General features: G+C 41.9%; 2 protein-coding genes across 2 annotated transcripts; both read left to right on the top strand.

Annotated features, from left to right (window-relative positions):
• The first annotated feature begins 4876 nt into the window (after positions 1–4876).
• LPXN (leupaxin) lies at positions 4877–27699 on the top strand. The gene is made up of 9 exons (XM_044680175.1): positions 4877–4889; positions 8530–8669; positions 10541–10587; positions 13264–13363; positions 18389–18556; positions 23288–23464; positions 23551–23632; positions 26056–26204; positions 27028–27699. The coding sequence occupies exons 1-9, from the start codon at positions 4877–4879 to the stop codon at positions 27295–27297; spliced, it is 1146 nt and encodes a 381-aa protein (XP_044536110.1). The 3' UTR covers positions 27298–27699.
• A 24839-nt stretch (positions 27700–52538) lies between these two features.
• LOC123251169 (olfactory receptor 1444-like) lies at positions 52539–53477 on the top strand. The gene has a single exon (XM_044680356.1). It carries the CDS (start codon positions 52539–52541, stop codon positions 53475–53477), a length of 939 nt encoding a protein of 312 aa, XP_044536291.1.
• Positions 53478–65404: the final 11927 nt, after the last annotated feature.

The following is a 65404-nucleotide window of genomic DNA, read 5'->3' as shown; positions in this document are numbered from 1 at the left end:
CGGCCGGGCCGCCGCCAGCGGCGCGCGCGCGCCCGCCCACCGCCGGCCAATCAGCGAGATTCAGCTGCTCCCCAGACTCCGCCCCCGCCAAGAGCCCCCCTTGCGATCCTTTGCCCCTCACCCGCACTCCTCCTTTCGGCCAATCAGGAGACGACTCTAGGGGAGCGCGCGAGGTTTCCTTCCCCCCGCGTACCCGCTCTCACCGTTAAACGGCCGCGTCTCGCGACAGTCCCAATGTGACTTTTTTTTCCTCCCTCCCCGCGTCCAGAAGCCCCGCCCCGTGCTTTGCTCCCTCCTGAGCTCGGAGGAGTGTTGCGCGCGCACCCGCCTCGAGGCGTTAGGGCTGCTGGTGCTACCGGGGCCTTTTCAACCCTTCCTCCTGCTCACTTTCTCAGGCCACAGAAGCTGTCCTGGGCAGGCCTTCGGTCTGGGCCTCAGACCTTTCTCCTAGTTTTCTGGCTCTTCGTGCTCTCAGTTCTGCCAGGTCTGGCGAGGAGATGGGGGTGAATTTTTTGAGCTGCCGCTTCTCCTTTAAGAAAAAAAAAAGGCTCATCGGCAGGAGGATGAAAGTCCGTATCAAAATGGCGGCGGTACTGCGGGGGGCGGGGCCGCGGAAGAGCTGGAACCCGCCTCTTTACTGGCGCATGCGCCCTGCCCCCGTCTCTCAGGAAGCCTGGGGTGTGTAGTTCGAAGACCTAAGTCTTATCTTGAGGAAGAACGGGATCGTGCATAGGATTCTGGGAGTGAGTTTGTGAGGCATGGGAAATGTAGTTTCGCTTGGAGGTGTGTGTGTGTTTAACCTCGGCGGCGTAGGGACACGTTTTCCGGGGTCGCCCTACGTCCCAGTGACTCCGCCGCAGAGGGCTTCTTTTTGCCCCTGTCGCCTAGCCGGGAGCGCGACAGAAGGGCGGGGGGGAGGCGGGGAGGTGGGGGAGCCGTGGCTCTTGACTAAGAGGATTGACCTTGCACTTAAGGCTGTCCAAACGCTTTGCGAACATTGGCCAACCTGGGCGAGGGAGGAGGTCCGACGTCCTTATCCTAGGTTAAATGACCTGACCCTATACAGCTGGGAAATGTCAAGGGTGGAGTCCCCAACATCCCCCAGGGAGCCTGGGGTTGTTCTGTGCCGTCCCTGCGCCCTCTACCTCCTCAATGAGATAATGAGGACCTCCAAGTTTGCAAAGCGCTTTACAAGTGTGATTCTTACAGCAGCTCCCAAGAGGTAGATGTTATGATTATCTTAATTTTACAGATAAGCAAACTGAGGCAGAGATTAAGTGACTTGCCCAGGATCATACAGGTAGTACATGTCTAAAGAAGGATTCAAACCTGCCTCCCTGATTCCTGTCCACTTTGTCACTCTCTGGGGTAATGGGAGAAGAGGAACTGAGCAAAATGCTTTACTTGCACCGTGATACTAGTTTGGCTTGTGGATTAAAGATCTGGGTTAAAATCCTGACTAAAATCCTGGGATACTTTGGGTACTTATTCTGTTAACCTGTCTCTAAAAGGAGGGTTTGGACTAAATGATCCCTAAGGTCTATATTTATGATCCTACAATTTGCAGACATTTAGTTACGGGAAAGTCATATTTCCATCCAAAACACAGTTTACTTTTCTGCCTGCCCCCCATGCCTGGAATATGCTTTGTCTTCCTTGCCATCTCCAGACTTCCCAGGATTCCTTTAAGACCTAACTAATGCTATCTTCTATAGGAAGCCTTTCCCAGTCACCCTTCTTTCTAGCCCTCCCTCTTAATAGTTTTCTATTCACCCTGTATGTAGCTTACTTTGTTTGCCTGTTTCCTCCATTAGATGAGAAGCTCCTTGAGGACAGGGACTACTTTTGCCTTTTTTCTATACCCCCAGTGCTTGCCCAGTGTCTGGCACAGAGGAGGCATTTAAGAAATGTTTATTGATTGAAAAGTAATATTTGTATGATCTACCCCAAAGGATGTAGGAGGAATACTTTGGAATCTCTGAGGTGTCAGACTTGAGAAATAGGTTTCCCTGCACTGTGCTAGATTTGGAACCAGGACAGGAGTTCCCTGCACCCCTGAAATACCAGAGCCAGGCCAGATCCTACACTGGAAGGGGCCTTGGAAGTTATGGAGCCCAGCCCATTTTATAGATGAGCAAATGGAGCCTAGAGAAATGAAGGGACTTGGCCAGGGTCTCCCAGGCAGCCATGGCAGACTTCTGGCCCTCTGGCAGTATTGCAGTTGTTCCCTGGGGGGTCTAAAGCTCAGAGTCAGGATGTGGGCAGTGGAAAGAGCCTTCCTTGCCTTTGACATCAGAGGGCATGGGGAAAGGGTGTGTGTGTGTGTGGGGGGGTTGTAATGAAGGAGGGAGGCCTGATTCTAGGTGTTCTCCTATAGTACCCCACTTACCACAGCCTCTGTAGTGCTTACCATTTGTGTGTGACCTCCACCCTGTGTCATATCCTTTGTAGGCAGCAGGTTCTTCATGAGCTAAATGAAGTAGGCCCATTAAGCCACTTGTAACCAAATCTTTAACCCTGATTTTCCCACTCTCACTCTTGCTAGCGCCTGGCAGAGCCCCAACCCCAGACCCTGACTCCTGGCTCTCTCCATTGCACTGTCTTGTTGTACTGCCTTCTACTTAATCTTTGTGACCTTTGGTTCATTTCTCTTCAGGGTTTAAAGGGAGGGAGTTGTTTTTATCTCTAGGGTTCTTGCAACTTAAAAACCTTGTCATTTTAAGCCTCTTAGAGAAGTTAATCATTAGATTTCTTAGTTGCATAACCTGAGCAAGTTGGTTCACTTTGATGAGCCTCAGTTTCCTCATCTGAAAAATGGGTTTAATAAACTGTATTACTGACTACAAAGGCTGTGATGAGAAAATGGTAGTCAGATATATAGGAATCCTTTGTTAATGTTGTAGTTTACTTAGTGACAACTTTGTTTTATAAAACCCCAAATTGAGCCTTTCTTCAAGAAACCTCCTGACTGACCTTCATCCCAGACTGAAGAGTAAACCTTTAAATAAGCCTTGATCACCATAGGTGGTTTAGCAGATAGAATCAAATCTTAAGTACTCGTTTTTTTTTTCCTTTTAGTTTCTCTTTTGTACATAGGCGGGCCCCTAGGTACCCTGACCTCAGGCTGTTGCATCTAGGCCTCTCCCAGTCATTTTAGACTGTGGCTAGAGCAGGTTCCAAGAGGGTGGTAGGGCCTGTGCTTTCCCCTCTCCCAAAAGTCTCTGTAAGCACACTGCATTCTGTAGTTCATTGGAAGTCTCAAGTGTGCGGTTTTGTGGGTCTTCCCAGATTAATCTTCCAACCTCCATTAAAGACCCTTATTATAACTACTTTGGTGGTTGTGGGTTTTTTTCAGGTTGACACTAGGTAACTGAGTGAATGACTGCTGAACTTTTGAGTTACTCAGTCTTAGTGAAGGAAAGGGGCACGGGAATCAAGTCTGGGCTACTAGGAGAGATGTCATGGACCCCTGAAGGAAGGCCCCTGGAGGTAGATCTCCCTCACAACCCCCCTCCTTTGCCACAGCCTCTTTCATCCCTCAGGAACTACCTATTGCTGTGGTTTTTACCTGTCTCTGCCTTACCAGAAAGCAGGCTGAAGAGCTGCTTGCCAGAAGCATCTTGTACAGGTTTGTTTATCTCAAGCCTGAGCCGCCCAATATACTGAAACGGAATTTCCATTCACTCATCTCTCAGACTCAAGTTTTTCATACCTTCTTTTATTCCCCAAGCTTGGCCATTGGCCATTTCTACCAGCAAAAGTCTAATCAGAGAAAGAGAAAAATCCTCAAACCTTTTAAGGGATGGAATCAAAAGGAAACTAAGCTGCCAGGCCCAAGGAAGAAATTGAAATAGGATCTCAGAATACAGTTCTGAGTTTCACATAAATCATTCAATTAAATTGTGGGCCAGATCTAAAGTCTTAGGTTCAGCATGAAAATTCTATTTTCTTTCCACTGTTTAGGGCTATTAACTCTCTTCCTCACCAATATGATTACCATTTTTCCTAGTTGATACTTAATAAATGCTCTTTAAAATTAAAACTGTTGAATTTGATAGTGTCTGCTTAATGCTTTTCACGTTTCCATCATGGTAACAAGCTAGCCTTTTCTTTACAGAGATATTGCAGGAATACTGAACATGTTAAAAGTTAGAAGTCCCTCTTTCCCCTTTTCCTTTCAAGTTCTTTGGAGCAGCACTGACATCCAATGGTTATTTAAAGTAATGCAAACCTGGAACCACCAGTTTCCATTAAGGTTCTAACCTTTTACATGGCAACTTCAGCAGTAACAGATTGTTCTTTGCAGTTTAGTGGCAATATGAAGAAAGGAGCAGTTGCCCTCATGAGCAACCTAAAAATCAAGATGACATAGAACAAATAGCATAGGCTAACACATAATAATGCTTTATACATAAATGTGCAAAAATTGTTAGCAATGCGGTTTTGCAGCACCAGGATAAAGCTTTTTCATGAGGAATAACTCTTTGAAGCATATAACTGTGTCATTCATTTCCATGGAATCCAGCTAGAGTTTTCTCCTTGTGATCTTGGACATGGGTGATCCCTGCCATGGTTCCTTAACTCTCCAGAACCAACCTGTCAAGTAGGCCAGTTGACCAAATTAGCTTTCTCTTTCATCTGTCACATTTTTTTTCAGATACTTTTAACTATGCTTTGAAAAATGCATGACTCATAAAAAAAGAACCTCCCCCCCACCTCCCCCATTTTGAATCAAAAGAGAGGAAGTGCTAAGCAAATACAGGAACTAAAAGAAGATTTAGAGAGTGCTTCATATAGTCTCACTCTCAGTTGCTTTGTGGTCTTGCAACTCTAGGACCTTTTGGAGTTAGAGACCATAGACCCATGATTCGTGACAATGGAAGAGCTGGGTGAGTAGGGGCTTCTCTGTGAAGAAGCAGAAAGGGGAAAAAAGCTTGATTTCTTTGTACAGAAGGGCTTATCTGAAGGCGAACTAGATTGTGCAGATGAGCAGAAAGCTCTGACTTTCACTTCTGTTCCTGGTCTAGGAGCAGGAAGAACTGTTCTCATTGGGTTGGGTGGTCCATTTATGACCTCGGGCAGAGGACCTAGAATAGACACCCAAGCAAATGGAGCTGAAATAATCATTTTAATACATCAAAAGAATGAGTGTTACATGGAAGGGGCTTGAGATTTGACCATGTGGCCTTTTCCCTGCCATAGCAAGTGGGATGGCTCAGCATTTACTGCAGAGATAAAAGACAGTAAGATGAGTAGAGTAGAAGTGATGTGGATGAAAGAATGAAAAAAAAAAATACATACATACATATACATATATATATATATATAAAATGAAAGGCAGCATAGGGAGTGACCAGAGGAACATCCTAGGCGTTAGGATGGTCTCGATTCAAATCTTGCCTCTGACATAACAGTTGTGTTACTGTAGATGCCATTTAATTTTCTATAGTGATGTAGAAGATCTCTGCCAGTGGAGAGAATTTCTATGCTGGAAGGTCCCCAAACCCAAAGAGTCTGTCCTTTTACTTGCCCCTCCAAGAAAAGGAAGAGAAGAGAGTGGAGGATTCACATTTTTCCTTTGACATTTACCGCCCGTGTGACCTTGAGCCAATGATGACCTCCTCGGGTCTTCATTTGCTTATCTCTAAAATGGTGCCGATGGCACAGGATGGCCTCCCAAGTCTCTGCCTCGCCTCTCTGATCCTTTGTGCCTTAGAATGAGCCTTGCAAAGCGGGGTCCTCCCCAGAAGCCCACATACTCTTCACACCTGCCATCCTTGGACAGGCGCTCCTTCCACAGGGCAAGTCGCTCTCCCGTTCAGGGGGGTCTCCATTCCTGTCCGTCTTTTCCTGGCTCCTCCGCACACAATCTGTTCTCTTTGGGGTTTGGGAAGTGGATTTCATGACTCGTTCTCTCTCGGTCTCAGCTCATCGTCGGCCCACTTCCTCTGCCAGAACCCACATCCTTTGTGCCCCTGCAGCCGTTTTCTACTCTGTTTGGTAGGTTACTGGCAACTTTTGATGGCTGTCGGGGGCTCGTGCAGGTGGCGGGACCTTCTGTGTTTTAGGAAACCAAAGGGCGGCTGGCTCTGGAGCCCCTCGAGAGACCTCGAGGAGCTCTGGGGAGAAGCGACTTAGTGTTGGGTCTCTGGGACTGCCCGTCTCCAGCCCTTTACCCTCGCCCCGCCCCCTTCGTGTTCACACTGACATTAGTCATCCCGAAACTAGATGATCATTAAGAGACGTGACAAGGACGAGGACGAGGACGGCAGGCACCGGCGCCCACTAACTGGGCTTCGTGAACTTGGCTTAGAGGCTGCTTTTGATGGTCGTTCCTTTCAGTCGTGTCCGACTCCTCGGAATCCTGTTTGGGGTTTTCTCCGCATAAATACTGCAGTGGTTTGCCTTTTCCCTCCCAGGCTCATTGACAGAAGAAGAAAGTGAGGCAAACTGGGCCACACAGCTAAGAAGCGTCTGAGGCCACATTTGAACTGGGGAAGATGGATTCCGGGTCCAGCAACCTAGCCACAGCGCCCCCCAGCGGCCGGGCTTTGAGGCTCCCTCTTTGTCCACCACATCCCTCCCAAACCCAGTACCAAGTGGACCTCCTAGGACAGGCTCCTTTATAAATGCTTCCAGGGTTATTGTTAATACAGAAATCATGATAGTCATTTAAGCATGGCTGGAGGATTGAAAGAAGGGAGCCGCTAAAATATGGAGGACTATAAAAGAAATGAGTTCTGTTGGAATACAGTTAACATGTTAAAAAGAAAAAGGAGAAAACAGCTCACAAACCCTAGGTTAAGAACATTTGGCTAAAAGAGAAAAAAATTTGAAGGACTGAGTTGTTCCAGCTCTGGAATGAGCCCTAGATTGTTGAGCCATGTTTCATTCTGCCTGTGGACCTCAGTTTTCTTGTCTCTAAAATGGGGCATAAAAATGGCGATGGTTTATTAAGGGGATGAACTCCTAGAGGAGGGAGATCTGGGGAATCATTTTCCCCGTAATGCCCCAAGGCAATAAGAACTTAATTTGGAAGACCTCCAGTCTTCCTCAATGATGGATCCATTGTGCTAACAATCTTCCTTATAGCTGAGATACAACAATGTTGTTTAGGCTCCTAGGAATATCAAGTTGGATCAGACCTAAGAAATCCCTTAGTCTTGTTCCCCCTCCCCACCCTATTTTACAGTTGAGGAAACTGAGGCCCAGAGGTGAAGCGATTGGGCCAAGGTCATGTAGCTTGTAGTTACCAGAAGAAGGGTTTACAGTTCAGGTCTTCTCTTTCCATTATGTTATGAGGTTCCCTCTTCTCTTTAGACAAAAAACCCCAAAGAAAGAGCTCCCAGTTTTTGAGAAATTGTATCAAACTGGAGTTATGAGGTCCTTGTGGGTTGGATTCTCATTTGAGGATGCCATCCTTTGAAGAGGGAGCAGCTTAGGCCAGCCATTGCTGAATGTTCTACTAGCCTTCCTCCTGTTACTCAGAATCTCTAGTCTGTCATTTTATTTTGTAACACTTGTCTCTCTCTACTTATAACTTTAACAGAGAAGTTTTTTTTAAAGTAAAGCTTAATTAAAATTAATTTTGCTTTGAGATTTGTTTTTGAGAGAAGTCCAGGCTTTATAAACACATACATTGATTGAGCAGAGCCTGGGAGGAATGTGCAGGATTGCCAAATAGTGACTTTTCCCCCTATTTGCCTTATTTGACCAGGAATAAAAATGGAATACCGGGTTACTGTGTCACGTCGAGAGGAGATCTTAGCAGTCATCTAGTCTAGAGCTACAAGGAGACATTTTTGTCCTGGGTTACCACAAGCTGTACTTGGTGATTAGGGATACAGCCTTGTGGGAGGAGGAGGAGGAGGAGATCCTAGGACCCCAACTTGCAAGGTTGCTGTTGGGGGTGCTGCTCCATGAAAGGAGGGGAGAGGAGGAGAGGAAACAACAGAATACCCACAGCCTGCCAGCTGGAAACTCCTAGTCTTGCTAACTAGGGGCTAAATTCGGTGGGACTAAAGGCCTGTGAGTGCTATTGCTGCCTGGGGCAGAGCCGCAGTCCTCTTTCCTGGTTGTACAATTTCCAAATGCCTTACTCTGCTAGTAAAGCTTAAAAGCACACTATTGTGGACACTTTGTATAGATAAGGAAATTGAGGTACCAAAAAAGGAGTGACTTGCCTAAGGCATCTCAATGTAAATGATAGAACTGGAGATTCCAAATTTACTAATGAGGCCCTGCAATGGAAAAGACTGTCTGGAGGCAGCCAGGCCAATGAAGTGGCATATTTGCATTGAGATAGGAGCCAGGTAAAGAGAAGAGAATAAATATTAATTAAGTGCTTATTATGCCAGGCAGTTAAGCCTTTTACAATGTGATCTCATTTGAATGGAAACACAATAAATAATCAAGGAAAGGGTAGACCAGAGGGATGGGGGTAGGGTGGGAAGTGGTTCTACCTAGTGAGAAGAGGGTTAGTCATGATCTTCTTGATATCTTTTTATTCCTTATTCCTTGGTGGACCAGATGCTTTGTTGGAAGAACTGGAACGATCTTCCCTTGGGGAGAGTGATGAGGATCCCAAACCTCTCCTGCAGCCCAGCAAGGATGGGAAGACAGAGGCAGCTAAGGCCTGTCCAGTCCAAAATGACACACAGCCCAAGCCGGTGAGCTTATCCTGCATTTTCAGTGTGTGCAGGGACATAGGTATATATTCTTGGCCATTAGTAAGTCTTCCTTCAGTGCCTCATTAGATCATGGCTATGACTGAGTTCTTGAAGACTGCTCTAGCCAAAAAGAAGCCACAGCAAGGCCTATCAGACTCCTGGGCCCTTTTGTGAACTGTGTGCCAGTCACCCTGAGGAATGAGTTCAGAGGGCCCCAGCCCTAGAGGGCTGGCTGTCAACTGACCTATGTGGACTACTGCAACAGTAAACTGTTTAATCCCATAAAGTTAGGAATAGTTGCAATTTGCAGTAGTGGAAGATAAAGCAACACAGGTGAAATTATAAATTTTTGAAATATTGCTCAGAATATAGGAGTCTCTCTAATATTGGGTATACCCCTGAAAAGTAATCTGTTCGAAAAAGAAATAGATATAGATGTGTATGTACATATTACATTTAAAATTTTTTTTAATTTTCAATTAAAATAAGTGCTTTCTTTTTCCTCCACTGTAATTCATTCATTCATTCATTCATTCATTCATTCATTCATTTGTTTTTTTAAACCCTTACCTTCTGTCTTATTATCAATACTGAGTATTGGTTCCAAGGCCAAAGAGTGATTAGGGCTAGGCAATGGGGGTTAAATGACTTGCCTAGGGTCACACAGCTGGGAAGTGTCTGAGGTCATATTTGAACCTGGCTCTCAATCCACTGAACTACCCAGCTGCCCCCACCTCCACTCTAATTTAAAAGAAAAATAAAGCCATTGTGATGGATATGAATAGTAAGCAAAATAAATTCCTACATTGTCCATATTAAAAAATGCATATCCATTCTCTCCCCTGAGTTCTTCACGAAGCCCTCTGGCAGGAGCCTGGTAGCTTAGATCCTCAATCCTCTGGAATGATGGTTGGTCAATGCTTTTGTCAGAGTTCAGAAGTTGTTGAAAACTGTTTGTCTTTTCAGTGGTGTTGTTATTGTCTAAATTATATTCTTGGTTCTTCACATTTCATCCTGCATTAGTTCATACATGTCTTCCCAGATTTTTCTAAAGCCAGCATTGATTATAGGTCAATATTAGCCATATAGGATAAAGAAGTTAAGAACGACCTCTATGTGGGATAATATATACGATATATGAAAAGCATCCTGGTTTAGTAAATATTGTTAGAATCAAGAAGCCCTGGGTTCAAAGCCCACTTCTGGATTATACAAGTTGTGTGATCTCTGGTTTACTTCTCATGGCCCCCAAGAAAATCTCTAAGACTAGAAGTTTCAGAGAAGATTCTAGTCTTCATTGATAGAAGGTGTTTTTTCATTAACACTTCCTTGAATCATTATAATCACAGTATATACAACCCTGCCCTAGAAAAGTAACTCATGCCTTATGATTCTAGTCTAAGTGGCAGAGAAAAAGAATGAGCAGACTTTTTTTTTTCTCCCCTTATCATCTTTACTCATCCAAATCCTGCCCATAAGGAAGGTCCTTCTGCCTCTGATGTACAGAAGACCCTCATGGAAAAGAAGTATAGGGAACAGCTAGGTGGTTTAGTTCATAGAGACCCACACCTGGACATGAGATGTTCTGGGTTCATATTTGTCCTCAGACTCTTCCAAGCTGTGTGACCTTGGGCAAGTCATTGCCTAGCCCTTGCTGCTCTTCTGCCTTAGAACCAGTACATAGTATTGATTCTACAATGGAAGATAGAGGTTTTAAAAAAAAAAAACAAACAACAACAATAAAAGGAGTATCAATTGGTTCCCTTAAAGTTAGAACCACAGCTACAAGATTATTTCAAGCAACGAATAATTTCAAAACAGTGGAGTTGTTTTTTTTTGTTTTTTTTTTTTACCCTACCTCTGTGTCTTAGGTGCAAGCCATATATACTTCAAAGTCTGAAGACGGCAATATCTACAGGTATTCCATTTTCATTGATCTTCTAATTTAAATTTTGGTTGTAATGAATGCTTAGATTGATAATGGTATTTGTGATCATAGGCTCACCACCATTTCTCATCTTTGAGCAGGTCCAGGTTTGCAAATTCCCATCATGTAAGTAGTTGCTATTCTTTTCCAGATCTGGAAGAGTGACTAAGGGTTCATGTGTCCCTGCCCTGACCAGGAAATGAGGTGTTGGCCAAATATTCTTTTCTCTTGTGCACATTTGGGCAACCAAGCAGAGAGAGAAACCATTTGCCCAACAGTGTGAGAGCCAAGATGTGCAAACTTAATATCCTTGGATCACAGCCCCATTGTATGACTTTATTGTTTATTAATTAATTCTTTCTATTTGTTTTACTGTCTGTGAGGCTGCTAAGGTACTTGATCAGCATGGCAATGGGAACCTAGCCTGGAATTGGAAGCAGGTGGTAGCACTGGAAATGCTGGACAGTGATTCCTCCAGAAAATGAGGGATTAGAGTACCTATGATGGCAGAAGTGCTATTTTTACTCTAAATTTTTCTCCCCTTTCATTTTAAGGCTGATGCAACTGAGGCTCAGAGAGGTTAAATAATTTGCTGCCTGGTTATGGGGGAGATAACAGAGCTGGGATTCAAACCAAGATCTTCTGACTTTTCTAAATTCCTTATTTGATCTTCTCCACTGTGCTCTTTTTATTACAGCTTCTTTGGATCCCAAAGGTCAAGTGTTTTTGTTTTCCTTTCTCTTTCTCTTCCATTGTAGTAATAAATAAGACTAGAAAGAAATGCTGCATCCCCCTCCCCCCATCCTTCTATGCAGATAGGCAGCCACCCACTCCCTTACCTGTGAGGTGGAAAAACTAGTAGGCCAATTGCTTTTCTTTAGGTTAAGAAACAGCTTGGCAGCAGCTTTCCCCAGTTACTCAGAAATCAGAGGTAACAGGAATAAGTTATAACAAAGGACATGGAAAACCTTGACATCATCATTTTAAAGACAGGAATACTACCAGACTGGTATTTTTCTACTTATATCTACTTACCTGTGTTTCTAGGGAATTACAAATAGAAATAGAAATGAATTAAATCACTTCCATTTACAAATCAGCCCCTCAAATAGATTTTTTTTTTTTTTGGCAAGCTTAGATTCAGTACCAATTGATGAAGGATTAATAGTAAACTGTTGAATCTTCCACTTTTTTTTTATTATTTTAAACCCTTAACTTCTGTGTATTGATTTATAGGTGGAAGATTGGTAAGGGTAGGCAATGGGGGTCAAGTGACTTGCCCAGGGTCACACAGTTGGGAAGTGTCTGAGGCCGGATTTGAACCTAGGACCTCTGGTCTCTAGGCCTGGCTCTCAATCCACTGAGCTACCCAGCTGCCCTCTCCACTTTTCTTTTCATTTAAAAATACTCACTTTTTGAATTCTGTGTGTTCAAGGGAGATGTTGAATGTATATTTGATGAAAATATTAGTGTATTTAGCTATATTACAGTTTAATACTTTTATGAAGTATATTTGGGGTGCTCTACAGCATTTATGGTCTTCGTGTAGTTCTTTTAGGTAATAGTGTTTGCAAAAATGAGTCCATACTTACATAGAGCTGTGAGGACACCTTCCTTTATGGTTTTATCCATTGTGTCTGACTTAACTTGTGCCTCTCCTGGGTTTATTTGGTGTATGTTTGCTTAGCCTTTAGTAAGAACAAACCCCATTGGAAATGTTCTTGGCCCTTATCTGTTGTCTTCTTATAAGATCATATTTACCCCTGAGCAACAGAGAAGAGCCATATTTAATTAGTGCTATCTTAGAGATGACAAAAGAAAAACTTAGGTAATTTCTTGTGTTACACGGTGTCTTTTTTAAAAAATCTTTTTCTTCTTATTAGATTCAACACTGTGTCTTTCCAAAGCAGAAGAGCAGTAAGGGCTAGGCAACTGGGGTTAAGTGACTTGCCCAGGGTCGCACAGCTAGGAAGTATCCAAGGGCAGATTTGAACCCAGGTCCTCTCATTTTCGGTCCTGGCTCTCTACTATCTACTGAGCCACCTATCTGCCCATAATAGTGTTTTGTTGGCGGGCTTAGGAAAGCAATCAGAATTGAAGAGCACCATGTATCCCATGTTGAGGTTACAAGAGTGTTGGTGGCTAATTCCTGTACTAGACTGTAAGTAAGCTTCATGAAAGTAGGCATCGTGGCTGCTAGAAATGGTATCTCCCATGTGCCCCTAGCCTAGTGCTCTATACACAGTATATGCTTTATTCATGTTTTGTTGAGTAAAATGCATAAAAATGGCAGAAGAAAGAATTAACATAGTAAATTGCTAAGTCATTTTCTATCAAGGAAACTTTAATGAGAACTTCCCCTAAAACGTCTCTTCAGCTCTACTTACCACTGGTAAAAATGGGCCTTTGGGCACTTTACACTTTCCTGTGTGAAAACCAAGAACTGCGCTTGGTGTTTACATGAGTGGTAAGTGGAGACAAAAACAAATAAACATGGGCCAGAAGAGCCAGAGTGCCTCTAGTTGAGCATTTTTCCTTTTCTTTGATGGAAAATTATTTCTATTTAGAGGTCAGGCTGGAGCAAAGGAAGTGACGAGTAAAACTGAGTTTGTAGTGTTTGGAACATTGACTTTTGCGGATACTGATTGTACTTTTCCTGCTTGGTAGTACTCTTCAGGAGCCAGAGCCTAGGAGGCTGCCTCAGGCCACCTCCGCAGCAGCACAGCTGGATGAACTCATGGCTCACCTGTGCCAGATGCAGGCCAAGGTAAGGGTGTCCCTGGCTCTGCCAGCTTTCCCAGGGTGCACTGATACACATTACAGTAAAACTCAGTTTTGCATTGGAACCCCTACAAAGATTCTGGTTTCCATTCTTCTTCAGGGAATGACTTGAGGATTTATGGGCTCCAACTCTATATCCTCAGCCTTAAAATTAGTTCATTGATCATGGATTGTGTCTCTAGAGCTGGGCCAGGCACCAATGGCATACAACAAGAGACTGCTATATAGCCATGGCCATGAAGAGACATGGAAACGGGGGCAAATAATATGGCTCAGTAGAGTGAGAGCCAGTCCAGGAAATGGGAGGTTCTGGGTTTGAATTTGGCCTTAGACACTCCTCTATGTGACTATGTGACGTTGAGCAAATCACTTAACCCCCAATTACCTAACCCCTAACACTCTTTTGCCTGGAACCAATACTTAGTATCATTCTAAGATAGAAGGTAAGGATTTTTTTTTAAAGAGTATAGAAGCGTAGTAAAACTTCTTTTAATTCAACTAAAATTATTAATAAATGTTTCTCTACTCTGAAATCCTTCGTAGGCTTTTTCCTTTGGGAAAGTATATAGAAAATCAAGAAGAAAAAACTAAGACCTCAGGAAAGCAAAAAATACCTCTTGTCTAGTCAAGTTTATTGCCTTCTCCATTCCCTGAAAAGACTAGTTCTTTGACCACCTCAGGAAAAGTGCTGGCCTTTCCATTCAGAAGAATTTAGAGGAAGACTTGTAATTATTTTCTGTTCTAAACTCCTTTGGTAGTCTGAAGCCAATGGACTCTTTCTCAGAAGAGTTTTAAATTCATAAAAAAAATAAGGAAACTAATTATATTGAAATAGAGTTATCAAAATATTAACAAAAGTTCACCGACCTCAAGTTAAGAACTTGTGGATTAGGGTCTTGATCACAAAGAATCAGAAGCCTTTTTTATTCTTGAGGAAGGGAAGGATTAGCTGTAGAAGATTAGATGCAATAGAATATTAATCCTAAATTATATTTTAACATAATATTTTCCTTGTTTGATATTCCTGTAAATTTTGCCTTACATTTTAAAAAAGTATCAGATTTTCATTGTTTTTTTGATTTTTGCATCATTGTTATTTCCCCCAATTCTCTTCCTCACCCCCTTCCTGAAAGCCATTCCATATTACAAATAGTATTTTTTAAATTATCATGAAAAACACACTTCCATGTTGGTTATTGTTATAAGAGAACACTCACATAAAATCAAAACCCCCAAATAAAACTGTAAATACACTGATGAGAAAGATAATATGCTTTGATCCATATCCATCTGACTCCAACAGTTCTTCCCTGGAGTAGACAGCATTCCCCATCAGAAGTCTTTCAGAATTGTCCCAGATCATTGCAATTGCTGAGAGTAGCCAAGATTTCACAGATAATCATTGCATACAATGTTGCTGTTATTGTGCCTCATGTTCTCCCAGTCTTTCCAGCTTTTTCTGAAATCATCTTGCATTTCTTACAGCACAATAGTATTCCATCACCAACATATACCACAAGTTGTAACAAGTTGTTTATCCATTCCCCAAATGATGGACACAATTCTTTGCTACAATAAAGAGTTGCTATAAATATTTTGTGCAAGTAGGTCTGTTCCCTTTTTGATGATTTCTTTGGGATACTGAACTAGTAGTGGGTATTATAGAGTCAAAAGTGTATGCCCAGTTTTCTAGCCCTTTGGGTATAGTTCCAAATTGCCCTCCAGAATGGTTGGATCAGTTCACAATTCCACCAACAATGCATTAGTATCCCAATTTTGCCACATCCCCTCCAGCACTAATCACTTTCCTTTACTGCCATATTGATTAACCCAATTAGTGTGAGGTGGTACCTCAGAGTTGTTTTGATTTGTATTTCTCTAGTCAAGAGGGATTTGGAACACTTTTTCATATGGTTATTGAGGGCTTTAATTTCTTTATCTGAAATTGCTTGTTCATATTCTTTGGTCAACAAATAGTATTTTATTAAAGAAAAAAGAAAGGGAGAAGAAGAGAGAGAAAAAGACAGAGGGGGAGATGAAGAAAGAGAAAGAGGGAAGGGGGAAAAGGAGATGTGGGGAAAAAATCAGTATTTCCACTCATCCTTGGAAAAGCCCAAAATCTGTGAAGTAACATTTGTGAATCTCCCACTTCCACTGAGGGATGGGCTGGGGCATCTTCTCACATTTCTTCCTTTGAGTTCTATTTGAGCTTAGTAATTTTGCCACACTCATGCATGATTTTTTGGTGTGTGGTTGCATTTTGTTCACTTTAGTCACTGTGTCCCTTGTTTTCTTGCTGACATACTCTGCATTGGTTCATATAATTCTTCTCATGCTCCTCTGTACTCTTCAGAGATATTTCTAACAGCCCATAATATTTCATGACATTTATGTACCACACGTTGTTTTGTTATTCTTTGATCAGTGGACATGACTTTCTTTCCAATTCTTTGCTATCACAAAAAACGATGCTATCAATATTTTGGTGTCTGTGGGGACTTTTGTCTCAAGAATAGCTTCCTTGGGGTACAATCCCAGTAATGGAGTCTGTGGTTCAGAGTATGAACATATGAGTTACTTTGTGTAATTCCAACTTGGTTTGCTCTGTAGTTGTATCATGTCATAGCTCCACCAACAATGTATTAGTGTGCCTATTATCCCACAACTCCAGCACTGACTATTGCCATTCTTTGTCATCTTTTAATTTGCAATGTAAACTTAAGTTGTCTTGCGGAAGAGAAATGTCCAAGAACATTGTGGGTGGAAGGGGCCAGAGAAGGTCAGTTTGAGCATTTCTTTTCCTAAGCTCTGACAGGCAACAAGCATTTATGAGGCACCTACTGTTTGTCAGAATAGGGAATACAAAGAAAAGAAAACCAGTCCCTGCCCTCAAAAAGTTTGCATTCCACTGGGATGACAATATTCAAAAAACTGTACAAATAAGTTGTAGAAAGTGTAAATGGGAGGGAATCTTCGAGGGAAGGCACTAGAAAGGCTCAGATTTAGAATTATGTTGTTTACAATGTTGTTCCTGACAGACTTGTGCCAAAAATGCAGAAAAGTTTTTATCTTTGACAGAAGCCTATGTTGGGGGGATAAAATCTTGTCATTTTGAAACAACTACAACAAGGCAAATTTAATGTCATTTCTCCAGGTGAAAACATGAAATATTTATTGGGTAACTAGGGAGAAGCCCAGAAAGATGAGATTTTAGTGAAGGCAGGGCCTATTGGGCAAAATCTGATCATAGAATTCTAAGTGGTGTAAGATGTTCTAAAGCTATCCACACCAACTCCCTCCCCGAGCAAGCATCTTGTCTGCAGTATTTCCAACAAGATGGCATCCAGCCTCTGTTCAAACACCTTGTGGAAGGTGCAGGCTTGAGAAAAAAAAAAAAAAAAACAACCAAAAAAAACAACCAAAAAACTAGAGGGGTTGAATTAGGAAAACAGGTGAGAAAATGCCTGGATCCAAGCGATGGAGTATCTTGTTCAAGGAACAGCCAGGAGGCCGGTGCCACTGGATCAGGGAATACGTGGTGACGAAGAGTAATGGATTAAGAGGTCAGAAGCCTGGGAAGGTGGAAGTAGGCTGGGCTCTGAAGGGTTTTGAATGTGAAGCAGAGGATTTTGTATTTCATCCTGGAGGTGATAGGGAGCCACTAAAGCTTATTAAGTAAGAGGATTAAAATGGTCAGCCCGACTGGACAGTGCAGTGGGAGAGACCTGAGGAAGGCAGACTATGGTACATCCAGTTTGAATTTCTGACTGGCAGCTGGACATGCAGGCCTGGAGGTCAGGAGAGAGGATGGGGCAGGAGAGGAGATTGAGAATCACTTAAAGGGAACTGATGAGGTCAAGAGCCAAATAAAATGAGGTGTCTCAGGTCCCCTAGTTAGGAGATGTCAGGGCCAGAATTTGAACTCAGATCTCCTGATTCCAAGTCCATTATACTTCCTCATTGATACCTCTCAGGATCTTAGAGCTGGTATAGGAGAGAGGCCATTCAGGGTGGCTTTCCTCATCCTCAGGGATACCTGCCTGATGAGGGGTCATTTGGCGTTTGTGGGCACACCACGGTTATTCCAGAAGCTGCCTTGGACCATTGCTGTGGGCTGGAGTTTGTGCTTGGGGGACACTTTTTCACATTACCCTGAAAGCTGTCCCACATCAAGCTCTAGTCCTGAGGCTGTGCTATGGGAGTCCGCCACATGGCCACTGGACACTGCAAGATACTTGTCATCACTGCCTGAGTTTTCTTTTTCCTAAGCCTTGCATCCAGCCTCAGACTTGATCGATGGGGCAGCTACGATGTCAGTGTAGATTCTATCTTTTTTTTTTTTTTTTTTTTATCCTTACCTTCTGCCTTACAATTGCTACAAGTGGCTTCAAGGCAGAAGAGGGGAAAAGATTAGGCAATGGGGGTTAAATGACTTGCCCAGGATCACACACCTAGGAAGTGTCTAGTTTATGAAGCCAGATTTGAATCCAGGACCTCACATTTCCAGGCCTCTATCCACTGAGCTACCTCACTGCCCCTCTCATGATAGATCCTAGGATGCTTTGAAAATAGCTTATAGCAGGGGTTTTTAGAGAAAATGCTAAACTAGTTAGAAGGTTATCAGGTCAGAGAGCTAGATTTGGAAGAGACCTCAGGTCATCCAGCCCAACCCCCCTACTTTACAGAGGGGCAAACTGAGGCCCATTGAGATGAAGGCCCTTCAGTAGTATGTATCAGAAATAGAATTTGAATGTAGGTCTTCTGACTCCTGAGCCAGTGCACGTTGGGCTGTACCAGCATAGATGGTAGGGTCATAAGAGATCAGGGCTAGAAGAACCTACCCAGTCCAGGCACCTTTATTTTAAAAAAATAATACTTTTCCTGGATGATAGCCTTTCTACCAGCTCTTGTACATAAATCATGGTGGGATCTCAGTGTGGGCAGGGCTTATGAACATAAAAGTAATGAGACTGCTGGTTTTCATGCCTTTTTTTTTTCTTCTTGGTGGCAGGTCATGGAGAAGTCTGATGGCCCCAAGGAACCACTGCCAAAAAAGAATGATTCCAGCGCCTCCTTGGACACTATGCTTGGGGGACTGGAAAAGGACTTACAGGACCTGGGGATTGCCACCATCCCCAAGGGTCATTGTGCCGCCTGCCAAAAACCCATTGTTGGAAAGGTGGGAAAGTCCAGGCTTTGTTGCTCTAGAGTCGCTTGTGTGTCTGTCTCAGTGTCTGTCTCTGTGTGCCACCAAACGGTGATCTTTATTTAAGGTAAACATTTTTGATTATCCTTGCCTTGATTTCCCTTTTTATGATAAAAAAAAACCTTTGCTAACCATCAAAGATATTCAAATAAACAATAATGAAGATCAACAAAGACATGAATCCTCCCCTCATCTATTAACTGCTTCATTTGTTTCTCTGTGATCTTCTGTTTACATTATCAGATTTTGCTTCTACTGTTATTTTTATAAATTGTTCCTCTGATAATGTTTTCTTTATTCTGGATCACTATTTCTAAAGCTTTCCATGTTTCTTTATATTCTTCATATTTCTGATTTCTTATGGTATAATAATGCTACATTACCCTACTATACCATGAGTTATTCAAATGTCATCAGTCATGGAACTTGTGGACTGATTGTAGTTTTTGCTATTACAAATAAAATCAGTCTGAATAATTCTATACAGATAGCCCTTCACCCTTCTTCCATTAGTATCATCCTTGTATGTAGCACTAATATTGCTTTGGATTAATCTTTGGATTAAATTATATATATAACTATATATGTATATAAATGAATTATATATAATTCATTTCATAGTGCCACATTTCTTTCCAGAAAAGTTATACTTATAAAAATGCAATTTTTAATCTTCTACCTCATCCGTTGGGAGGAGTGGGGGAAGAGAAACCCTGCAGTCAAAGCTGTGCTAATTCACAACTCTACCAACTATGTAATTGTGCTGCTTATTTCAGCATGTTCAGCTTTAGGTGCCCTCTTACATACATCAAAGTGACAAGTATTATTTAAATACTTGTTTTCATTTAAATTTCTTCCTCATTCAAATTCCTTTTTTAAAAAATGTTGTATAGTATATTATTTTTTTTAATTTATTAATATTTATTTTTTAGAAAAGTTAACATGGTTACATAATTCATGCTCTTTCCCCTTCACCCCCCCTTGCTCCCCCCTCCCCATAGCCGATGCCCATTTCCACTGGTTTTAACATGTGTCATTGATCAAGACCAATTTCCAAATTGTTGATAGTTGCACTGGTGTGGTAGTTTCGAGTCTACATCTCCAATCATGTCCACCTCAACCCATGTATTCAAGCAGTTGCTTTTCTTCTGTATTTCCACTCCTGCAGTTCTTCCTCTGAATGTGGGTAGCATCATTTCCACAAATCCCTCAGAATTGTCCTGGGTCATTGCATTGCTGCTAGTACAGGAGTTCATTACATTTGATTGTGCCACAGTATATCAGTCTCTGTGTACAATGTTCTTCTGGCTCTGCTCCTTTCACTCTGCATCAATTCCTGGAGGTCTTTCCAGTCCACATGGAATTCCTCCAGTTTATTATTCCTTTTAGCACAAAGTATTCCATCACCAGCATATACCACAGTTTGTTCAGCCATTCCCCAATTGAAGGACATACCCTCCCTTTCCAGTTCTTTGCCACCACAAAAAGCACAGCTATAAATATTTTCGTACAAATCTGTTTATGATCTCTTTGGGGTACAAACCCAACAATGGTATGGCTGGATCAAAGGGCAGGCATTCTTTTATAGCCCTTTGAGCGTGATTCCAAATTGCCAGCCAGAATGGCTGGATCAGTTCACAACTCCACCAGCAATGCATTAATGTCCCAGTTTTGCCACATCCCCTCCAGCATTCATTACTCTCCCCTTCTTTCATTTTAGCCAATCTGCTAGGTGTGAGGTGATACCTCAGAGTTGTTTTGATTTGCATTTCTCTAATTATTAGAGATTTAGAACACTTTTCTCATGTGCTTATTGACACTCATTCAAATTCTTAATGGATTTTTTTGAGTGTTAATTCAGTTTCAATCAATCTATAGTATTTGCCATTGTTGTTTTTAGTCACTTTAGTTGTGTCCAACTCTTTGCCCCCCCCTTTATTTATTTATTCATTTATTCGTTCATTCATTCATTCATCCATCCATTTATTTATTTGTGCATTTGTCTGTCTAGTTATTTATTTATTCGTTCATTCATTCATTTATTCATTTATTTATTTGGCTAAGATAGTGAAATGTTTTGCCATTTCTTTCTCTAATTATTTGAGCCCCTATTTTGTCTCAGCCCTATTCTAGGCAACAGAGATGCAAAGACAAAAAAAAACAACAAAAAAAGCAACAGTCTCTATTCTCAAGGAGTGGCTCATTTCTACTCTGTGCCCTTTTATCCAATGGTTAGTTATTATTCTTGTAAATTTGGACAAATTATTTTTTTTAAACCCTTACCTTTCATCTTAGAATCAATACTGTGGATAGGTTCCAAGGGAGAAGAGTGGTAAGGGCTAGGCAGTGGAGGTTAAGTGACTTGCCCAGGGTCACATAGCTAGGAAGTGTCTGAGGCAAAATTCGAACCTAGAACCTCCTATCTTTAGTCCTGGCTCTCAATCCATTGAGCTATCCAGCTACTTCCTTGACCAATTCTTTATAGGTTTTGCATGCCAGATTTTTATCAGATAGATTTTATGATTTAAAAAAATCATCAATCTATTCCTTTCTTTATTGGATACATTACTTTTTATTGTATTAAAAGGCTTGATTTTTGTGAAATTAAATTAATCTTTTTTATCATCAACAATTTCTTTCATTTGGATGGTAGATATACAGTTTCTTTCTTTCCATATTTGGCATAAATATATTACTCCTTTTTCTTCTAAAATTCTTATAGTATTTATTTAAATATTAAGATCTTTGATCCTCTTGGAATTTATTATAGCATATGGATCCAAACCTATTTTTTGCTATGTTGCTAAGTAATCTCAGCAGACTTTTTTTCCTGAATGTTTCTCCACCCCTCTCAAGTTTTATAATTTGGGGTTTCTCAAAATTAACATTCCTTGACTTTAATTCTATCTGATGTGTCCATTCTTTGGTTGCATTGGTCTGTTACTTAAAAAAAAAATGCCCATGTATACATACATATATATTTCCAGATACTTGTAAGAACTAGCACTATAATTTGAGACTTGGCAATGAAAATCTTTCCTTCATTATTAAAAACATCATAATTCCTCTTTTTTTTTTTGTGTGTGTGTGTGTATGTGTGTTAGTTTTCCTATGTATTTTTTGTCATTGTTTAACCAATTCTCTGACTTGGCTATTTTCTAAGGAAGTTAGGTGAGACCAGGGGCTTCTAGTGATTGCAATAACCTTTATTGATTTATTAAATTGTTTAAAAAATCAATTTTGCATTTTTCATTTCTAGATTTTTTTCTTTTACCTTCCCTCTCTCATTGAGAATACAAGAGTACAGAACCCATTACAAATCTGAAGTCGATGAAAACAAATTTCCACATTAGCCATATTCTGGAGGGAAAAAAAAGAAAAAGAAAGGAGAAAAAAATATGTATAATTCTACCTTCTGGGTCCATCAGTTCTCTATCTGGAGATGAACAGCAATTTCATCATGTGTCCTTTGAGGTTGTGGCAGGCCATTTTATTGTCCAGAGTCACTAAGTCTCTCACAGTTGATTATCTTTATAATATTACTGTTACTGCATAAACTCTTTGGTTCTGCTCACTTCTTATCAGTTCTTTTAAGTCTTCCGAGGTCTTTCTGAAACTCTCCTCTCCATTTCTTACATCAAAATGGTATTCTAGACCCTGGGCAAGTCACCTGACCCCCATTCCCTCCCCTTACCACTCTTCTGAAGACAGAAGGTAAGGGTCTTATTAAAAAAAATTAAAAAATTAAAAATAAATGGCATTCCATATAATAAATTCCATTCACATATCATTCATTACTTGTGTGACCATTCCTCAACTGACGGGCATCTCTTCAGTTTCCACTTCTATCTGTTGCCACAAAAAGAACCGCTAGAAATATTTTTATACATCGAGACCCTCCTCCCTTTTCTTTGATCTCTTTGGGGTATAGACCTAAGTAGCAATATTGCTAGGGCCAAGAGTATGCCCAGTTTTCTAGTTCTCAGGACATAGTTCCAAACTGCTCTCCAGAGAGGTTGGACTGTGTTCACAGTTCCCGGAACAGCATATCAGTACAAAGTTGCCTAGTTTTCCCCATCCTCACTAGCATTAGTCATTTCCTTTTTCTGCCATCTTAGCTAACCTGATGGTCATGAGGTGGCAATGCAGAATTGTTTTAATTTGCTTTCTCTAATTATTAGCGATTTAGAGCACTTTTTTCATATGACTATTGATAGCTTTGGTTTTTCCCTCTGAAAGCTACCTGGTCATATCATTTGACCATGTGTCAATTAGAGAATGGCTCTCATTTTTCTAACTTTGGCTTAGTTCCCTGTATAGTTGAGAAATGATCCCTTTATCAGAGAAATTTGCTGCCAAGATTGTTTTCTCATTTTCCTCAAGGACCTTTGCAGAGAGCTGTTGGACACCACCTAAAGGATTGGGCTAAGAGGAGTCTCTAGGCCGTAGAGGAGGCTCAGAGGTTATTTTGGGACTCAGCCCAAGAGCCACCTCCTCCTGACCATTTCTGACCCCTCAGTAATGGCTATTCTCTCTTCTTAGCTCACTGTGATTTACCTATTGAGGTACGCGTAGATTATGAGCTTCTGGAGGGCCAGCCCTGTCTCCTCTTTGTCTTAGTGGCCTCCTGCCCTACGTAGGGCCTCTGCCATAGAAGCTCTTAGCACATGCTTGTTTTTGTGGTCTCTCCTTTGTCCCCTGCAGGTGATCACGGCTCTAGGTTGGACCTGGCATCCGGAACATTTCGTCTGTACTCACTGCAAAAAGGAGATTGGCTGTAGCAGCCCGTTCTTTGAGCGCAATGGCTCTGCTTATTGCTCCCAGGACTACCACCAGCTTTTTTCACCCCGCTGTGCGTACTGTGCGGCCCCCATTGTTGATGTAAGTAGTACTGGGCTGCCCCTCCAAGCTGTTCTCCGGTCCAGGCAGACAGACCTGGCCTGACTGTGTGTGTCCCTCTTTTACAGAAGGTGCTGACAGCCATGGACCAGACCTGGCACCCAGAGCACTTTTTCTGCTCTCACTGTGGGGAGGTGTTCAACGAGGAAGGTAGGTGTGACTCAGAGAGAGAAGCTATCTTATGTATAACAGATATAGAAGAACAGAACACAAAGAGCTCACAGTCCCCCTGGTCCCACATGGGCCAAGTGCTGCTTTAGGCCCACGAAGGGCCAGATGTATCGTCATGTTGGACCTGTAACTCAAGCGCATCCTTTCCCAGATTTCTGCAGTTTTTGTCTTTGGGAGCCCCTTTTCCAGACTGGGCCTCATTTGAATGGAGAAAGCCATTTTCATTTTTGTTGGGGGTTGTTTTTTCCCTTAATCAATGAAAACCAATCGATGAATAGAGGCTTTTGGCCTCCAAAGGCCCATCCATGTGCCGGAAGCCCCCCTCATGGAGAATATCCATATTCAGACCTGTCTGCTCAGTGGGTTTAGTAACAGAAGCATGCTTTGCTCTCCTATAAACAATGCAGTTCTTTACAGTGACCACCTCCTATTGAGCCTCCTGAGAAATCACTTTCATCTGTACTTTTTTGCATCCCTTTAAGGCTGGGCTTCCTCTCCCCTCGTTGGGTTGGTGCTGAGCCCCAGAGAGCAGGCCCCAGGGACTCTCTGTCTTTCTTTGTCACTGTTCCTCCTCCTGGGCCTGCAGGTGCTCACTGATTTCCCTGGTGGCTCGCTGTCTCAGCCCAACATCAACATCCCCTTCCCTGTTGTGTACTTTTAATTGTCAGCGTTTCTCATGAGCCCTCCCGAGGTAATTGGCCCCAGAGAGAGCCTCCCGGGGCCGAGGGCTCAAACTTTCTCAATTTGCTGCCTTATTACACGTGGGGGCATCGCAGAAAGTTTAGCCCATTCGTTTGGCTCCTTCCCCTCTAGAGACTCTTCTGCTCTGAAATGCTCTTGTTACTTCTTGGCCGCTTTCCTTTCCTTGAGCCTCTTGGGCCCTGCTGGCGAGCAGCCGCTTCTCAGAGGCCATTCTGAGGCCACGTGGCCCAACAGAGCTGTTACTGGTGGAAGCCTCGTGGAAGGTGGCCTCAGTCCCCGGCAGCCATTGACCAGGCTCGCTTCCTTATGGCCGGCTGGCATCCCAGTGCCATGATAAGCAGGTTTTTAGAGCAGCTCTCGGGGAACCGAATTGTCTTTGCTAGGATGAGGGCCATGCGAGGTCTGCAGAATCTTGGGTATGAGGGAGGGGAAGACTCGAGTTCCTCTCTCGGATCTGCAGGAAATGTCAGAAGAAAGCCTCGAATGAGAGAGGCATTCCTAGATCCAATAGACATTTGCCATCTAAGACCTGAATTCCCCTGGCACCGAGGAGGTGACTCAAAGAAGGCAAATCCTTAGATTCTGTTCATTAATCAGCAAAGTCGTGCCAGTTGGGTGTTGTGAGATGCATCACAGAGTGACCCCATGGCGTGGCTCAGGGACTCTGGGAAGGAGAGAGGGTCTCCCCCAGATGGCACTTGGTGGGGGGCCCCTGGCCACGCTACCCATTTCTGTCCAGGATGTTTGCTAAGAGAAGATGAAGGGCCGCTGCCGGGCTCCTGCTCTTTGTAGGAGAGGTGAAAGCCAGAAAGGTCGTCTCTTCTCTGCTCTGATTTATATTCTAATATAGTGGATGTGGCCTTCTGCTACTCTTGGCAGAGAGGTCAGAGAATAGAAAGGGATCTCCTGGGTCAGTGGTGGTGAGCCTTTTAGTGACCGAGTGTCCCAGCTCCTTGTGAGGGAGATGGAGGGAGGCAGCACCCCGCCTGGGCTGCTGGGCAGGATGGGAGGGGTGATGGGAGGAATGTCCTCAGGTGGGGGGCGGAGAGGGGAGCAGGCCCCTCCAGCACAGGAGCCTCTCAGAGTAAAGGCGAGGGACAATACCTGTTGGGAAACTGGGCTCCGAGTTGTGACCCAACATGGCTTGTACGTACAAGATGGACCCTGGGGCCAGGGACCTGGGCTCGAAAGTCGCCTTGGACACAGACTAGCTGGTCATCATTGGCCGGTTCCTCAATTCCTCTGTAAAATGGGGCTCTCAGGCAGGCACTGCTTCTTCAGAGGAAGCTTTGTGTCCGAAGCATTTGGCAAAAGTGTGGTGCTGCCCGAGGGGTGCAGCCTCACCCTCGTTTGCTCCCCAAGAGGGGGAGCCGCCTCTCCTTCACATTTTCTAGTTTAGTCCATCCATCAGTCAACATTTATTAGGGGCACTTTGCTGAGTGCCTGGGGCACAAAAGGAGCCAAAAGATGGTCCCTGCCCTCAGGGAGCTTCTGGTCTGCTGGAGGGACAACCAGTGAGCCAGCGAGCACAGAGGAGCTCTAGACAGAGTTAGGAGGTGGCCACTGGGGCAGGCGGCTCCCTAATCCGGGGTGAGCCGTGGCTCTGGGGCCCAGGCAGCAGGCACATCTCTGGCCCAAATGCGGGCTTCTCGGGCTGCTCTGGCTTTGGATGTAAACTCTCTCCTCTGCTCTCTCCCCAGGGTTCCTTGAGAAGGACAAGAAGCCATATTGCCGCAGAGATTTCTTAGCCATGTTTGCTCCCAAGTGTAGAGGCTGCAACCGCCCCGTGCTGGAAAACTACCTGTCAGCCATGGACGCCGTCTGGCACCCTGACTGTTTCGTGTGTGGGGTCAGTCAGCCTGGAATCAGGCATCGAGGAGCAAGCAGGGCCCCTCCTCCCCCAGCTCTTCTGGGGCCGGGCTCTGTCACACCATGGTCCCTTCTAATCTAAGTCTAATGATCCCTGACCTAACTCAGAGTACCAGACAGGCCCCTTTAAAACAGAATGGACAGGACAGCTGGGTGGCTCAGTGGATGGAGAGACAGACCTGGAGACGGGAGGTCCTGGATTCAATCTAGTCTCAGACACTTCCTGGTTGTGTGACCCTGGGCAAGTCACCTGACCCCCATTGCCTAGCCTTAGCCTACTTTTGCCTCAGAACCGATACACAGTAGAGATTCTAAGACAGAAGGTCACAGCTTAAAAAAATGAAGGACAGTCCATCTTGTCCTTGATGGCCATCTAGGTGGTAAAGGGAAATAGTGATGGGCCTGAAGTCAGGAAGACCCGAGCTCAGATTCGTCCTTTGGACATTTACCAACTGTGTGACCCTGAGCAAGTCACTCCTGTTTGCCTCTGTTTCCTCAACTGTAAAGTAGGGGTAATAACAGCCCTTATTTCCCCAGGTGGTTGTGAGGATCACATGAGATGATCCTAAAAGTCAATTAACTCAGTGACTAGCATATGGTGGTGACTATATAAATGCTTATTGGGCCCCCCTCCCCAGTCCTGACCCTCCCTGGCTGGGTCTGTTCAGTTCTTTCCCTACACTCCATGCCCTTAACTCTATGGACCAGTCTTGGGGTGGCCACTCCCTGGAAGGACTCAGGATGGGCTCGCAGCCTCGGCCTTCCCTTCCCTCTTAGCCTGTGTCCTTCTCTGTCATCTCTAGGACTGCTTCAAGCCTTTCTCCACGGCCTCCTTCTTCGAGCTGAATGGGCAGCCCTTCTGTGAGCTGCACTACCACCGCCGGCGAGGGACCATCTGCCCCGGCTGTGAGCAGCCCATCCACGGGCGCTGCGTGAGCGCCATGGGCCGTAGGTTCCACCCCGAGCACTTTGTGTGCGCCTTCTGCCTGAGCCAGCTCTCCAAGGGGGTGTTCCGGGAGAGGAACGACAAGGCCTACTGCCAGCCGTGCTTTGTGAAGCTCTTCCCCATCTGACTCCAGCCCTGCTGGGCCCTGGGGCCTGGGGACAGCCCAGCCGGCTCCAGATTCCACCTTCCCAGGATGGGCCCGACTGACTCGGCAATGCCGGGCCTTTTCCAGGCCTTCTCTCACTCTGAGCTCTTTCCTTCCAAGAAAAGCAGAACTTGGAGCTCCGTTCTGTCGCTCCCTCCTTCCTCCATGGGCCCCTCCCTCTGCCACACTTGGGCTCTGCTGCTTCCCTGGCCTTAGGTCTCCTTGGCCCCCCTTACTCTCTCCTAGCCCCTTGGGATGCTGGAACTCTGAATCCTGCCTACTAAGAAGAAGATGGGAAACTTCCAATTCAAACAATATGGCTCTTGGGGAATCAGTTCTCATCAAGATGCTCTTGGGTTCTAGCCTCCCTGAGAAATAAAATAGCTCTTTATAATGACTCTTATTTTCTTTATTATCACCTAATGGTGCCCCTAACATCCCACTCCCTCTGTTTCATATAGAATATAATAGAGGAAGAAGAAAGGGTGTAATGCATTTTTACATGACAGGAAAGTCCTTTAAAAAGGAGAATAAAAAAGGCTACACTAGATAAAACTGGGGATTTGGCTATTTGGTGCCCTGGCCTAGATATGTCTGGTGTACCCCATGACTCATACACTAAGGATTTGGGGCTCAATCTGAAAACATCCTTTGACGGTGTAATCAGCCAACCAAACAGTTGAGTTATTAGAGATCCAAAAATGGCCCCAAGGAAGTCCCTGCCCCGAAGGAGCTGTAAATGGAGTAGGAGTGGGGAGCTGGCAGAATGTTCACAGAGGGGTGAATTCAGGACACGTGCAAATAAAAAATGAGTCTGGGGCCAAAGGGGACACTAGGGAATCTGCACAGAGGGTATCATTTTTCTGCCCTTACCTAATCCCATCGGTATGTTGTGCCAACAGTGATCATGGGGCATCTGGGTCCCATTTTGTAGAAGCAGCAGCTGACCCGGGGAACTTCCCTTTTACCCTCCTATGAAGAAAGGTAAATAATTGGAAGGGTGGAAGAGAGAGACTATGACTACAGCAAATAGCCTTATAAGGGGTTCCAAAAATCTCAGTTCTGTTTTAAGCCATTAGACTTTGGGGCTACCTCTGTTGTGTGTGTCTTCCTGTCTAGATCAGGATATCTGAGCCACAAGGAAAAAACCATTTCACTTGTTTCCAACATGAAATTAAATGAAAATACTTTCCATTTTAAAAAAATCCTTACCTTCCCTCTTAGAATCAATACTGTATATTGAAGGCTGAAGAACAGGTAAGGGTTAGGCAACTGGGTTAAGTGACTTGCCCAAGGTCACCCAGCTGGAAAGTGTCTGAGGGCAAATTTGAATCCGGGACCTCCCATGTGTGAAGGGTTAAAATTTGGGGGGCATAAATTTGATCAAAAGCCAGTGCACAGTGTATTAAATGCAAAACACTTAGTTTATTATTAAGATATATGGAAAGGAAAATAGGAAGGAGAAAAGTGAAAATAATGCTTCCCTGGCTACCATAGCTCGTAACTCTACTCCAGATCCCAATCCTAACTCGAATTTTCTAGAAAAGCCTCCCATCTCTGTGCCTCAGAGGGCAGAACCTTCCGCTAGGCTGAAGCCTACTCTTCGACTCTAATCCTAGAACCACCATCTACCTTATCTACCCACATTATTAAGAATAATTAAACTAAGAAGGCCTTAAATCCGATTCTCTGCCTCCTCACCATCCCGGAGAGAGAGTCCTGCCCCGGCTCAGGGGACCCAGAGACCAAAGAGCCCAGGCAGGCGACTCCACCTCCGCAGGCACCGCAGGGGGTCTCTCACTGCCCACCCGCACAGCAGGGGGTCTCCTACTGAGAAAACTCGGGACTCCTTTTTCCTCGTAAAAATGAAACATAGGCACGAATAAAAACTCTCTTAGCCCACGTCTTTGGGGCCGGCCCCCCACCCCACTTTTGAGCGGAGGGCCTCACTGCCACCTCTCCTAATTCCATTCCCAAAAGCGGACCTGCGCTTCCAGGCCTCCTACTGCCCTGCGGGAGTCGGAAGGAGTGAAGCCGGGGGACGACGCTTGCTCTAGTCTCTGCTCGGGGTCGAGCTCACGTCTAGACTACGTCAAGGTCTCTGAAACACTTTACACGCTTTATCTTGATCTTTACAACAAGCGGTGAAGCGGCCGCGTCCAGCCTCATTTGACTGGCGGGTCAAGCAACTTGCTCCAAGTCCCGAAACGAGTAAGAAGGTGAGCAGGATTCAAACTCGGGGCTTCGCCCAACTTCTGGTCCAGCGCTCTGCCCTAGTTCTTACTCCCCCGCGGCCTCAGAGTGAAAGTTGGATCCTCTTTCTTAGCCTCCAGGAGCGCTCGGTCCTGCCCTTCTCCGGTCCTACCTAAAGGAGGTGCTGCCTCGAGATCGGGACGACTTCCTGCTTTGCTCCTTTTCCCCCCCCCGAGTCCGTGTCCAAAGCATCGCGATGGATCCCGGACAGCTCTGTGAACTGGGGACAGGAGTCTATTGGGACCTTCGTGGGATCCGAATGGACTAAGTCCCAAATGATCCGAGGATCCTGGCCGGCCATCCGGCCCGAGCCCATTACGGCGGCCTCCCCCAGGGGGTGCTGGTATGCTCATGGCGCCGATTTCTTCCTTACCGGCACATTCGAGGGCGCCAAGTCGGCCGTATTTTCTATAACGCTGGAGCAGGACAAATCCGCTAATTAAAAAAACATTTGATCTGCAAACTCCAGGCGAAAGACCTTAACCTCCATTCCTGCCTCCATGGCCCTGGTTCGCCACACGCCTCGGTGGCTCAGCAAGGCAGGAGCAGAGGAGCATCTCCTCTATCCCGATTGGCAATGTTCCTAGTCGCACGCTGGCTCTAAGAGCAAAGGAGGCAAGAGGGGAAGCCCTCTACACGACCTTCTTCCTCGGCTGGGAAAACTTCGAGAGACTGTCCCAGTTTTCTGATTTCTCTGTCTCCTTTTCTGTGCGAGTTTGAGCTTAAAATGCCCTTTCCTGGCCTGTGTTTGACATCGACTCCTTCCAGCCCTTCTCTATCCTCTAGGGCAACGGTTGGCAACCTTTTTGGCTATGAGAGCCATAAACGCTGATGGAGGAAGAAGGCGCTGGAATATGGGGCAGTGGCCTGAAGGGTCCCCTGGGGCACATCCTGGGGCTCTGCCTGGACTGGCAGGTCGGGAGGTGGAGCCAGATATGGCTCAGAGCCATACATTGCCGGCCCCTGTGCTAGGGCTCTGTCCATACCAGAAGGGAAGGGCAGAGGAAGCGGTGGGGAGATGTATTTTGGCAAATGCATACTGGCAGATAGTTATAAATCTCTCTTTTTTTTAATTGCAAAATTTAATTAATTAATTTAGAATATTTTTATAAATATCTCTTTTAATGTTTGTAAACACTCTCGAAGGGAGGCACTACTATTATTCCCATTTTACAGAAGAAGAAACCGGCTGAAAAAGGGTTGTCTCAGGGTTTTGAACAAAGGTCTTCAGGATGCTGAATCCAGAGCCCTCTAGCCACCAAGCCTGCCTGTAACTTCATCTGAGAGACACTCAAGTAGGAAAAGCTCTTTCAGGGATTTCTCTTGACACAACTTCTAGAAAAATACCAGAAGACTCCAGCAAGTGACCAAGAGGATCCTCCACCATGTCCAGGTGGGATTTATACCAGGAATGCAAGGATGGTTCAACATTAGGAAAACCATCCACATAATTGACCATATCAACAATCTAACCAACAAAAATCATATGAAAATACCCGAAGAAAAACTTGGTTTTCTAGGGAATATGCAGAGGAGATCGAATGAATTGAGTCATCGCTCTCTCCCTTTTGACCCAAATAGTAGTTAAACAGCAGTTTTCCAATGGACCAATCACCTCATTCCATCACGCTTGGCCCCATTGAACACTGGAGAGTGAGTTGACCTTTTTTGGCCACCAAAACAGAAAAAATTTGCCAAAAAATATAGTAGAAAGAGCCCTGGATTTGGAGAGGGAGACACCTGAGTTTCAGTCCTGCTTCCTTCACTTGCTGCCTTTGTTTTTTCTACGGGCCCATTTCCTCAGCTGTAAAATGAAGATGATGCACACATCTGGAAAGGTTGTTCTGAAGCAAGAGAAGACCACTGCGAACCTCAAAGGCCTGTGCAAGTGGTAGCCATTGTTGTTGTTGCTGCTGTCTTTAAACCCTCACCTTCTGGCTTACAACCAATACTGTGTGTTGGTTCCAAGACAGAAGAGTAGTAAAGGCTAGGCAATGGGGGTTAAATGACTTGCCCAGGGTCACATAGCTAGGAAGTGTCTGGGGCCAGACTAGACCTTCCATCTACTTGAGATCTTCCATCTCAAGGCCTGGACTTCAATCCACTGAGCCACCTACCTTTCCCTCATTGTTGCTATTACTTTTGTTAGGACCTGATATTTTCCCAGCAAAGGAATGCACTATGGTGGCAAATACACTTATTTCTTCCACATTGTGATTTTCTCTATTGTGATTGGATGTCATAAGAAATTAAATGAGAATTTTGGAGGAGTTTCGTGGAAGCCACAGATGATACATGAAGGCCAGCAGATGACTCAGAAAATGTTTAGAAACTTAGAAATGCATACGCAACTCCAAATTTACAATTAGGTACTGTAAACACCTCATTGAAGAAAAAGAAAAAAAAAATCAAATTTCTTTTCTGGAACAAAGGGAGGGTCACAAATTTTGCTCGGATTTCCCAGCTCTTGGGGGCGCCATGCCCAAACCCCCTTGATGTAGAAGGGATAACCGTATTCAGGTTGTAGTCTTAGAGGGTTGATCTGGGGACTTGGAGAGATTATAAGACTGCTCCAGTTACACAGCCAGTTTTGGTGAGACTCGAACCTAGATCTTCTTGACTCTGCCCTTTCTCTATCCCCTTCTCCACATCTCCTGGCCATTGTTAAGCCATTGAGTGTTCAAAGAGACTGTTGGGTATGGCAGCCTAGGAAGAGACTTTTCCCATTGCCCCATGTGGGCGCCCACATGGTACAATGGATGGAATGTCAGACCTGAAGTCAGAAGGACTCATCTTTGTGAGTCTAAATTCAGTCTCAGATACCAACTAGCTATGTCACCCTGGGCAAGGCACTTCACCCTCTTTACCTCAGTTTTCTCATCTCTAAAATGAGCTGGAGAAGCAATGGCCAAGTCTGACAGGACAAAAATTGTCCCATGTCCCCAGGCATCCAGACCTGCCTTCCTCTTCACAGCCTCACTTGCCTCAGAGGTTCTGGATAAATATCCCAGGCTTTATTACACCAGGAAGGAAGCTTTCTTCTTCATGCTTGTTTTTTTTTAAATTAATTTATTAATTTATTGCTTTTTTTTTAAACCCTTAACTTCTGTGTATTGGCTCCTAGATGGAAGAGTGGTAAGGGTAGGCAATGGGGGTCAAGTGACTTGCCCAAGGTCACCCAGCTGGGAAGTGTCTGAGACCGGATTTGAACCTAGAGACCTCCCATCTCTCGGCCTGGCTCTCAATCCACTGAGCTACCCAGCTGACCCACTTCATGTCTATTTTGATAAATAAACACAGAATAAAAACTTTCAAAGAGCTAGTCAATAATAAGACTTTATGTTTCACTAAACCATCTACATCTAGCCTCAAGCAACTCTGTAAGAAAGACATTGAAGGTAGAATCATCCCCATTTATAGATGGGGAAATTGAGGCTTAAAAAGATGAAGTGACTTTCCCAAGGGCCACCCAAGCTGGTGAGTGTGTCTACAATGGAATTTGAACCTAGAGCTTCTTTCTTTTAAATTAAGCATTCTGAACACTAGTACAGGATCCAGTTAGTATCTTTTAAGTTCTTGTTGGGTATACTGGCTTGGCATCAGGAAGACCTGGATTCAAATCCCACCTCTGACATTTACTATTTCAGTGACCTAGGCAAGTTCCCTTAACTTCTCCGAACCTCAGTTTCCTTATCTGTAAAATGAGGAAGATAACTTTAGTGGATTATTGTAAGGACCAAATGAGATCATGTGTGTGAAGTACTTTGTTGTAAACTTTCCTTTCCCATATAATATTATACTAATGCAGCCAGCAGTAAAATCTGAAAGCCTTAAGCTCTTCAGGCCCCTGGGCTACGCAGGACCACCATTCAAAGGAAATATTTCCTAATCATTCATCTCCAGACTATAAGGAAGCAGCTCCCACTGTTCTTGGAGATAGGCCAACATTTGTTTGCTTAAACCAGCCTTTATTATAAAGGGGATTGAGAGCACAGATAGAAAATTGTTGGCCTTAGAAATATGAAATAAGCATTCCAAATAGCAATTAGAGAAAGCAGAAAGAACTGGAAATAATACCCTTTGGAAGGCATAAGTGTGTGAGAGGTAACAATGGCAAATTCCTAGCAAAGACTTTGCCTATAATGGGTGGACAGCCAGTGTGTGCAGATGCTTATCAACCTTACCTCCACTGGCAGGCCTGGTACTGGGGACTCTGAAGACAAAGGGAAGGAGGGAGAATGGTCTCTAAGAGTTGGATCTCTGGTGTTTGTTTATTTGGGTTGAAGAGATCTTGGTTTTACAGATGAGGAAACTGAGGCCTGGAGTGGTGAGAGGGCTTCTCCAGGGGCACCATTTGTAAGAATTGGCATCTTTGAAATAGTAGAAGAACCTCTTGATCAGGAATCAGGAAGTGTGTTCCATACACCACAGTCACTTTCTGCCAGTCAGTCAGCTATGATTGAATAATTGACTCTTTCCTCTCTCAATCACTCTATCAATATATTGACCCAACATGATGTAGAGAAGAAAGTTTGCTGGAGATGCGGCTTCATAGCCTGTCTCTGATATCTTGTGATAGTTGGTAAATAATGCAAATTGTCTGAGCCTCAGTTTCCTAATCTGTAAAATGGAGAACAAAGTCGTACAGTGGATAGAATGCCAGATCTGAAATCAGGAAGGCTCATTTTCATGAGTTCAAATCCAGCCTTAGACATTTTCTAGCTGTGTGATTCTGGGCAAGTCACTTTACCTTATATTTTCTCATCTATGAAATGAACTAGAGGAGAAAATGGCAAACCACTTTAATGTCTTTGCCAAGAAAACCCCAAATGGACTTGCAAAGAGTTGGACATGACTGAATAACAATATGTCTTATGAAGCTACCCCCACAGCTTGCTATTAGAGTCAAATGAAATGGTGAATATAAAGTACTAATCAGACTAAAGCATGGTATTGGTAGGAGGTCAGCAGGAGAGTTAGGAGAGGAATGCAAATTACATGTTAGAGTTGGTGATGAAGTTTTATTATGACCAGATGTAAAGTACACTGGACTTTACTGATGATATGATGACCAGAGTGCTGGTCTTTGAAGCAGGAAAACCTGTCTTCAAATCTTATCTTTTATACTTAATAAATAGCTGTATGACTCTGGGCAAGTCACTTGCCCTCTTGGTGTTTCAGGGTTGAAATCTGTGATGAATGAATGAACGAATGAATGAATGAATAAATATTGACAACACAGATATTAAATGTGTACTGTGTCCCAGGCAAAGTGCTAAATGCTAGGGTGAAGAGAAGCTTCACACAGGAAAGATCATGAGATCACAGATGAGATCGCAGATACTTTCCTCTGGTTCATAATGTAGAAAACAGGGATTAAAGGGGAGTTGAAGGGATCAGAAAATGTAGAGAACACAAATGATGTAAGCAGCATTTTTTTCTTCCTCTAGCTAGACAGAAGAAGCTCCCTTTAAGGAGACACAAGGTGGTTGTAACAATCAAGGGAAAAAAATGTCAAATGTTTTGTAAAATTTATAGTTCAGTGGAAATGTTAGCCCTGAGTGATTCTTATTGGTCCCCCTGCCTCCAGGATAAAACGTAAACCTCTCTGCATAAGATATAAGCCTTTCATAACCTGGATCCAAGCTACGTTTCCAGCCTTGATAAATACACACTGCAGTCAAACTGCCTTTCCATTTGATTTAGAATCAAAGAAGACAATATTTGGAAAGTGCTTAGTATAGTGCCTGGCATATAGAAGGTACTTTAAAGCTTGTTCCCTTTTTTATTGATTTTATACATGGTTTTATTACAGTCAAAATAAGGTTAACTGAGGCACGAGGTTCTGAGTATGATCGAGTTATTAGGAAAGCATGAATTTATTGATGAATAGGATCTCAGTTCCCTCAGCAAAGCTAAGACTCAAAATGAGGGGGACAGCTCTCTTTTATAGTTATGGGGGTACAGAACAAAAAACAGGACTTCATAGGAGGGGAACAAGTCATGGTCAGTTACGAGAGCTCGACATCATGAATGGTAAAGTCACTATAATTGGTTTCAGAATTGAGGCATGGGAGACAATATGATCTTTTGGAAATTTTTGGTTAGCAACAACCCCCTCCTTCCCTCTTGTGACTAAAAATTGTTCATTGTTTTGAGTCTACCTGCAAGGTTAGAGACAATGGCTCAGATTTCTTTGGGTAACAAACCAGATATCCTTGGTGGATAACTTGGTGGTGTGCCAGACTCCCTGGTGTCCACCCACTTCTGTCAAGGATAATAGATTTCCTTGAGGCAAGAATAGAACAGGGTTCAGTAGGAGACCTGGATTTCTAAACTTAACCCATTACAGGCCAGCTGAACTAAGTTCAGAGACAAAGAACCATGACTTAGGCCAGGGGTCGGCAACATATGGCTCTCGAGCCATAACTGGCTCCACCTCCCAACTGGCCAGTCCGGGCAGAGCCCCAGGATGTGCCCCAGGAGGCCCTTCAGCCCCCACCCCATATTCCAGTGCCTTTTGCCTCCATCCTCCTCCTGCAGGCGTTTATGGCTCTCACGGCCAAAAAGGTTGCCGACCGTTGACTTAGGCAGTTACAGGGCAAAATCAATTAACCATAAATAGAATCGATTTAAAAAAGAGAGAATCAACATGATCATTTCAGTATTCCATTTTCTCTTTCCATGTCTTTGGCCTGACTGTCCCCTAATTCTAGGATATATCCTCTTCTTATCTTTGCTTTTTAAAATCTTTTGGAATTTCTTTCACATTTCAACTCAAGCACCATTTCCATCATGAAGCTTTTCCGGATCTTCCCAGGTACTAGTTCCTTTCCCCCACATTGACTTGAATCTATTGTGTGAATAGTTGCATACATCCTTGTTGTTTCTCCAGCTGGAGAATGTGACCACAAAAATGTGGAGGTGCAAGAGAGATTAAAGGGAATTTTGGGAAATACTAAGGGACTTCTGAGGGATGAAGTCCAAAGGTTCAAAATCTCCATTTATACAGTAGTCTCTTTGGAGGCAGACATAATTTCACTTTTGTTGTGGGATCTCTTTTTCCTAGCACAGTGCTTGCTAGGTAGAAGGTTTTTATTAAATATTTATTGATTGTTGACTATTTGAAGGGATGGGTGATCTGCAATGTCAGATATGGCAGAAAAGGCAAAGAGGATGAAGCCTAGCCAAAAAGGAATGATCCTCTAATACACAGGGAATTCTTTTCATGTCATTCTTAGAAAAGAAACAAGTAAAACAAACCTTTCAGAGATATTAATGAAAACTAATAGAATTAATCCTCATATAGTAAGAGTGCATTTGAGCCATTTATTTCTTTCGGAGTCAACATATTGAAAAGCAGAACCCAAGAGTGATTGGTTTCCAGAGCTTAAACAAACTGAGGCAATCTGCTTCTTGTGGGCTGGCCTGAAAGACAGCCAGCCTGGATCGACGAGCCCTGGCACATCCCAGCCTGATTTGTATGCCAACGTTTTCTCAGCATGGAAGTGATTGAAAGGCAATCCAATGGACTTTTCTAGGGACAGAAATGCTAATGGCTTACTCTGGGAAGTGGATGGGAAATGAGGAGAGATGAGAGGGCTGTGTGGTCCTTGGGTCTCAGACATTCGTGGGAGGTCCAGAGTGGCAGAAAGTTGCAATTTTGTGCCTCAAGACCATGAGAAGCCATAAGCCAAAGGGGCACTCTTCCTCATTATTTAATCATGACATCTAATTCAATTCAACGAAACACTGGTTAAACACCCACATTCCTATAAGGTCCCTGTGCCCCCTACTAGGAATATGAAGACAAAGTTAACAAAGTTGGGGAGCTTTTAGTGAATTCTAGAGACAATAGAGATTGACGCCCATTCTAAAGCATCCTCTTGTTTTCCAAAGCATTACAACAACTTCATGAGGACATATCACTGGTTCCATTTTGTAAGTGAGAAGGCTGATGTTCCAATTCAGTTTTCAGGAATAGGGCATGCAAATGGATCTCTCTGACAGGTGTGCGGGAACTGATTTACTAGATATGGACTGTGGAGATGGGAAGGAAGAGGTCAACCTCTTCTGTGTTCATCAAATCCCTCTTTCCTCCAGGATCCTGGCATCATTGCTCATTCCTGCCACGTCATGGCCATTTGGAGAATCACATATAGCTGAAGCTAGGCTGCCCTCAACTTTTTCTTTCAATCAATCTGTAGGCATTTATTAAGGTCTTACTATGTGCCAGGCACTGTGCTAAGCACTGGGGTTACAAAGAAAGACAAAAACACACTCTTTGTCATTAAGGAGCACACATTTGAATGAGGGAGCACACATACAGATAAATGTGGACATGCAAGACAGAGAGAGGACAAATGGAAAGTATTCTCAGAGGGAATGTGCCAACAGTAAGGGAGGGTTGGGAAAGCTTTCCTACAGAAGGAGGGATTTTAACTGCATCTTTAAGGAAACCAGGGATTCCAGGAAGTCAAGGTGAGGAGAGAGATTATTCCAGGCATAGGGAAGAGTCATAAAGAAGCATAGAGGATTAGGAGATTCAGTGCCATGTGGAAAAAAAACAAAACAAAACAGCAAGGAGGCTGTTGTCACTAGATCATTATATATATGGAGCAGAATGAAGTGTTAAGAGAAAAAGTAGGAAGGGAAAAAGTTTTAAATGGCAAACAGACAATTTTATATTTGATCCTAGAGGTAACAGGGAGACAATGAAGTTAAGCATGGATGACTATATAAGTTGAGTTGGGGAGGGGAGGTGGTTGGTTTTGCACTTTAGGAAAATCCATTTGGCAGCTAAGTAGGAGATGAATGGTAGTAGAGAGTGATGTAAGGTAGGGAGACAAAAGTCCAGGACAAACTGATAAAAGTCAATTAGGTGCCAGATAGGAAAATAAAGAGAAGGGGACATATATCAGAGATGTGAAAAGAGAAATGAGAAGATGACATTGGATTAGATTTGTGAGGTGGGTGTGTTAAGAAGTCAGGATTGACAACAAGATTTTGATCTTGGGTGACTGTGAGAATGGTGGTGCCTTTGATGATAATAGGGAGCTTGGGAAGAGGTTTTGGGAGAAGACAATAAGTTCGTCTCTGGACATGATGAGTTTGAGATGCCTTCAAGACATCCAATTCAAGGTGCCCAAAAGGCAAAAGTCAATGTGAGACTGGAGCTAAAGAGATGGGTTTAAGTTGTATATACAAATCTATAAATCATGTATATAGAGATGATAATTGAACTCATGAGAGCTGATGAGATCACCAAGTAGAATAGTACAGAGAGAGAAGGGGGCCCAGGACAGAACCTTAGGAAATACCTACAGTTATTGAACAAGGTCTGAAAAAAGAGATAGCAAAGGAGACTGAGGGAAAATGGCCATACAGGTAGGAGAACCAGGAGAGATCAGTGTCATGAAAACCTAGAGATGAAGAAAGTGTAAAGAAAAAAATTCAGAGAGATCAAGAGGGATGAAGGTTGAAAAAAGACAAATCAGATTGGGTAAACAAGATTGGTAGCTTTAGAGAGGGCAGTTCCAGATGAATGATGAAGTTGGAAGCCATATTTCAGAGGAATGAAAGGAAAAGAAGTAAAGGTACCCAGTGTAGATAGATGGCCTACTCAAGGGGTCCAGCTGAGAAGAGAAATAGAGAATATAGAATGATGGCTGGCAGGGATAGTTGGCTTAGGTGAGGGTTTATTTTTTAAGTATGAGAGAACATGCATTTATTTATAAGCAACAAGAAAGAAACCATTTAATGACAGATTAAAGATTAGAGGGAGTGATAGTGAGGTCTGTTTACTGGAGAAGATGAGGGGTGAGGATCAAAGGTATTTATATAATTTATAGTATTTATACCTTGGCAAGGAAAAAGGGCCCTAACTTCATGTAAGAAATGGATAAAGGAGGAGATAATGAAAAATATTCTAAGTAATATGAAATGAGGAAGAGGAGAAAAGAGGGAACTCTTGATCAATGGTCTCATTTTTTTCAGTGAAGGACACATCAAGGTTCTCACCAAAGAGGAGGGAGACAGTGGCATAGGAAGCTTTAAGAGAGAAGAAAAAGTTTGCAACGGTTGCTATGGTGAGTAGGACAGTGGATCATTTAGGAAGGAATAGTGGGATTGCCTTGTTGTGGTAAGGACCCAGTTGATGTTGACTAGTATAAATTTATAGAGGATTTCATTCATCATGGCTTCATGATTTCTTCTAGTTCAGTAACATTTGAGTAGAAGTGAAGAGGCAGATGGTGCATGGGAGAAATACCGGTTGGGTCTGGCAAGGTGTGATGGGATTAGAACAAGGAAATGAGATTCAAGAAAATAATATCATGTAGAGTTGAAATAGTTCACCAAGTAGTTAAGACTGAGAAGGATCGAGTGTATAGCAAGAGTAATGGGATAATCTGGGATAATACTGAGAGATGGAGGGATTGAAATTATGATGAGGACAAAGAAGAATGAGGCACAAAAAATAATGGGAAGATAAAATATGATGATGATCAGAGGAAGAAAATTCAGAGTCCTTGATTACAGAAGTGGAGAATTTGTGGAGGATGACAATGACCATCCCTGTGTGTATAAGGTAGAGGGAAAGAATAGATGCCTCCTAGAGAAGCAATGTCATCAGGAAGTAGCCAGATCTCAGAGAGGCCAGTCGAGAAAAAAATGAAAGGAACCATATTGCACTTAGTCATTTTGTGTAGCTATATTCCTCAAGGACAACACAGTCCCCCTCAGTTTCTTATTTTGTCTTTGAATCTTTAGCATAGTACTTTGTACACATGTAAGAACTTTAATGAACTTTTGTTGAATTGAGTGAGAATTCGCATCCTCCCTCCAACTCCCCCCTTATCATTTACTTTTTCTGTACTAATATTGTAATTCTCCAAGAATCTGTAATTTCCTCTAATGTGGATATGCCTCAGTGACTTTCCTTTTTTTAAATAATTTAATTGATTGTGTTCTAGAGTTGCCATAATTAAAAAAAATCCTCCCTCTGCAACCAAACTGGTGATGATCCTCTTCAATCTTAACTAGGATAATTATTGGAGGATAGACATACACTTCATCACTAGGACCATATTCAAACCCTGTCCAGCTTGGCAGTCCTTATCAGAGTTTCAGCACTGTTGAAAGAACCCCAGGTTACCTCCAACATCATATGAATGAGAAGAGGGCTTTGGTGAAGGCTACTTATTTCCCCATGTTGGGAAGAATTTGTATCCTCAGGAGGAGCATGTGAAATCCAATGATTTATTGGAAGACAAGAACCTAGGTTTAGAGCTGGGAAAGACCTGATATCCCTTCATTTTACAGAAATATCTGAGGTTCAGGCAGGGTAAATGACTTACCCTACTTTACTTTGGTTCCAAGAATCATAGGCAAAATTTGAACTCAACTTCTTTTACTCCAGAGCAACCAAAAACTTCTCTATAACATTTAGAACTCAAAAAGACCTTAGAGATCATCTGGCTTCACCACTTCATTTTCCAGAGGAGAAAACCAAAGCCCAGAGAGAGGCATTGCCCAGGCGATAAGTGGCAGAGTTGGGATTTGAATGGAGGTCCTGTAATTCCAAGTCCATTGTTCTTTTGACCACCTCTTTATGTAACTTCCTTGTACTTAACTATCTTTCATTTATTTGCATTTATTCTATCAGTACTTATATAGGTATTTGTTATCCTCCCATTAGAACATGAGCTTTTAAAGAGTATGGATTGTTTCATATTTTATATTTGTATTCCCAGCCCTTATTATAGTGCCTGGCACATAATTTACTGACCATAGTCTTAGTCAGTTGTTTGGAGCAGTGAGAAATTAGGTGACTTGCCTAGGACCACATAAGTAGTTTGTGCCAGAGCTTGGTTTAAAGTTAAGCCTTTGAACACTCTGGTTACTATATTTCATTCTCTCCTCATAACAGAAAAAAAAATTTGAGAGCTTGGAGTTTGGAACACAGAACACAGTCTGGAACACAGAGATTGGAGGCATATTAGAACAAAGAACATGGAATATCAGATTTGGGAGGCGTGTTGAATTAGAGAATTGAGGAATCATAGAGTTGAGTTATCTTAGAATACAAAACATATCATGCCAAAACTGAGAGTAAGTTTGGAACACTGACAACAGAAAGCCAAAGCTGGAAGGGAGTTACAAGACCATTTGGCCCAGTCATTTTCCTAAGATGAATGCTCAGTCTAATGATAAAGTGGAAACCAGGTGGTCCAGAATCCTTTGCTTCTCCTTCCTGGACCATTGAACCACTCTGGACTTTTAGTCAATTCCGGGAAGGAAAAACAACATAGAAATCTTGAAATGACCTCATGATGGCAGCATTACTTCAAAGATGAATTTAATCCTTAATCCTTCAATTTTCCTGTAACAGGTATGAGATCCAGAGTCTTTCTCATGGAATCATGCATGGGCTCATGCCTTCCTCTCTCTCTCTCTCTGCTCTCTCTCTGCCTTCTTTCATCTCTTTTCCTCTCTATTGGCTTTTATAAACATGCACAGATCTTTGGCATCCTTAAAAAACTTTCACATGATCATGATTTCCCCCCTAGTCATCATCTTCTAACTTTCTTCCTTTTCATTATCAGACTTTTTGAAAGAACCCTCTGCACCAGAGGTGTCAAACAGCGTCCCCTCCACAAGCCACAAACCTCAGAGAGCAGCCTGAACCAAATGACAATGCAAGTGGGTATGTAATAATAAACTAAAAATACAACACAACACTGATGTCAATTGGCGGTTTTCTATGTCAACATACAGACCCTTTGATTGAGTTGGACCCCACTGCTCTACACTCACTAACTCCACTTCCACATCACCTGCCATGCCAACATAAGTGTTCAGGCTGACATATTGCCAGCCTCAAGGACGTGTGTGTGTGGGGGGTCTTGGTGATTTAGTGAGGCTAAGAGATGATGGATGAACAGCCTTCATGGTTTACTCTCAGCCATAAAATTTTTTTCTTTTTTTTTTTAATTTTTTATTTTAAACCCTTAATTTCTGTGTATTGGCTCCAAGGAAGAAGAGTGGTAAGGGTAGGCAATGGGGGTCAAGTGACTTGCCCAGTGTCACACAGCTGGGAAGTGTCTGAGGCCGGATTTGAACCTAGGACTTCCCGTCTCTAGGCCTGGCTCTCAATCCACTGAGCTACCCAGCTGCCCCTCAGCCATAAAATTTTAAAAGATTTAGAGGAATCCCTCTAGGACATTGGGTAGATTCTCTATAGAGGGCTTCTGGGAAGGTATGGACAAGATTACACAAAATCAGAAGGCACAGATGGGGCACAATCTGTGCTGGTGGAAGAAATACTCTCTGCCTGCCTCCAACAATGAAAGCTCAAAGAAATCATCAGCTCCATTTCCCCTGTGTAAAATAAATGGGACTAGATAACCTCTCAGGGCCCTTTTCCTGAACCCTCCAGTTGCTATGGCAATCTTTCCCATTTTCATACAGAACCTATAAATTATTATATGACTACATGCTGCCTTCTTGTTAGAACGTTAGCTCCTTGAGGGCAGGGATGGTTTCACTTTTGTTTCATCTCTAATATTCCATGATAGACCCTTTTGATGGAGGAGAGACTCAAGATTCGGTGATGACCAGGCCCAGAGAGCTCCATTGTTGACCTGCTGTTGCCTTTATATCTTTATCATCCTCACCAACCCTAGTAGAATGGGAGCTCCTTGAGGGTAAAAGCTGTTTGGATTTTGCCTGGTATCCTCAGAGCCCAGCCCAGGGCCTGGACCCTAGTATTCAAAACAAAAACATTTATTCAGGTCCTTATGGCCCTATGTTTCAAGCAACATCTTCAACTAGTTTTATTTTATTATATATTTATTTATAATATTAAATTATAATATCTATTTATGTGTATGCACTAAATGTCAAATAAGTGGTCCAGACAATGAGTTATAAAGATGGTAGATGGAGGAGGGTGTGATCACTAAGCACCTGAATGCTAAGGCTTGGCTACATGGAGCAAGTGGGACTGAAGATAAAAATCACAACTTGAAATCTGATGATAATTCAAGTTTTACAGAACAGTTTCCTCATAACCATTCAGCAAGATATAGTATTATTATTTCTCATTTACAGAGGAGAATGGCAACATGGTGTGGTGAATAGAGAGTTGGCCTTGAAATCAGGAAGATTTGAATTCAAGTCCTGTCACTGACCCCTACTGCCTGGGTAACAAAGGGAGTCACTTTAACTACCCAGTATTCTGGACAACTTTTCAAGACTATAAGTTACAGTGGAGGATTTCCCTTACTGGAAGTTCCTTAAACCCAAGAAATCAAAAGTTTGGCCAAAAAAAAAAATTACAGATAGGGGAACTGAAGCTGGAGTAGAAAATGTGATATAGTAAGGACCGGGACTTGAATTCAGTTTTTCTGATGCCTTTTCACAATACCAGGGAGGGACAAGATTAGGTAAATATAAAGGAGGGGGAGGGCACTCCAAACAGAGGAACAGAGAGAAGAAAATGAAGGGAAAGGGAGAGGAAAATTCACATATTGAGGGAAAGGAATAATGAGTCAGAGGAAATATTAGTGTCTGGGGACATCAGAAATAAGGCTGAAAGTTGGAGTCAGATTGTGGGAGCAATAAATACCTGGGCAGAGAATTTTCACTTTTCCCTCTAAGCAATGGGGAGCAATTGACCATCTTGAGAGGGTCGGGAGATGATTTTAAAAAAGGTATTTTAGGAAGATTTCTTTCAGAGATAGAGATATCCCTTGCCATACTAGAGAACATACTTAATATACATACTACTAGAGAACATACACAGAGAGGTCTTTCTGACTCTGAGTCAGAAAGAACCAGATTTGGGTCCTTCCATTGACACATTTGGTTATATGACCCTGGGCAAAGCTCATAATCTCTCAGTTCCCTTAGTCAGCTACTTAAGAGTGTAAGTTGCAGAGCTAATAAAGACCTCCATTATTTAAGGAATTTTCTCATTGGGAGCACCTTACAGAAGTGAAATGACAGGTCTAAGGAAAAAAAATCAGAGTCATATTTGGCTAATTTCAAGTTCTGCTTGTTATTTCATATAAGGTGATATTAGGAAGAGGAGTCAATTTTGAGGTTAAAATAATGAATTCCTTTTGGGACATCTTGAGTTTGAGGTGAAGGTGGACTATCCAAGTAGAGATATCAGTAAAAGCAGATAGAAATATGGAAGTTGGACTTGGGAGAGAGGCCAGAGCCAGAGATATGAATTTTTGTAATAGTTTTTGAAGCCATGAAAATGGATGGTGTCTCCAAAGAAGAAGGTATGGATAGAGAAGAGGAGAGGCCCATGAGGATTCCTATTCAAGTCTGAGTTGTATTAGACAACCTCTGTGGTCTCTTCCAATCAATCTTGAGTTTACAATTAAGAGACGACCTAAGGATGTTCACATAGAGATGAATTCAATCTATATAACAGGAAAATGGACTTTAAACTCTCCTTTCTAAAAGAAATCCTCTCCTATGTTTTCTATATTTATGTTATTATAGAGAAGAGTAAAGAGTCTTTTTTCATATTTATTGATAACACCAACATACTCAGTGAATTGGCTAGTTATCAACTCATTTCCCAGGTCTCCATTAGGAAAACACTGTGTTAGTCTATTATAGTGATTCCCAAAGTGGGCGCCACTGCCCCCTGGTGGGTACTTCAGCGATCCAGAGAGGCGGTGATGCCCACAGGTGCATTTATCTTTCCTATTAATTGCTATTAAAATTTAAAAAAAGTGATTCCCTGGGGGCTAAGTAATATTTTTTCTGGAAAGGGGGCTGTAGGCCAAAAAAGTTTGGGAACCACTGGTCTATTGGAAAGTACACTGGATTTGAATTAAGATGACTTGGTTCCCAGTCCAGTTTCCCCTTTTACCAGTCTTGTAACTGAATAAGTCACCCCTTTTCTCAGTTTCTTTGACAGTATTTAATTATCAGGTGACACTGATAGCTATTTACTTTGGAGTTCTCTGCTTACCCTGGCCATTTGTAGGTCTCACTAGGTTAGAAATATTTAATGCCATGTCCATTTTGGTTTCTAAAATACCTAAGATCTTTTATCCTTAACTCGTCTTCTCTCTTTGGAATGATATCGTTCATTTTTAGGGGTGTGTGGATTTGTGGCTACACCAACTATAACTTAGCTCTAAACCCCCACCCATTGGCAAACTTTGTGTTTTAAAGGTGCTCTATTTCAGTAGGCATTAGCCTCCTGATCCTTGGTGTAATGGAAATGATTTCCTATGGCAGAAGATGCACGTGCTAGAACGTGTTTCTGCCCTTAACACTGACTCAGTTTTTAAAAAACAATACTCAATAGAAAGAAGGAAATACATAATAGTAAATGATAATCAACCATCATGCAAACTGTAAAACCAACACAGCCCACTCCCAGATCCTAGATAACCCTCCAGATATAGGATTAATCTGGCCCCAAGAGTTCTAGGTAATGTCTAGCTTGAGTCCTCCTTTGAAAAACCAAAGGAGTGTAATGGCATGGCTATGTCAGGCTGTTTGACTTAATTTGTCCATGTAAGTGGTCATCAGTCACAGAGGAAGAAACTGGAGATAATGTCATAGCTGTTTTATGGCATGGGGGCATTGGGTTTGTTTTTTTATTATAAACTGGAATCACCCTATTAAGCAATTTATTAAATGTGTTTATTTAGTACCTACTATATGAAAGGCATTATGCTAAGTGCTTAGGGATGCAAAGGCAAACATGAAATAATCTCTAATTTTCAGGGTGGGGACCCCTGGTTTATCAGAATACAGCTAACCCATAAGATTCTATCTGGGATGAATGGGTGGCAAAAACTTTTAGCAGGACCAGCTTTCCTCTTTTTCTTATCTCTTCTTTCGATTGGGCCGAGAGACAGAGAGACAGAGACAGAGATAGAGAGTCAGAGACATAGAGAGAGACAGAGAGAGCCAGAGCCAGACAGAGAATGAGAGCCAGAGCCAGAGAGGGTGAGAAAAACAGCCAGAGCCAGACAGAGAGTGAGTGAGTGAATGTGTGTGTGTGTGTGTGTGTGTGTGTGTGTGTGTGTGTGTGTGTGTGTGTGTGTGTGAAAGGGGTGGCAGATGGGCACAGGAGCAACATGATCAGACCCAAGATGGGAGATGCCCAGCCCAGCCTCCAGCACTTTCCTCAGGGCACACACTGCGTCTGGCAGAAGATGGTTCGGGCATGGGAAGATCTGAGCTCTTCTCACAGGAGGAGGCTCATGATGAGGTGGTAACAGGAAATGATAGATTCTCTGTGTGGGTGAAAGACTCTGGCCTGACTCTTAGCATCCTCTCTATATTATATAGAATCTCTGCTTCCCAATAATAGTGGACTAGGCTCTTTCAGGTCTCCTGCTCTGCAGAGGGGACTTGACCACTCACATTACTTGGATGTCAAGTTTTTTCCAGTGAATGGAGGAACACTAAACCAAACCATCTAAGCTGCTGCTGTATCTTAGACTCCTCTGGGTCTTATCATCTCTCTTGATGGTCAGATCTCCTGGGACTCTTTTCTGATCTGTTTATGGACTCTTTTAAGATTTCCAGACCTTTCCAGCTACCCTTCAGTTGAAGTCTCTAATAGGAGTTGTCTCTCCCTATTAGAGTGTGAGTTTCTTGAGACAGAAATGGTTTCACTTTTTATTTGTGTCTTAAGCACTTAGAAGAGTGCTTGGCACATAGCAAGCACTTATTGAATACTTTTATTTATTTATTCATTCATTCATTCATCATAGAACATGGTAAATGGGATAGCTAGTCCCCACAATGCACATCCTACATACTTTTCACATGAATCTTCATTGTCTTCCTGTGGTCTCAGTGACATGTTCCTTCCTCTCTTGCTTCCCTAACCTAAAAGTCCCTAATAATTCTCATAGCAGGCATCAGCAGAGTACTTCAGGATAAATAATATCACATTTAAAATTGGGTTATTAATATGTACATTACTCTCATAGGGTTATGGTTAGAAAATAAAGGAATAAAAGAAAGAGGATGTGAAATGAGAAATCTGATGCACTGGACAGAGGACTTGATTTAGTGACAGAGGCTAGAATTGGAACTCTCACTGGCTTTGGGTAAAGTCACTTCATCTGTCTGGGTCTCAGTTTCCCTATCTGTAAAATGAGAAGTTTGGACTGAGTGATCTATCTTCTTAATATTTTCCAACTACATCATATTCAAAGTACTTTGTAAAGTGTTGTATAATTTGCTTTTCAGGGTCCCTCTGAGCAACAATTAGGGTTCCATCACTCCACCCCAATAAATAATATTTTAATTGCTTGTACTGTTTAACAAAACTGAACCTGGAGATTCAACCATAAGAGACCTCTGCCCCAGAGGACTTGAGCACATATTCATATGCGGCTGCAATGGAAACTCATGGCAGGTTCATCTTAGCTTCCACCATGGCCCCTTCCTCTCTCAGCAACTGGGTTTAGATCAAAGCATCTTCTTTCTTAGTACCACCTCTGGAAATACTTTAATATTTCAAACTTCTTGAGGATCAAAGACATACTGACTCATCTGAATCCAAAATTCAAACTTAAGGTTTGCCTAAGAACATTCCTTTTGCAAAGATTATTATTATTTTTTTAATGCCATTTTCTTTCCTTGATCTTAGAAATATCCTGGGAAATTGAGACATTTGCTCTTTGTGTGCCATGTCTCTAACTCTTTGCTGGACATAGATCCCTTCAATTTAAGACCAGCAGGTGAAAGCAGTTGTAAATTGACCATCACAGAAAATTCCTAAATCCCCAAGGATCTAGGTATGTATGTCCTAATAACTCTTATTGGGCAGTACTAAAATATTATTTATTTACTAAACTGAAGAAACTTCTTTCCTTACAAGCTTTGGCTCCCCTCTCTGTCTCTGTCCCTCTGTCTCTCTCTCTCAGTATTTCTCCCTCTCCCTCTCTCTCTCTCTCTCTCTCTCTCTCTCTCTCTCTCTCTCTCTCTGTTTCTCTCTCTCTCTGTTTCTCTCTCTCTCCTTCTCCCTCTGTCTGCCTGTCTCTGTCTCTCTCTCTCTCTGATGAATAAAATGTTTAAATGTTTAAAAAATTCCCCCTGAAAGTTCTCTTTTAGCTGTTCCTCATCTTCACCTCCTGACTGTCTTGGCTTCCTTCAAGTTCAGCTAAAATCCCACCATCCAAATGAAGCCTTTCCTGGTTCTCTTTAACAGTAGTGCCTTCTCATGTCCTCTCACCATTGATTATTTCCAATTAATCCTGTATATAAACTAGTTTGTACATAGCTGTCTGCATGGTGTCTCTCCAACAAGATTGTGACAGCTTTATTTGTATCCTCAGAGTATAGCACACACAGCATCTGGCACATAGTGGGTACTTTATAAATGCTTATTGACTCAAGGACTTTAGACTAATATCTTCAATATATTTTCTTCTGAAAGCTGACTTTGATACCCATTAAGCTAATTTCACAAGCATGAAAGACATTGATCTGTTGGGGATACTGTTGTGAGGAAGATTAATAAATGAGTATTTAGGAGACTTAGCAGGCAGGGCGGAAGGATTCTAAATGGAACAGGGAAGCAGGAAGTGTTTCTCTCTCTGAGATGGACTCCATGGTGGCTGGGAACAAGTTGTAACTGACCCCCTGGGAGACCTCAGAGGAAGTGGAATTTGTACTCTGATTTCCTGGGATCCAGAAGGAAGACTGTCATCTGCTTGTGGGAGATTTTTGGTAGAGACGATTAAACCCAACCTGAGTTGCTGGTTAACTTGGGCTGGTTTAGCTCCCAGATCTACCCACCTGAAGGAGTACTGACTGTGGTCCTGGAGGAGCTGCAACATCGCTGGAGTGTGACAGGACTCAGCAGTGAGGATCCCACTTTCCTTCCTGATCTCCATTGTGTCCTGCCCTGCTATAATTTTAGCTTAGTGTAGATAAGTCCATTCCCTGACCTTGAGGCTTGCCCATAGACTGGTAGAATAGAACTCCCTTTTCCCTTCTTTAGGCTATAGTTTTCTTTAACTAAACCTGTGTTTATAAACCCTCTTGTCATTTACTAGCTGGTTTCATAGACTCCCTGGCTAGGTGTCTCAGGGTGACAGTTATGCCCCAACAGTCACTCTTGTCAACTGCCATTTCCCAAACTGCCAAACCCAGTTTCCCTAACTTATTTGGTCCTAGACTATTGTCCATTCCTGTCTCCTACTCACCCTTCTGAACCCAGGTTTTACCCATAAGAATACCCATAGTGATTTCCCTTGGACTCTTAGCTAGTATACAGATGGACCCATTTTTTAGAAATCTTACTGCCAGCTAGTAAAACCATTTCTTCTCCCTCTCTAATATCCTCCCAGGTTCACTATTTAGATTTCCCTCTTCTGACTTTCATTTGGCATCATTTATTAATGCAATACAGGATGGAAATTATTTCACATCCAGAGAGCACAGAAAATACCATGAATTAGGGACCTTTAATATTAATCGTTGATGGATGATGATGACAATCTGGGGTGAGATAGTTCAATAAGGTGAATCCATGCAAGACATGTGACTTTTTAAAAAATTGATTATACCACAGCAACTTTAGTTAATATGCTAAAGTAGTCCATTTTAGCTGAGGGATATTGATTGATTAAGTGTCAAAAAAAATCTTGGAAACCCATTCACAATGCACACAGAATTAGCTTCTTGGCTTTCATGGAAGATCTCCAGCTCCTGCCCTAAGTTCGGAAGTGGTGGCTATTATCAACTTATCAAGATATACCCATTTCTGGTATAGAGGCAGAAGGGAGCATATCTCCTTTGAGTTTTTTTCTAGGCATAGAGATACCTTGATTAATGAGAAGTTTTTGTCTTTTTTTTTTTTTTCTGCCTCACCAAAAAGTTGCACTGTGGTTGTGTAGAAAGAACACTGAGCCAGAAGTTGGGAGATCTGACTACTGTCCCTTAAAAGCTGTGTGACTTTGGACAAATCCCTTAGCCAGCCTGTTCCTCAGCTTCCTTTTGTGGAATAACAAAGTAACTTTTGTGGAATGACTAACCATTCTCCTACTCCCTATAAAGGTTGAAGGATTTCAGGAAAGATCGGAATCTAGACATAGCTGAAAAATAGAGATGCTATCAGCTGCCCTGCCTACCTCATATCTATTGTGGGAATCCAACAAGATAATACTATACATTTTCAGATTTTTTTCCATTTTTCTACCATGGGGTTTGCATTGGGTATTACATAGAGGTCTTTGAATGAGAGAACTGCAGTTCAAATACTAGTTTTGCCATTTATTAAGTCTTTTCTTTCTGGATCTTGGCTTTTTTTTTATAATGGAAGGAAGGAAAGAGTTGGATTAGGCAATCCCTTCTAGCTCTAAATCTAATAAGCCTTTATTTATTATTATTAATTATCATTATTAATTATTATTATTAGGACCAAGATGGCTTTGACAAGTTATAAAAACAGACAACAAAATTCTGTGATGACATCTGCTAAGTGGAGGTTTTCAGGGTAGAAGGTCACTGTGGCTGCTTTTGAGAATCTCTAACATCCCACCCCTTTTCAGGAATTTTAGAACTAACAAAGCTCTAAAATCTCTCTTACTTTCCAAATCTCACTGTCATCCTTTCCCTAACATCTAAAGAAGAATGAATTTTCAAGGGTTCCCTTTCTTGGGGGCTGAATCAAACCTAGCCTCATCATCCCTCCACTTCATTTTACAAAGAGGGTAATAGAAGTTGAGTCTCAGACAGCAGGTTCTCACCTGGAAGGTAGTCCTAGGGAAACTCCCTTCCTCTCATTCCCTTTTAGGATTTTTCATTGCTAGTTGGGGAGGGAGAACATTATAGTTATTAGGGAGAAGAAGCACTATTCTGGGACATGAAGAGATTTCATGCACTGATGAGGGGAGAGGGAGCATGCCTTGGCAATCTTCAGCAGGTTGAGGTAGGTTTGGGCAGGGGAAGAATCTCACTCTGGAGTATTCTTGCCTCTTCCCTTTGAATTTTACACCATGACCCCACCTTATTTATGACTCTACCTATGGATCAGCATAACAGTAAAAAGGCATAAATCCAAGGGGAAAATCATATAGAAAATAAAATTGTCTCAAATATGTTTATTTTAGTGAAGAGTTAGAATTTTCTCCAATCAGCCTACCCTCCTCCTGGGGATGGAACTTGGAATGCTGACTGTTCAGAATAATTTCCATACAACTGTCAAGTGTTTCGTAATATAACAGTCAGGTGGGAAGCATGCCCTAGAGACAAAAAAGGTTTGTTTGAGAATAATAGCTTGCGTTTATATAGCACTTGAAGGTTGGCAAAGAGCTTTATAAATATTCCTTCATTTTTTTCCTCATAAAAATCCTGGGAGGTAGGTATTATTATACTCATTTTACAGATGTGGAAACTGAGGCAGACAGCAGGAAAGTGACTTGCCCTGGGTAACATAGCTAGGAAGTATCTATGGTTAGATTCAAACTCATGACTTCAGGTCTAGTGCTCTATAAACTGTGCCACTGATCGGCTTGAAAAAACAATACCCATAAATCATTAAAGCTCTCAGGATTTCAAATTGTGCCCAATATTTTTTCCCCTTCTCTTAAATAACTTTTGTAGAATGACTAACCATTCTCCTACTTCCTATAATGGCTGAGGGATTTCAGAAAAGATCAGAATCTAGACACAGGGAAAACCATGTAAACCACTTATTATTATCTCCTTTTTACATATTTTACTGTCTATATTTTGTATTTATTCATATATTTTATATGTCGTTTCCTTCAATAGAATGCAAGTCAAACCCAATGGAGTTGGGCTGTTTAGTTTTTTTTTTTTCTGTGTCCCCAGCACCTAGCACAGTGTCTGGCACATAGCACATAATTGCTTGTTGAATGACTGAATGACTGAATCCCTATTTCATTGGCACCTTTTCCTTTCTCCCCATAGGTAGGAGAAATAAGAGAGAGCAAAGTCTCATGGGAAATAGCACTGAAGTGACCGAGTTCATTCTCTTGGGACTGACAGATGACCCCAAACTCCACCTCCCTCTCTTCCTAGTATTTTTGTTCATCTATCTTTTCACCCTTGTAGGGAACTTGGGAATGATGGTGCTTATCCAGTCTGACTCCCGCCTCCACACACCAATGTACTTTTTCCTCAGCAATCTTTCCTTTGTTGATCTGGGTTACTCCTCCGCTGTAGCTCCCAAGGTGGCCGCTGCCCTCTACTCAGGGAATAAGGTCATCTCCTACTCCGAGTGTGCTGCCCAGTTCTTCTTCTTTGTTGGGTTTGCCACAGTGGAATGCTACCTCCTGGCTTCCATGGCCTACGACCGCCATGCTGCTGTGTGTAAGCCCCTCCATTACACCACCACCATGACGGCGAGTGTGTGCCTTTGTCTGGTCGCCGGATCCTACTTTTGTGGCTTTCTGAATGCTTCGATCCATGCCGGAGATACCTTCAGCCTTTCTTTCTGTCGTTCTAATGTAGTCCATCACTTTTTCTGTGATATTCCCCCACTTTTAGCTCTCTCCTGCTCTGACACCCACATCAGCGAGTTGGTTGTGTTCTTTGTGGTTGGTTTCAATGTCTTCTTTACTCTCCTGGTCATCTTGATCTCCTACCTGTTCATCTTCATCGCCATCCTAAGGATGAAGTCCGCTGAAGGCCGCCAGAAGGCCATCTCCACCTGTGCTTCCCACCTTACTGCCGTCTCCATCTTCTATGGGACAATCATCTTCATGTACTTACAACCTGGCTCCAGCCACTCCATGGACAGTGACAAGATAGCATCTGTGTTTTACACAGTGGTCATCCCCATGTTGAACCCTGTGATCTACAGCCTGAGGAACAAGGAAGTCAAAAATGCCTTTAGCAAAATGATCAAACAGGTGAGGTTTTCTAGGAATAGCTAAACTTTCCAGCAAATAGGGAAATTTCACCTCCAGCAGAAATGGGTGGCTTTGACCAAGTCACTTACACTGAATGGACCTGTTTCTTCATGTGTACATTGGAGTAGGACTGGACTAGATGACTTCTAGTTTCCCTTATAGTACTAGGTCAGTGGTCCTAAGAATCTCAAGGTGTGAACTCACTGAAGCAAGAATGAGAATTCCCTCCACTATCAGAGATTTGTGGCAAAATAGATAGAACACTGGGCTTGAAATCAGTAAGACTCATCTTTATGAGTTTAAATATAGCTTGTTTACTTTTTGTATGACCCTGGACAAATCACTTAATTCTGTTTTCCTCAGTTTCCCTTCCTGTAAAATGAACTAGAGAAGGAAATGGCAAATTACTCCAGTATCTTTGCCCCCAAAAAACTCAGATAGGGTCGTGGATCATTGGACAAGACTTAAAATGACTGAGCAAAATGATAGACTTATAAATCATAACCTAAGACTTTTTTTAAATTTGAAAAAGTTAATTAATTAATTAATTGTGAATATTTTCCCATGGTTACATGATTCACGTTCTTTCCCTCCCCTCTTCCCATACCCATTCCATAGCCAACGAGCAATTCCACTGGGTTTTACATGTGTCATTGATCAAGACCTATTTCCATATTTGTTAGTATTTGTACTAGGGTGTTTGCTTAGTCTACATCCCCAATCATATCTTCATCAACCCACGTGATCAAGCAGTTGTTTTTCTTCTGTGTTTCTGCTTCTACAGTTCTTCCTCTGAATGTGGATGATGTTATTTCTCATAAGTCCTTCAGAATTGTCCTGGATCATTGCATTGCTGCTAGTACAGAAGTCCATTACATTCAATTGTGCCATAGTGTATCAGTCTCTGTGTATAAGGTTCTCCTGGTTCTGCTCCTTTCACTCTGCATCACTTCTTGGAGGTCATTCCAGTTCATATGGAATTCCTCCAGTTCATTATTTCTTTCAGCACAATAGTATTCCATCACCAACAGATACCACATTTTTTTCAGCCATTCCCCAGTTGAAAGACATTCTCTCATTTTCCAATTTTTTGCCATCACAAAGAGCACAGCTATAAATATTTTTGTATAAGTCTTTTTCCTTATGATCTCTTTGGGATATAAACCCAGCAGTGGTATGGCTGGATCAAAAGACACAACCTGTATAAGACTTAGCTATTAAATCCTGGGGTTTTTCCTGGGGTTCCAGGAAGGTCAAATGACTTGCTCAGGGTCCCATTAGCAGAATCCAAACCCAACTTTTCTGGACTCCAAGCCCTGCCCTTTTTCTCATACACCATACTATCTTTACATATAACATTAGCTAGGAAAAAAAGCAATAACCAAACTCAGCAGGCTTTCACAGCCATTTATAGTCTCGTGGCTGGAGTTTCTGTATTCTGCACTCTTGTAAAGCATATCAATGAGCCATAGAGTGCAATTTGGTTATATGAAGCAAGAAGAAAAATAGTTTATGGAAACTCAAGAGGAGTATTTAGCTGTATCCAAAGCACAGTTGCAATGTAGACTAGCAGTGTAGGCAAACATTCAAAGAAGAAAAGAAGTGAACTAGGGCAAATACATTGGTAGAATCTGTGGACTGATATTGCCATCCATACTCTCTAGTGAATGTGAATTTTAGAATCTCACTCTTCTAGGATCTATGCATGTAATATTAAGATTTGATATCTTTGCTACATGCACACAGGATGTTGCTTCAGTTCCCCATTCACCTCTTCCTTAGGATTTCAAAGGGTTTGACCAGAGACTGTGCCTGCCTGCTTTAAAAATTCATCATAAATTCCCACATGTCTGGAGTAAATCCCATTTTCCTTTGTATAAAGTAATCCCAATTGAAGTTTCCACTGATGTGTTTAGCTGGGGGTGGAGGTAGAAGTTTCTTAGTAGGAAACTTTGTGGTCTAGGACATCAGGGGCAAATCTAATTAATTGCTAACAATAATAGCAAATTAAAGCATATAATACTTTGAGGTTTGCAAAGTGTTTTCCACTCACCTCATTTATCCTCATGATAACCCTGTGATGTAGGTGCTCTTATTATAATAACAAAGTCTAATTTAATGGTGATTAATAGTCATGATAATTATCTCTTTGTACAGTTCTCAATAGAGATATCTAGGTGGTGTAGTAGATAGAGCATCAGGAAAACTTGAGTTCAAATTTGGTCTCAGATGTGTACTAACTGTGCGATCCTGGGAAAATCACTTAATCCTATTGCCTTGATTTTCTCATCTGTAAAATGAGCTGGAGAAGGAAATGGCAAACCACTCTAGTGTCTTTGCCAAGAAAACCCTAAATGGGGTCATGAAGAGTTGGAAACTACTGAACAACAGGAGTTCTTTATTGTCTGGAAAGGGCTTTACTAGCATAATCTTGTTTTGAGTCTCACAGCAGCCCTGTGAGGCAGATTCTAAGTGTACTCACATTCTCATTTCACATGGATTATTTTTCACTTTACATTTGGAGACACAAAGACTCAGAAAGGTCATACATAGCATTTTAGATTTAGAGCTGGAAGGGTTAAAGTTATCCACTTCCCTCTATTTACAGATGTGGAAACTGAGACTCAGAGAGGTCATGGATTATTGACTTAGAGGTGGAAGGAATCTTAGAGGTCCTAGAGTTCCACCCTACCTTCAGTCTCCAAATGGAGAAACTGAAGCCTGGAAAGGCTAAGTCATTTGAACAGGATCACACAGCTGGATGTATCTGAGGTCTTCTTGATTCCAAGTCACCTCACCTGCTGCATCAGCTTCTCTCTTATTTCCTCTTCCCTGGTTTACAACACTGGTCTCCCTATACAAAAGCAGATCAGTCAGAGCCCAGGTATTTATAGCCCGAGGGAGCTGTCCAAGGTCAAAACCTGCTTTCCCTGTCTTGGAGGTGGTCTCTCTTTCACTAGGACAAGCTGCTTATCCTGATGACGAACAACAATAATGCAAGAATCCCCACCCCACAAATACGAACACCCAAATTTCCTGGAGAGTAATCCAACCCATGAACAGGATTGGGATTGGAGCAGAAGAACAGACAATTGCTTGCTCAAAATATTGACCCACAAAGATTTTTAAGAATAATATTTTTTAATAGGTGTTGCAAAGCAGAACTTCCAGTCTACATGGAATGAAAAGCTTTCCTTGTCCAAAGACCCCCAGGAAGAAATCAAAATCATGTAAGAAAAGGAAGCAATATATATATATATATATATATATATATATTATTCTCTTCATTCTGGCTGCTACTGGAGTTAGCCCAGAAATGTATGAGTCTACAGAAGATGAATTTACATCCTAGTACTTGTAATTAATCTTAAAATAGTCATCTATATTTATAGAATTAATTTTAAAATAGTCATATAATCTACCAGCACAAGAGTTCACCAAATATTAAACAGAAAAGCATAATAGTAAGATAACAATTTATGCCTGGACTTTTTCTGAATTCCACAGAATGGAAAGGTAAAAATGAAATAATAATAATAATAATAATAATAATAGGGTCATACATGAGTGCTCAGTTCTCATAGCTTGTTGCTCATGGAGCATAGTAATTAGATAGAACACTGGACTTATAGTCAAGAAGTCCTAAATTCAAATTCTGTCTTGGTCATTTATTAATTCTGGGTAAGTCATTTTGCCTCTATCAGTTTCATTTTCTTTATCTATAAGATGGGGATAATAATAGCACTTGCCTCCGAGGGAGGTCCTGAAGATTAGATGAGAAAAAAAAAAAGAACTTCAGGAGGCAGGTAGGTAGCTCAGTGGATTGAGAACCAGGCCTAGAAATGGGAGGTCCTGGGTTCAAATCTAACCTCAGAAACTTCCAGGCTGTGTGATCCTGCAAGTCATTTATCCCCCATTGCCTACTATTCCTTTGCTTTGGAACCAATACACAATACTGATTCTAAGATGGAAGGCAAAGGTTACAAAAAGGCATAAAAAAATAATAATAGGTTTGGAAAGTACTATATATATGTATTTACCCACATGTGTAAATGATAAATAGTATTACATGAGATTATCTATTATTACATAATATATAATGCACAACATAGAATTATATATAACAAATATCATATATCACATCCCAGTATCATATAATATATAAAATCTCATTTTTATTTTTGTCATTTGATCCCCACAATGACCCTTGCAGGCATGTATTATTATTTTATGTCTATATGCATACATGTACATATTATATACATATATGTATAGTGATATTGATAAATAATACTTTGCAAACCTTGAAGTGTTAGGTAAATGTTGACTACTATTATTTTTATGGAAGAAACCTCAGTCACTGAACTTCCTTCATTGGCCTAATCCATTAAATTTACATCCCAAAGAAAAATAATCAATTTTTTCCCCTATTGGAAGGTCTTGAGGTTACCATTTTATTTGAACTCGAAGCATTGGATTTTATCCAGCACATGAAGCAAAGCTCTTCCATTCACACGTTCAGCCCCAACTCTAAGCTGAGTAAACATAAACTCTTCTGGGCCTTCATGCTTTGGCTGACAGATTTGACAGAGCTGTCCAAGAAGAATTCTCTATGGAGGTGTCTGAGAATGCATCTTGCATGCAAACCTATAAGCTCACACCTGAATACACCAGCCCTATTACACAGGCATAGAGGAACTCGAGGGATTCTTTTGGCCTTGTTCATCAAGAATTCTGTTCATTTCTGATCCCTGCTGCATCCTGATGTCATCTGCTTTCTCTAATTAGCTGCTACCAGGAAGAAGAGGACAGCTTGGAAATGTACTTGCCTATTAAGACAGTAATGATTCAATTCCCAAGACCCACTAATGCTTTGGTTTTATACTTGAAAGATTGTGAGTATATGTGTTAGAGGAGGTAATGCTGAATTTTGCCTCTCATTAATCAATTGGCTGATGAAGCTTTAAGGTCCAATTTACCTCTAACCCCCAATTTTTGGTGATTTCTTCATTAGAGAGATAAAGAGATTAATTCTTTAAAAAAACTCTTTTAGAATTAGATTTGCTATGAAGTATTGGTTCCAAGGTAGAAGAATAGCAAGGGCTAGGGAATTGGGGTTAAGTGACCTGCCCAGGATCACACATCTAGAAAGTATCTGAGGTTTCCTGATTCCAGGACTGGTCCTTTATCCACTGGGCCATCTAACTGCCCATAATTATGCCCTTGCCAAAGCAGAGAATAGAGAGCTGTGAGCAAGTTAAAAGTGTGTAAAGATGGTTTTATAAGCATAATGATATTTCCTTTTTGGGCCTTAGTTTCTTTATCTACAGAATGAGTGGATTGGACTAGATCAATGATTCCCAAAGTGGGCACCACTGCCCCCTGGTGGGTGCTGCAGCAATCCAGGGAGGCGGTGATGGCCACAGGTGCATTTATCTTTCCTATTAAAATTTAAAAAATTAATTTCCAGGGGGCTAAGTAATATTTTTTCTGGAAAGGGGGCGGTAGGCCAAAAAAGTTTAGGAACCCCTGGACTAGATAATGTCTAGAGTTCCTTTCAGCTCTTACATTTTATGCTATACTCTCTAAGATCTCAGTTGTAATATCCTATGGCTATATTAGGATTTCCTTTTCAGTTAACATTATATATTCCAAAGCCCTTCCAATCTCTAATTCTAATTCTATATTATATGGCTGACATGTTCTTTCTCACTTTTTCTCTTTCTCCTTTTCTCCCCTCTCTTTCTCTCCTTTTCTCTCCCCTTCTAAACTCTGTCATTTGTATTGAGTTTCCTTTCAGCTCTCAGTGTTTTATGCTTTAAAGTCACTTACTGCTCTAATACTTTCTAGCTTTGAAATTCTGTATTCTTTTTCTTAGGCCAGGCGTTAAGTGTGGTCTGATCATATTTTGAGATACATCCTGGAAAACCTTACTAGCTATGTGACCTTGGGCAGGCCACTTCCATTTTGGAATTCAGTTTCTCCATCTTTAAAATGATGGGGTTGGACTAGATGGTTTCTAAGGTCCCTTCCAGCTTGATAACCTGCGAGCCAATGATCCTGAGGGTTGGAGAACTTTCAGTAGAATTCATGAGCAAGGTATCAGAATTCTATTCCTATCCCTTGCTTGATTTTGGAGCAGCTCATCAAGCAATAATTTGAAGCTTTTATTGAGTACTTGCTATGTTTAAGAGCTCGTATTGGGTGTTCAGTGGAGCACAAAAATGAACAAGACAAAGCCCTTATCTGTAAGGAGCTTAAAGACAGAAATGAAAAAAAAAGTTAGTATTTATTATACATAAATGCCAAATCAATGAAATGGACAGTAAATTTATAGATACTTAGAGAAGGGAGAGCTCAGAGTTGGTCAGTCATAAGGGAGGGGAAGGGCTTTGCAGCTAGATTTAAAGAATGAGAAGGAGTCAGAGAAGAAGAGAGGAGAGGGGCAGGTATGCCAGACAGAGAGCTGACAAGCAAATTTCTTTAGAATGTACATTTGTGGAATGCTGATTGGAGAGAATTGAGAGCAGAGAAGAAGCTTTTAGAGTAGCCCAGTCTGAAAGGAGCCAGATGATCAATACAACTCTAAATATATTACTTTTATAGGTAATTATGGACTTGTCTTCAAACTGAACCAAACTGATTCTCTGAAAGCTAGTTCTCTCTTGAGAATTCCTGATGACTATTTCCCTATGGAGCACCAATGAATTTATGTAGAAACTCTGTCATTATCCCAGCATGAAGCTGAACATAGAAATGCCATCTTACATCTGTTATGGTGACTTCTTTTAAGTGGAACCTTAGGGATGGGAGCCACAGCTGTGTTAAATTAAGAGACGGGACACCTGATGGTCTTTGAAGTTTTAAGTGTTGATGGAATGAGCACAGGTTCAGAGGATCAAACCAGTCAAATTAATGACTAACCAATGAAGTCAGTTAGAAGTTAGCCACCTCAGAAACCCCAGCAGTCTTCTAGGGGCCAAGTATGATTGTAGAAACTTTCATCCAAAGCCTTTGCAAAATGCCCCTCCAAACAGACATTATAGATAGTATACATAATTGATATGTTTTTCCTCTAGAGGGAAGGAAGAGAATCACATTTCTTGGCTAGTTGGAGCCATCAAATGGCTGAAATTCTATTCTGAACACTTCCATTAGGGTTAAAAGCAAACTAATGTACATAGATTAGAAGAAGAGTCCAGAAGTTCACAATTTGGCATTTTTCTTATACCTCTATGTGAGGTTTAACCACTTAAACTAAGATGTTTGGTCTGTATTTTACTGCTGATACAAAAACCTATATCTTGATAGGCTAGAACATTGAGCAGAAGTTAACAAGATGGAATATAATAGGATTAAATGTAAAGTTGAAAGCTTCAGTTAAAAAAAAGCTTCATAAAGAAAGCTAGGGAGGAGTCCTCAGACAGAAGGCTATATGAAAAAGATCTGAGGATCATGGCAGACTGCAAGTCCATGAGTCAACAGTGTCATATAGCCACCAAAAACTTGAATGCAGTCCTGGACTACATTGAGAAGGATAATTTCCAGGGATAAACCACTGCACTCCTCCTTGGTCTTCTGACATCTTGAATATCAATCACATGGGTACCATATTTTAGGAAGATAACTGGTGAATTTGAGTATATCCAGAAGAAATTAATTAGAATGGTAAGGTGACTTGAATTCATGCCACATAGAAAAAAGTAGGAATGTTTACCTTGGAGAAGAGGAGGTTCATTCTAGTTGTCTTCAAGTATTAGAAAGATGGTCATATAGAAGAGGGAGGTGGCATATTTTGTTTGGCTGAGATAATAGAGTAGGTGGATAAAATAGGGCATGGTTATCCAGTGTAAATAGCACTAGATTTGGAGTAAGAAGACCTGATTTAAGCATTGATAGAGTGAGCACAGTTTCAACTAATGACTAACCAATGAAGACAGTAACCAATGAAGAACCTTAGAATCCCCAGCAGACTTTGGCGCTTGCCACTTGCATGATCTAAGGTGAATTATTGAACTTTTCTGGTTCTTTGTTTCATTTATTTGTAAAATTAAAATGCTGGAGGAGATGGCCACTAAGTTTCTTTATTACTTTGTCTGTGATTCTATGAAGTTGCAAAGAGGCAAATTTTGACTTAATGTAAATTTTTAAAAAGGGCAGCTAGGTGGTATAGTGAATAGAATGCTGGACCTAGAGTTAGGAACACTAATCTTTTTTTTAATTAAAAAAATTTTTTTTTATTTTTATACATTTATTAATATTCATTTTTAACCTGATTACATGCTTCATACCCCTACTTTCCCCTTCACTCCCCGCTCTCCCCCTACCCATGGCCGACGCACATTTCCACTGGTTGTAACGTGTGTCCTTGTTCAGGGTCTATTTCCATATTGTTGTTAGTTGCATTGGTGTGGTTGTTTCTAGTCCACATCCCCATCATGTCCACCCCAACCCATGCATTCAAGCAGTTGTTTATCTTCTATGTTTCCTCTCCTGCAGTTCTTCCTCTGAATGTGGGTAGCGTTCTTTCACTAATCTTCTTGAGTTCAAATCTGGCATTAGATACTTAATAGCAGTGGGTCTTGGACAAGTCACTTGACCTCACTTGCCTCAGTTTCCTCATCTGTAAAATGAACTGGAGAAGGAAATGGCAAACCACTCCAGCATCTTTGCCAAGGAAATCCCAAATGGAGTCACGGAGAGTTGGACATGACTGAACAACAATAACAACAACAACAACACCACAGCTTTTGTGGCCTGTAGGACTTTAGTACACAAATTATCAGTGCATGTGTTATAGGACATCACATTGGATTTTTTTGGATTTGCATTTATTGGATTTATTGGATTGCATTTTTAGAGTTTGTCTGAAACAAAAGAATTTTCATGTATCAAAACTCTTATGCTATCTAGAACTATCTAACATCTTAGTATAATAATGTGATGTTAGTTTTTCCCAAGGAATAACAGCACTGGAATTATTTGCTTCCCTCCATAGAAGGTGAAGACAAGAGGAATGGGCCAGAGATTCAGATAGATGACCATAAGACATATAGTTCCATGTATATTTCAAGTAATAACTAGTTTACAGCTTATATTATTTTTGCAGATTGAGACCATGGCACTTATACTTTAAATAATATTCATGTATTAAGGCAAAACAAAATCTTCCATTTCTGGCCAATCCACATGTGATGAAGGACAGATACATAGTACATTCCCAGGCCCACACTCAATGCCAATACCTAATTAATTTAGGTCCTCTATTATTTGACTTTTCTCAGAAGAGCCATGATCTTTGAGCACCATGGAGAATACCTAATAATTGTGAACACATCCATTATTTCCTTCAGTAATCAGGGTTGGGTCCCCATAGACTAGGGAGTATAAATACTTCTGAAGAGTAGATAGAGTGGAGGGAGGGTGATCCTCAGAGGATCCACCCACCCCAGGGGAACTTATTCTACCATGATAGCATAACCTTATCCTCTAGTCTCGAAATCCCATTCTGCCATTATATGGGCTCAATTTCAGTGGTTCAAATATGGAGTCAGGTGGTCTCTGATAGTTTGTTTATTTGTTCATTTGGAAATAGTTTTCTCATGCCTTAGTTCAGTTATGACTTTGCTCAGATCAACAACAATGGCTATGGATCAGAACCTAGGACCTGGAGAATTTTGAACATTTAGTCCTGGTCCTGAGGATAGAGCTCCTACAACAGGTCCTCTTTCCTCTTCCCTGGGCTGGGCTGTCAATTTAAGGCTTCTATATGAAGGTATTATGCCTCTCTTCTCCTTGAACTCCTGTCCTCTATCACAAAAGACTCCGGTAGGTCTCAGTTATTATAATCCTAATAATAGTCTTTCCACAGATCAGATGAAAGTCATAAATCTTACCTGTATTTATAATACTAGTGCCAGAGAAAAGAAAAAAGGAGAAGCCATGACTTCAGGAAGGCATAGCGAGCTTAAAAGCCCATCTTTTAAACTTGTATGTACATACTTTTGAGACTGTGTGGGTATCGTTAGATAAATTACAGTATTTACAGCTATAAGAAACTTTAGAGATCATCTAGTCCAAGACCTTATGATACAGATGAGAAAACAGAGGCCTAGGACAAACTAAATGACTGGCTCAAGGTTATATAAATAGTAGGAAACTGGGATAGGATTTGAATCCATGTCTCCTCACCCAAAATATGATTGTCTTCCCTTTAACCAGTAATCTTTAATTCACATAATTAATATTTATTCCTTTGGTCTTTCCAACTACTTTATGATGAATTCTATAGTCTGAATTCTTTGCTCTTTTTCTTCTGCTATTTTAAAAACTGTTGTTTTGGCTTTATCAGTAGAAGATATCACATTAGATTATTCTTGGATTTTTTACTTAGATGTATATACAATTCAGTGTCAGAGATGGAAGGAACCATTTTGACTCACACTCTCATTTTATAGGTGTCCAGAAATGAAGTCCAGAGAAGGGACTGACCTTCCCAAGGCCACATAACAAATTAGTGTCAGGGTCAAAGCAAGAAGCAAAATATTCTAATTTAGAGTTTATTAAATCCTCTGTCACACCTGTCCCTGGTACCACTGGTGGAAATCATATACCTCCATCATCAGTTATAAGGTTTTTCCTATTTTTTTCTTAAAATATCCATTTTAACATCATCTCTCTTTCCAAATACCTCCCCTTTCCCACCCAGAAAGTTATGCCTTGAAAAAGAATTTTAAAAAGAAAGGAAAATGGTCTGGCTTAGAGATGCATTGATGGAGGCTCTGGCTAAGGTTTCAGCTGATTGATGACCTAAAATAGCACATTGGGCATAGGAAATCCTCAGGATTATTGAGGGCTTAGAAGAGTCCCAGTGGAAGAGACGAGGAAGGAAGATATATCCACAGGCACAGATTAGTATGGAGATAGCTGGAAGTTTAGGAAGGTAGATTTCAGCTTATAAAGAAATAATTGGTGACCATTTAAGTTGTCCAACAGTAGGACAGACTGTCTCACAAGGCAGTGAAAACTTTGCGAAAGCCTCTGAAGATGCGCAAGAAGAGTTCTGTCAGGTTATCGGAATGATCACTACATTAAGGAAGAGGAGGCTAGGTTAGGTGACAAAGCACTGTGCCTTATGCACCTTATGCTGGTCCTTCTCAGTCAGCAACTTTCTCAAAGTTGCTGACCGAGGCTCTAACCCAGGGGTCGGCGATGTATGGCTCTCGAGCCATATCTGGCTCTTTCGAGGGCCAGATATGGCTCTTTCTGCAGGAGCCATAAAGTCCATTTTTTTCAGGTGCTGTTACAGGAGCGGCACTGTGAGCACTGGACGGCTCTCACGAAATCACATTTTAAAAAAATGTGGCGTTTATGGCTCTCACGGCCAAAAAGGTTGCCGACCCCTGCTCTAGGGATAGGACTGAGGCTAAATACTAGATCCATCATTTTGTTGGTATAGGGATCTGCAACTTACTGTCTTCAAGTTGCTGTGTTGGAAGTGAGAATTGAACTCAGGACCTCCTGGCTCTGACCTGTTACCAAGTTCTGCTTTTCTTAATGGGACATATGAAGACAAAATGTTATAATTTATACCTATACAAGATACCTCAAAAGTCTCAGTATAGACTAACTTAAATGACTTAAATCTTTAACAGTTTAAGAACTTGTAACTTTAATAACTTAAGTCTATACTAAGAGATTTAGGGCATACGATTTAAGTATATAGAGAATAACAAAGTAAACACAAGTTGTTTCAGGGGTTTGGGGACTATTGAGGCACTAGCAATTGGGTATAAAGGGAAAGGCTTCATGTAGGAAGGACCACTGTTGCTAAAATTAGAAAGAGGCTAGAAAAGGGTTTTAAGAAGTTGAGGAAAGTTGTGAGCTTGTTCCAAGCAAAGAGGACATGAGTTTGTGCAAAGTCTTCAAAATGAGAGATGAAATGTCCTGTG

Source organism: Gracilinanus agilis, chromosome 6, assembly GCF_016433145.1.
Source record: "Gracilinanus agilis isolate LMUSP501 chromosome 6, AgileGrace, whole genome shotgun sequence".
NCBI classification, from domain to species: domain Eukaryota; kingdom Metazoa; phylum Chordata; class Mammalia; order Didelphimorphia; family Didelphidae; genus Gracilinanus; species Gracilinanus agilis.
The sequence above is the reverse complement of the archived record's forward strand: the minus strand, read 5'-3'. Positions and strand labels throughout refer to the sequence as shown.

Excerpts from the sequence above, each read along its gene's own strand:
- LPXN (XM_044680175.1), top strand. Across the intron at positions 23,465-23,550 it reads GTGCGGCCCCCATTGTTGAT|AAGGTGCTGACAGCCATGGA; the intron begins GTAAGTAGTACT and ends CCTCTTTTACAG. Across the intron at positions 23,633-26,055 it reads GGAGGTGTTCAACGAGGAAG|GGTTCCTTGAGAAGGACAAG; the intron begins GTAGGTGTGACT and ends CTCTCTCCCCAG.
- LOC123251169 (XM_044680356.1), top strand. The coding sequence starts at position 52,539 with ATGGGAAATAGCACTGAAGTGACCGAGTTCATTCTCTTGGGACTGACA.